This window comes from Diplotaxodon limnothrissa, linkage group LG10, assembly GCF_057381915.1.
Source record: "Diplotaxodon limnothrissa isolate DT_005_m linkage group LG10, D_limnothrissa_male_GT1.1, whole genome shotgun sequence".
NCBI lineage: Eukaryota > Metazoa > Chordata > Actinopteri > Cichliformes > Cichlidae > Diplotaxodon > Diplotaxodon limnothrissa.
This window is the reverse complement of record NC_140605.1, coordinates 23,843,964-23,916,052: the sequence shown is the minus strand read 5'-3', so window position 1 is coordinate 23,916,052 and position 72,089 is coordinate 23,843,964.

Here is a 72,089-nt window from a genome sequence, read left to right as displayed (position 1 = left end):
TTCCTGCCCGAAACCGGAAGTGACGCCATTTTCGCGGAAAATGTAGTTTTTTACTTGTAGGCCTTAAAAGCTGGTGTTTTTATAAGTCATGTTTGACTTTTCTGAATAGTTTCTGGGATGCTTAGAACTCGAATTGCACTGCTGGAAATAGTTTATTTTGTAGCACATGCTGTTTTCTTTGCAAATTTGCATCATAGGATTGTTTTTTTGTTTTTCCTGCAGTGTATATAAAAATTGCTGTATCTCCAAAATAAAACTATGAAGACACTCAAACTAAATTTCCTGTTGTTGTAAACTATTTTTTGCAACTTTTTTGTATTTAAAGTTTTGAGGGATAAACCTCTTAAATTTCTCCAAGTAGAAATATATGTAAAAAAAAAAACAAAAACAAACGATTTTCAATTTTTTTGTAGTTTATTGCACTTTTTTGCAATTAATGTCGTTACTATGGACTTAATGCATACATATTATTAAAATATGGGCTATAACAGTTGTATTGACGTATAGCAACTTGAAATGCTCCCACAAATGGCACTACAACATGTAAAAAAATAATATAAGCTCTGGCGGACTTGGTTCTATGGTAGGTCTTAAAGGGTTAAATAAATATCGTCAAATAATCGAGATCTCAATTTCAGTGAAAATAATCGTGATTATCATTTTTGCCATAATCGAGCAGCCCTACTACAGGTGTCCTGGTCTAATGGCATTTGGGAAAATTGGATAATCAGTTGTTTTTAAATCTCATTGATCATATTGCACGTGGGTCACAACAATTCCAAACACTGTTTGGAGTGAAAGAAAATATGTGTTACAAGAGATTATGCATCAGTCTGCTTCAGACAATCTGCATTTATATGGACTGATGTGAAGATGTTCATATGTGTGTGAGTGTGTGTTTGGATGAGTGAGCCAAACTGTAGGAACAGAGGTGTTGTAAGTTCAGTCCTTTCACAGAGATCAAAGTCAAACTCTTGGCCCTAACAATCTGATCTGAGCATCTGGCTGGCCGCCACTGCTGCCACTAACCTGCTAAAAGTTTTCGTCTGGACAAAGATAGATGGCCTTATTTCCCCATTCAAGGCAGGCGTGTTGCTGGACAAGACAGCACTGAACTGGCTAAAAGTTCAGTAAACTGTGGGCCTCTCAGGGTGACAGGGAGCTTATTACCACTGCCACTGTTAGGAATGTACAAAACACTTCCCCCAGGTGGACTGGCTACCTGTCAAAGGTGTAACCCACCTACTGGTCATTGTCAGCTGGGATAGTAGCCCCATACCACTGTCACCAGTTGTATAAGCAGTTAAGAAAATACCAATCCAATTACAAAAAACTGGGACACACTCTGTTTTTATGGGACACATAAAAACAGAGTGCAGTGATTCGCATGAACCATGTCAAATGTAATATCACTTGATTAAACCGAGTAGTTTTTAAGAAAAATAGTAGCTCAATTTGAACTGGACTCTATGTATTGGACTGGACAGTATGTAGTTTAACGTTATCTTGCTGAAATATAAAAGGACTTACCTTAAAAAGCCGTCATCTGGATGGGAGAATATGTTGCTCGAAAACCTCCACATACCTTTCATACTTTTCATGGTGTCTTTACAGATATGCAATCTGCTAGTTCTACTGGAACTAATGTCCCCCCAAAACATTAAAGATGTAGGAGTTTGAACTGAAGATTAGGCATAACATACCAGATGATCACTCTCCTCTTTAGTCCAGAGGACATGACATCCATGTTTTCTACAAAAGAATTTCAAATTTTAATGTCTGACTACAGAATGGTTTTCCACTCATCCTCAGTACATGAGCTTTGGCAAAGAGTAGGAATAAGGCAAAGAATAAGGCTGCCAGTGATTCAGGCAGCCCAATTATTGAGATAATCACATGGTTACCAAGAAACCAATATGCAGCATAGACAGCAACTAGTGGACAAGTTAGAAAACAACAACAACAACAACAACAACAACAACAACAGCCATAATAGCTTGGATGAACATATTCTATTAAATGCTGATCACTGATTAGTTCCCACAGAAGATAGCGTGGTGGTGAGTGGACCAACAGCTTGACTGACGTAGCAAAGCAGCAAATCAATATACACAGCCACTTCTACTCAGGACCATATAAAACTGAAAAAAAAAATTAGAACAAAAGTCTAGAAAATTAAGAGTTGGGTCCTGAGCCTTGAGTTAAAGTAATATGCTTGTATCCAGGCAACCATCCTCAACTTATTCTCAGACTACCTGAGCTGCATCTGAAAGGAGAATTAGTATCTGAAAGACATACTTTGTCCAAAAACTATTAATTACTCAATGCAGAATTATAGTAGTTACGTTAATACACTAGAAACTGTAGTAGCAATGTAAAAATGTAGTACACTTTCTTCGATTTTCAACGACTCGTTACCCTCAAGTCCCAAGAATGACATATTTTGATATTAAATTTAGAGTGCCCCAAAATGGATTAGACCCATATGGCAATGTACTGTTTGCCAGGGAGGCCAACAAGTTTTCACGTCTAAAATAAGAAGTGTGACATGATTCAAATTAACAGTTCCTAAAACATGGTAATAAAAAAGTGCAAAGGCAACATGGCAAACTGTAATGCATTTTAAAAAGAAGCTTTATAAACAATTTCACAGACTTCAATACAGCAGCTTTTTACATTGCTGGTTTGCGATTTTTCCCTCTTGTTCTAACATTCACATACTCTCAGATCAAAAGAAGTGGAGCTGCTATTCAGTGGGCTTGGTTGCCATCAGGAGCAACCTGGTGTTTGGAGATATTTTCATGTTAAGGAATGGAGCCAGGGTTTGAACCACATATCCAGTAAACAACCTGCTTTACCCAATTGATGAAGCAGAGCAACAGCTGCCCAGTATAATAGGCCAAAAGAAGATCAAACCAGCTTTGAGCCTATGAATGTAACCTACTTATAATTTAAGCATGCTATTTTAACTATAAAGGCAAGGGAATTTCCTTTAAAACAGTAAAGAAAGCTGAAACCTTTGTGGTAATCTTAACATTACAATGCCTCATGCTCATTACACACCAGAGAACAAAAGTTATCTAAAGTTACATTTTAATTAATGAATGGATTTTGTTGTGGAAGCCTTGGGCTCTTTCCAGAAAATAAGTAATGAAAATGTTTGTTGGAAGGATTTTCTAATGACGTAAATTGGTACGGAGAAAGAGAAGCTAGCTGTGCTGGAGAGTAAATCTCCACAAAGAAATTATCACAGTTGAGCAACCAAAGAATTGCTTTTTTACAAATTAAACTGATATTGCAGTTTTAGTTATCAATAATGCATCTGCTTGTTATAACATCTAAGTAAAGCATGACTCATCAGATGACGGAACCGTTCTAAGAATCTAATTTTCCTACTGGACTGTAAAATACATTCAAAAAATTGAGAAATGGATAATACTAAATCAGGATACAAAAAGTCCCTTTGCAAATAAACACATGCAGGAACTCACAGTAGATCGTATGATCACATAAATGAACATTAATTACATTTCAGCATATCATTCCATATCATCGCATGTTTAGCACTTGCAACAGTCTGAGTGTGACTTTGTCGTGTACGTTACATCTGTTCAAATGCTGAGTAGGCTGATTAGATTCTATCCTTGATCCTCAGAATCATGTTTTTATCAGTTTTCCATAAATCAGCTGTTGTTAGTGTTATTGAAGCTAAGTAAAATTGAAAGTGAAAGAGAAAAACAGAAAAGACTAATTTCACACATGACAGAATATTATGCAAGGTTTTAATTTGTTTTTTTTCCATAGGCTCAAGATGTTGCACCTCCATTGCCTATTTTTGTCTTTTTCTGGGCTGATCCACATTTAATTTAAACTTAGTGTGAACCTTTTCTCAGTCTTAAAGCTTTTCTTGATTGGATTTCATTTTTTCCTTCCACTTCTCACTATTCTGCAGTGCTAAAGTAACGTGTCATGGTTGGCTGTGTGGCAGGCAGGCAAGCAGGAGTGGTGGATCCAAAATGCAGGACTCAGACACAGAAGTTCAACTTAAAGCGCAGCTTTATTGCTGGGAAAACCTCTTACTAAACTAAACTCACCAAAGGACAACAAAAACGCTGGTGGACTAAAACACTGAAGCAGAAATACTGAACTGGAGCTAGAGCTGGAGCTGGAAACAAAACACTGGTAACACGGAGGCAAAACACACACAGCTTGTTGAGGGTACGACGCAACACTGACTCAGAGAAACACAGGAACTAAATACACTGGGAAGTAACGAGGAGAATGAGACACAGAAGGAGAGCACAGCTGGGGGAAATTAGAACTGATGAGACAAGCAAAGCAGGACACATTCACATAAGACACGGACCTACAAAGTAAAACAGGAAGGATCACACAGAGACGCAAACTTGACACAGTGGAGACAGCAACTAGGAAACACAGAGACATAAACCATAAGGCAGAGGACTCTAAGAACCGAGAGGCACAGAGGGGAACTCAAACATGCAGACACAGACTTACACAGAACAGAGGGGACATAGAGAAACATGAAGGGCAAGAGATCGAAACTAGAAACTCACACCAAGTACAATAATACAAAAATCACAAAGAACTAAAACGCTGGGTCAGGAGACCCAGGACCCTGACAAACGTGTAATCTGGTATCACATTTTGGCTAAAATGTGACACCAGATTATGTTTAATTTGATCAGAGTGTGAATAATTGAGTGAAACAAATTCCTCTCATTTCTCTGTTCAAGATGTAAACGATCAGTAACTGGTTAGTGCCCACTGGTTACTGGGTACTGATTAGTACATAAGTCGTTAAAATACGGATAACAATTTTTTAAATTTTATTTTTTACTAATAATGCTATAAATGAGCAGACATCTGCATCTAGACATATCATGTTTAATGGGGACATGAAATGCTACACATATAAAAGCTAATTTACACCACTGAGCCCTGCTCTCAAAAACTGACAAAGATGTAACACTGTCTGTGGAGCTGGATTTAAAAATGACACAGCTCTCATTTATAAAGTGCTCTACAAATCCAAACATAACAACTAACAACTGGATTTTCCCGTTTGAGTGACGCTAGCCAAACAGCGAACAGCCAATTACTGCTAAAGAGACAGACAGTGAAAGTGGACTTTCTTAACATAAACCTCATTGTTATTGATTCTGTCACTAGTTAGCTAACACAAAGTAATGTAAGTCAAGTCTAGTGTAGTTCTGTACTGACAGAAGATGGCACTAAATGTTGCAACCAGAGACCGCTGTAATACTGTGTCTGCTGTGTATGTGGCACTACCTTTATTTTCCAGACTTTACATCAGTAAATCATCCACCACTGATGGTTTAGAGTTCTCCAAAAATGTTCTCTGGTGCTCCGAAAACCTTCCTCGCATGTCTTTTTCTTTAATTACATTAACAACATTAACTGGGACAAGCATACACACACAGAAAAAGAGTTTCTTTCTTCTACTACTTTGCCTCTCTCACTAAGTAGCACCACCTTGTGGCAGAGGCTGTGCAATTTCCCAACGTAGAACAGGCAAAGAAAAACTAAGCTAATTGATATTAACATGCTCGTTGATTGTTTGTAAGTGATCAAATTGATTACACAAAAAAAGTGAATGATTGGGTACCTGATATGTAACAGTCTTTACAAGAATAGTTTCAGAAATATTCAACTTGCATGGGCTTGTGTATCACAACATTAGTTGTTCTCTTACATAAACATATTTTTAAAACTTTAACTTTTAGCACTTATTTTTTAAATCCAGCGTCACAGACAGAGTTAAATCTATGTCCGTTTTTGAGAGCAGGGCTTGATGGTGTATTAGCCTTTATATGTATAGCTTTTCATGTCTGCTTTAAAAAGCATACAGAAAAATACAGCTAGTATCTTTAAGGGTTTTCCATGAAATTCTATAATAGAGGTCTACTGCCTCTGACAAGCTTTTTATATTTCTTTTTTTGGCAAACCAACAAACTCTTATTATACTTAAAAAAAAAACCTGACTATTTGCCCTTCACATTTGTTGACATGTAATTTTAAACCATTCACCCTACCATCGTAATTTGATTTTCCTAAACTTTCTACAGAAATTCACTTTAGTCAATGGGACATGTACTGGATTTGTGATGAGGTACGCCCTGTTAGTAGCAGGTTTGACCTCGTTTTGCGCTCAGAAGTGCCTTAATTCAGCATGGCATAGATGCAAAAAAGGTGCTAGAAAAATTATTCAAAACTTCTGATTAATATTAACGCAAAAGTATCACAGAGCTGCTGCAGATGTATCACCTGCATGAATCTCCCATTTCACAACGTGACTACCCCATGACTACATCATGTTCGAAAAACCAGTTTGATGGTGATGTGAATTTTGTGAGATGGTGTGTTACTCTGCTATGCTCTGTGCAGAGTAACATTAAAACACAGAAATAGGTGACAACAGGTAGGCTGTGCTATTTAAAAGATGCACAGTTGGTACTAAGGGGCCCAAAATGTGCCAAGAAAATATCCTCCACACCATTACATCACCGCCAACAGCTTGAATTGTTGATACAAGGCAAAATGGATCCATGCTTTCATGTTCTTGTTATGATCCTGGGTCTTTTGACCCAGCATTTTAAGTTTTAGTCAAAGGAGCTTGCAAAGAAAAGCGTCTGGACTTCTTTAAGTTACTTGAAGACGTTTCACCTCTCATCCGAGAAGTTTCTTCAGTTCTAAGGTCAAATGGTGGAGAGTCCCAGATTTAAACCCAGTGGGACCATGCCCCACAGAGGGACAAAAGGACCCACTGATGATCCTCTAATCGCCTGAGCCAAGGTGTGAAACTGTGTGTGGGTCCCAATGAGCCAGGGTTTCGGGTGAGTTCATTGTGAAACCTGGCCCCACCTTATCATGCAAATTCCTGAGGTCAGATGGCCCAGGATGTGAGTGGGCGTTAAGGCGTCTGGGGAGGGAACTCAAAACTAGAGATGGACCGATCCGATATTACGTATCGGTATCGGTCCGATACTAACGTAAATTACTGGATCAGATATCGGAGAAAAATAAAAAAAATGTAATCCGAACCATTAAATATCAAAAAAGCACCTCACAAAACTTGCAACATGGCGTAACTCGGCTCATAACCGTAGCACATCGCAGCAGTACGGGTCACGTGATAGAGCGGCTGTGTGTATTTGTAGCCTCGCTAGCAATCAGGCATTTCATCTCCGAGGAAGTGATCCCAGAGAGAAGTAAAGCAAGTGTATAAGTTCATCTCTGAATGTTTGTAAAGCATTCCAGTGTTAAGCTTAACAACCGATATAAGGGGCGACTGCGTCTTCTCTCTCTCTCCCTCTCCTGCTGCTACTTCAATCATGAAACTGATTAATGATCAGCTGATCGGCTTTTCCGTTGGGAGTCCACCTCTCTTGTTTGTTTATCGCCCACTTCGCGCCAGAAAGAGGAAACCAGCGGCTAAACAACAGCAGCACGTTTAACCTTGATAAGCTGTTGTTAGAATTTATTTAATATTACTTTCTACACCAGGATCCTTTTCTACATAGCTGACGGCTGGTAACTGTGCAGGGTCGGATCTAGCAAAGTTTAGCCAGGGGGCCCGATAGGGCATTAACAGGGAAAAGGGGGCACAAAGACATACTTTTCTTTCTTATTCTCATTTAAAATGTCTAGCTTTTAATGAATAATTATCCGAATCTTACACCCAAAGTTTTAATCTGATGTAAAATGTATAGAAGTCCATTACTGTATATAGTGACTATTAAGTCTAATATATATACCCTAGTAAGCTATACTACTTTTTCCTTTGGGAAGATACCATCTGTGCAGTCTGCAATTTTGTTGAAGAAAGATGTTGAATCTATTTAATTATTCTTGAAAAATAACTGATTTCTGTGTATTTTTTTCCACACTGCATCAAATTATAGTTGATTACATCAATTAAGCATCATAGGGTGGGGTTCCTTTTTTTTTTTTTTGCTGGGAGTTTTAGAACCCTATTAGTTAGGTTGCTTAATATTTCTGCTAAGTACTCTTTAAAATACCAGAATAGGGAGCATGGTGCAGATTTAAGTTTATTAGATTGATCAGTATTGCTGAACTATGAAATATTTTTGGTACAGTGTATTTTTTGCATACAGGTATAACAGAATAGCTTTAGTGGGTTTTTTTTTTTTTAACTTGAGTATGAACTTATACAAAAAGCAGCAAGATATTATAAAACTGTTTTATTGATTAAAAAACTCACTATATCGGATTCATATCGGTATCGGCAGATATCCAAATTTATGGTATCGGACATAAAAAAGTGGTATCGTGCCATCTCTACTCAAAACTGGATTATAGATGGCAGACAGTTGGTGTCGCCTCTGTTCAAAGATGGTCACTTACAGTGGACATAGATGGCTTCTTTCACTCCTCTTTCAAACCATCTGTCCTCTCTGTCCAAAATTGGCATCCTCGAAAGAGTGTTCTTTATCCTTAAGATGTAGATGGACAGCTGAGTCTTGTCCTGTGGAGGTGGCTCTTCTATGTTGTGCCATGCGCTTGTGAAGTGGCTGTTTGGCTCCTTTGACTACGATGACCTGGATGACTGAGAACCTTCACAGACGTTTTAAGTTTTAGTTTATGTTTGATGTTTATGGTTTATTTTTAAGTTCATTAGATTATCTAAGCTCATTTGTCTATTTCGATTCCCCCTGTGTCTTCAACCCCTTTGTTTTAGTCTCCCTTTGCCCTCTATGTGTTCAAGCTGCATGTCTTATGTTGTCAGGTTTATATTATCAAGTTTATATGTCTGCGTCTCATGTTTCCTGTTTTATTGTGAAAGTCTGTGTCCTAGTTCACCATAGTCAGCTTTGCTTCCTGTGTCTCGTTATGTCAGATTAGTGTCAGTTGTTTCCTCATGTGTTCCCACTTCCCCTAATCACCCTTGTGTGTATTTAGTCTGTGTGTTTCTGTTCATTCCTTGTCAGGTCGTCTGTTGTTCACGCCATGTTCTTTACACCATGTTTCTAGGTTTCATGTCCAGGTTTTTTTCATATTGTTGGTTTAGATTCCTCAGTTTAGGTTTGTGTTAATTTTGCTTCAGTTTGCCTTGCTTTTTGTTTGTACCTTTTACCAGCCTCATTAAATGGCTCGCTTTTTGTTAACATTCAAGTTTTGTTCCCTGTTCCTTGGAGTCTGCGTTTTGGGTCCTTCTCGTCAATTCATACAGTCGGCCCTCACCAGACTGTGACAGTTCTTTACACCAAAATTCTGACTGTGCCATCCAAATGACAAAGAGAAAAATGAGAATCAGATTCAACCAATTTCTTTCTAATCTTCTGCTGTCCCGTTTTGGTGAGCCCATCCCAGTTCTAGCCTTAAGACTATTACACACCACTTGCTGCAAAAGAAGCAACATGAAGTTCTGAGTTGGTTTTTTTTGTTTTTTTTTTATTCAAACTTCTCACGTAATGTATATGCACACCAAAAACGAAGTTGACATCAAGTGACAGTGAGCTGGTTCTGATGTTTCTAACGGAAAAAACAGAAATTCTGGGTTCATCCACTTGTCGCGAGCAGGCAGCAGCAGGGAAAATTTCATGGTTTAATCCACTTTCATAAATATTTCAGGATGTCAGTGGGGCAGTTTGAACTCTTGTTGGCAGAGTTAAGACCATATTGGAAGAGGCAGAGAAATAATTTCAGAGAGCTTATTGACCCAGAGCAACGTGTGTCTGAGGTAAAATAGTATTATATTACTATTTCCATATCATTATATATTCAGTACCATTTTGTGTTTGTGTTTATTCAGATTCAGCCAGTGTCAAAAGCTGAATTAAGAATGGGTCAGTAGAAAAAATATTTTATAACGCACTAAATATTTGTACACATTTTATATGTTTGGTGTGTAAAGGCCTTTAGTTTCTGTTATTAGCTGACAGGAATGGCACCTGGTGTGGTCTTCTGCAGGTGTAGCCCATCTGCATTAAGGTTGTACAGACTTGTATTAAGATGCTCTTCTGCATACCTTTGTTGTTATAAGTGAGTTAGTCTTTCTATCAGCTCAGTAGTCTGGCCATTCTCTTCTGACCTCTGCCAAAAACAAGGCATTTTTGCTCAGAGAACAGCCCCTCACTGGATATTTTCTCTTTTTCAGACAATTATCTGTAAACACTAGAAAAGGTTTTGTGGAGAAATCCCAGTAGATCAGCAGATTCTGAAAAATCTGAGAAAGACAGAAAGACAAAAGTCACCCTAATCACCTTTCTTCCTCACTGTGATCTTGCTGTACAGTGTAGAAAATCCTGTCAAATTTCTACAGATCATCAAATTGCATTATTTTTCAGTATTGTGTGTTCTACTTAACAGTTATCTAATTATATGGAGGCCACTTATAATACAGTGCCTTCTTCAAACCACGTATTAAAAGCGATTTATAAAAGTGAGTCATTTGGACATATTTATACTTTCCCCATTTCCAATAAGTGTTAACTACATCACACCTAAGCATCTTTTTTCAGCTAGGCAGCAAAACTATTTGTGCCAAAAAGTTTCTCCTATGAACAGCCCAACCTGTAAATACGCATAAGTGAGTTAGGATATGAGTGACTGCTCCACAACATATAGGGAACAAGATGTGTGGGAAAGGTACTGGTGCTATTTTCAACACTGACAAAGTTTTCAGAAGTTCTTCACTGGAAAAGTGTCAGAAAGAGACTTGGTTACCATCTTTCTTTTTTCTACATCAGTGTCTGGAGGATGACAGGATGAAATACCGAAAGACAGAACAGGAGACCTTCATTTTGAATGGCTTCTGGAAATGGCAATGACAGACAGCAGAGTGGGGAGAGGGGAGACTAGTATCAAACTTTTAAATGATACCTAGAAAAGAGTGTAGAGGTAGCAGGTCCCCTGTGTAAGCTTGATAGGGCCTGGGAAAACATGGCATGTGAGACATCTAGTTTTTCAAGAACTGGTGTCGGGGGAGGTGAGCCTCTCAAGCACAAGACGCCAATTATAGAAACCCTTACCTAAGCAGACAAAGAACGGAGCCATGCTCCCTGATGCTAATGAAAGTCCTAATTATTTCAGACAAAGCATCCAGGATTGACACTGCAGGTTTCAGAGGGGATTGACCCCTTGTACCTGCATGCCAGAGTTGACAGTAGCTTGAGGAGAAATCGTTGAACTGATAGGTTCCCATAGGGTGGCTTAGAACGGGGTGTTTATGGACACATGGATAGATGGAGAAAGAGTGAGAAGCCGTGAATGAGGCAAGGTGTGGGCTCAAAGAAGGCCCTCGTGTCACCCGAAAAGAAATGCAATAGGAGGTAATCTGTAGTCACAAAGCCCTCTCTGCTGAGTTGCACAGAGGGTCCCCGGGGAGTTGTCATGCCTTAGCCACTGCTGTTGCTTTCTAAAAGCTTAATGCTGAGGAGGAATTAAACAACAGTGTGCAAGTGTAAGACAGAGAGAGAAGAGTGTATAAGTTAGTCAATGTATGATCGCGCTTTTTGACATGCTTGAATAACCAGAGCAAAATATCAAACTCATTACCTATGACTTCCACAGTCCCTTTCATTATTCTACACGCATACACATATCCAATACTGCACAGCTGAGCTAACAGTAACACAATATTCATACTATTATGAACCACATTTCAAGCCAGTTTTTATGCTATACTGTCAAGCTGCTAATTCCTTAGATGTAACTGATAGCTTCATGGTAATGAATTGCTCACAAGAATTACAAAAATGTAACTTTTTTTTTACTAGTCATTTACTTCAATTTTGCAATTAGTCAAGTGGCTTTATTGTCATTTCAACCATGTGTATTGGTACAGTACACAGTGAAGTGAGAAAATGTTCCTCCAAGACCATGGTGCTACATGTAACATACAGTGGCTTGCAAAAGTATTCAGCCCCCTTGAACTTTTCCACATTTTGTCACATTACAGCCATAAACATGAATCAGTTTTATTGGAATTCCACGTGAAAGACCGATACAAAGTGGTGTACACGTGAGAAGTGGAACAAAAATCATAAATGATTCCAAACATTTTTTTTTTTTTACAAATAAATAACTGAAAAGTGGGGTGTGCGTAATTATTCAGCCCCCTGAGTCAATACTTTGTAGAACCACCTTTTGCTGCAATTACAGCTGCCAGTCTTTTAGGGTATGTCTCTACCAGCTTTGCACATCTAGAGACTAGTGATGGGATTTCCGGCTCTTTTTAGAGATCCGGCTCTTTCGGTTCGGCTCACTAAAAAGAGCCGGCTCTTTCGGCTCCGAACCGGCTCTTCAGGTTGTTTTGTTGCTTTAATTAATTTATTATTAACAATAATATAAAATTATGCACAAAAGGAATTACTAACGTAAAAACAAGTGGTTTTATTTATATATGTTTATATATAAATATATGCGGTGGCCCCTAGAGACAAAACACGTACAAACTCCAAAACACATTTCTAGCATGAACTGAACTTCCAAAGCAGAGCTACTAGATCACTTAAATTACACAATTGAAAGCATGTGTGTATTGTTTGTGTATTTATACACAGGCACTCATATATATATATATATATATATATATATATATTCAAATAATTTTAAAAAAAGTTCATTTACCTGTTATTACCACACACCAAATCCGGTCGTTGGTACTTGCTGGCTTGTGTAGCCACAAGATAACAAAGGCTCAACACTGCGCCCAGCATCCTGGAGCACTTCTGTTGTCTTTTGTACGTGTTTTGAGTTTTTATGTGCTTCTGAGTTTTTACGTGCTTCGGAGTTTGTACGTGTTTTTACGTGTTTTGGAGTTTTTACGTGTTTTGGAGTTTGTACGTGTTTTTACGTGTTTTGGAGTTTGTACATGCTTCAGAGTTCGTACGTGATTTGAAGTTTGTATGTGCTTTGTCTCTAGGGGCCACCGTAAATATACTTTTATTTATTCACTCCACATAAAATGTAATAAATAAATCATATAATACAAAAATCAACTATTCACATTTCAAGTTTTAACTATTTAAATTTTCAGCTTTTTCCTTTCACAAATTTAAAGTGAAAAGAACACCTGCAAACCACAACACAATTAAATATAAATTATAATATGAAAACTAAAAGAACATGCATATTCTCTGTCATATGGACCTGCATGAATAAACTTTCTCAATCCTTTATCATCTGCAACCGAAAATAGTTGTGGATGATTACTATACCTTTCTAATGTTGTTGTCCCTGCCTCTCTTTCTCTCTCTCTGGCTCTGTTCCTGTGCTACTGAGTGTAACTACCGCCCCTCCCCCCTCTGCCCAGGGTAAAGCACAAGGCTCGCGTGCAGAGTGAAGCGGAAAAAAAGTGCGAGAGAGAGGCTGAGAGAAGGGAAAAAAAAAAAAAAAAACACGTGACGGCTCGCGATAAGGAGCCGGCTCGCGTCGTTCACGTCAAAGAACCGGCTCCAAGAGCCATTTCGTTCGCGAACGACCCATCACTACTAGAGACTGAAATCCTTGCCCATTCTTCTTTGCAAAACAGCTCCAGCTCAATCAGATTAGATGGACAGCGTTTGTGAACAGCAGTTTTCAGATCTTGCCACAGATTCTCGATTGGATTTAGATCTGGGCCATTCTAACACATGGATATGTTTTGTTTTAAACCATTCCATTGTTGCCCTGGCTTTATGTTTAGGGTTGTTGTCCTGCTGGAAGGTGAATCGTTTGCAGACTCCAAGAGGTTTTCTTCCAAGATTCCCTGTATTTGGCTCCATCCATCTTCCCATCAGCTCTCACCAGCTCCCCTGTCCCTGCTGAAGAGAAGCACCCCCAGAGCATGATGCTGCCACCACCATATTTGACAGTGGGGATGGTGTGTTCTTAGTGATGTGCAGTGTTAGTTTTCCGCCACACATAGCGTTTTGCATTTTGGCCAAAAGGTTCCATTTTGGGTTTCATCTGACCAGAGCACCTTCTTCCACGTTTGCTGTGTCCCCCACATGGCTTGTGGCAAACTGCAAACGGGACTTCTTATGGTTTTCTGTTAACAATGGCTTTCTTCTTTCCACCCTTCCATAAAGGCCAACTTTGTGCAGTGCACGACTAATAGTTGTCCTATGGACAGATTCCCCCACCTGAGCTGTAGATCTCTGCAGCTTGTCCAGAGTCACCATGGGCCTCTTGGCTGCATTTCTGATCAGCGCTCTCCTTGTTTGGCCTGTGAGTTTAGGTGGACGGCCTTGTCTTGGTAGGTTTACAGTTGTGCCATACTCCTTCCATTTCTGAATGATTGCTTGAACAGTGCTCTGTGGGATGTTCAAGGCTTGGGAAAGCTTTTTGTAGCTTAAGCCTGCTTCAAATTTCTTAATAACTTTATCCCTGACCTGTCTGATGTGTTCTTTGGACTTCATGGTGTTGTTGCTTCCAATATTTTCTTAGACAACCTCTGAGGCCGTCACAGAGCAGCTGCATTTGTACTGACATTAGATTACACACATGTGTACTCTCTATTTTGTCATTAGCAATCATAAGGCAATGTCTATGGGCAACTGACTGCACTCAGACCAAAGGGGGCTGAATAATTACGCACACCCCAAAATGTTTGGTATCATGTATGATTTTAATTCCACTTCTCAAGTGTACAACATTTTGTATTGGCCTTTCACATGGAATTCCAATAAAATTCATTCATGTTTGTGGCTGTAATGTGACAAAATGTGGGGAAGTGCAAGAGGGCTGAATACTTTTGCAAACCACTGTATAACAGACAGGACTACATAAAGTGCAAGCGTGCAAAAACTGCAAAAAAATAAAGCAAAGCAAAGAGTGCAACACCAGACAGAACAGAATGATATAGACACAAGACAGTGCAGATACAACAGTGCAGTAGAAAAGTGCAACAATGACAGCAGGTTGTGCAAAAGACTGAGCATTGTGCAAAAAGTAGCTCGAGGTATGAAGGTGCGTGTGTGTGTGTGTGTGTGTGTGTGTCAGTCCAGTCACAGAGTGTTCAGGAGTGTGACAGCTTGTTTCGCAGTCTGGCAGTTAGGGCTCAAATGTTCCAATACCTATTGCCAGAAGGCAGTAGGGTGAAGCGTGTGAGTGAGGGGTGTGTGTGGGGTCCTCCACAATGCTGGTGGTTAGGTGGATTCAGTGGGTGTGATATTAGTTCACAATTGCAGCAGTTTGGCAGGTGATTTTGTTAAACTGATATTTCCTGCTATAGACACAGTGTCTAAAACAGAATCACTGGCAAACTCTACAACAACCAAAAGTGTGGCTGAGCTGGGAAAGATTTTAATTAGAATATGTGCAGAGATAAACTAGAACGAGCCTAAATTCTCTTTTTGCTTGTGTTACTTCATTTTTTTTAAAAATTGCTTGAAATTTAAAAAATACAAATATTTACATGAAAATTATTTCTCAAAAAACAAAATAATTATTTAAGGACTGCAAATTGATATACAGTGGAACCCTGGCTTACGAAGACCCCATTTAACGAAAAACTCAAGTTACGAAGGCACTTAACGGCAATATTTTTGCCCGTGTTATGGCAAAATGCCCGTGTAAAGAAATCCGTTTGCCAAATGCGTTTCGCTGTTTCACGTGAAAGATGTATTGTTGTTGCAGAGTGCTATTTCGTGTGCTTTTCGTTTGCAATTAGCCTATCGTTCATTCATGATGGGGCCGGCATAAGGCATAAATATGAGCAAGTTTAAAAATATATATATATACATCATTGCACAGTGTACGTACGTACATTAATTAACATAAATGTAAGTTTTAGTTTTAATGTTTAGAATTAAATTCCATAATGTTATTTACATGTACACGTACGTATGTATGCATGCATACGTATGCTTTCTTCAGCCTCCACCAAGAACTTCATCTTCAGGCAGCATCACTTCACTCAAAAGGCGATGGAAAAAGGTGCTTCGACTTACGAAAGACCCACTGGAACAAATTAATTTCGTAAGCCGGGGTTCCACAGTATTGTTTTGAGATACTGTTTTTTATGTATGAACAGTACCACAGATGGAAAAACAACGTTTTTACTGCCTGATGTTGCAACAAATACACAAATACAAAGCTAAAGCAAATGGGACCAATCGGAAACAGAAAGAAGGGGAAATAACAATAAAGTCAAACAGTGGCTAAATACTAAATTCCAGGTTTAACTCCTATTTGAATGCTAAAGGTCAACTGTTTCATGTGCAGCAATCAATATTTCAATATGAATTGCACAAATCACAATAGTGTGTTTTCTAAAATTACACATACACACGAGCAGTTTAATTCTTAGGATTGTACATCTCACTGTTAGCTATCTGTGAATGCTCACTTTCCCTTGTGTAAAATCCCCCTCAGTAGATTTCTTGTGATATTTCCCTCTAGAGCATTTAATGGCTGACCTGGCCTGTCCTAAGCACTTGTAATGTGTGCACTGTGCTAGTGATTAATTAAAGCAATCAATCTACAGCCCCAGAGGGGAATCAAGTTCCTTTTCGAAAGCTTAGTGGCTGAAGAAGTCGCAGGGAGCCTAAAGTAATGTAGCCAATCAGGGTAAATGCTATACTGTTAGAAGAGAATACTACTTTATGATACAATAATTCATCCCATTCATAGTTACATTTGTAGCCGAGTGGTAAATTAATAATAATATTTTCCATTTCAGTTAACCAAGTATCCATTTAAGGTTCAAAAAGGGGTCTTAAAATGTTGTTTCTTTGTTTCCATGTAAGGTAAGACAAGAATGTTATTGGGTAATTTAATGTTATTGCTTGTGCTATTTCTTTGGTTGCTTAAGTGCTTAAGGGTTAACTGCAGTTTTACAAAAAAAACTTAACAAGAAATGCATCTTGGGACTTCCTGTTTACTTTTCTTTTTGTTGTGGATGTGGAACGGGAATGTTGTGAAGGAGTTAAATTGTTGGACCTGTATGTGCAGCTTGGAGCGGCCATTTTCTCCATGCAAGGGATAAGTTGCGAGATCGTCTGTGTGCTCCAGTATTCCAAGTGAGCTGAGATTTCTGTGGAATACAGAGGCCACTGCCGTATTTTTGTGTTTTGTATTTCATTTCATTTCCTTTATTCCTCGTATTGTATTGGCGCATCTTTGTTTAATCGGTTGTTCTGTTACTTTGCCACGTTACCTCTCGTGCTGTCGATGTTCAGTACAAGTCCATATGGCCGCTGTTTGACAAAAGTAAAGGTCAAAGGACACTTTTTTGTTAATTCAGTCGTCATTGACAATAAAACTGCACATTAAGAACCCCAGCAATTGTGTCCTGTGTGGCTAACCTTTTCCCAGGCGACACAATTTATATTTAAATTATCATCATAATGTAATAACATTGTGTTTACTGTAATGCACATGTACTGCGATAAGTCTTTCCACAGAAACTCTATTTTGCCTAGAAACTTGGCGATATAGAGCTACATTTTGTTAAAATAGCATTTGCTACTCTCTGCTTGTGTTTTACTTAACCAGTGGTTATTGATTACAATTACAGTTGAGCTACAGTTGAGTGCTAACCAGATTCCCTATGTGTTCCCTATATGTTTGAGCATGTATTACTTAAATCAATCCATAATACATTTGAAAATATCAAAGAAGAGGATCCTTATAGCAATTTTGCCCCATGTTAATAGCAAAAAGAAAGAGAGAGAATCTAGTGTTCACAAAATCCCTTCCACTTTTTTCCTGGCAATAAAGCTATCTCATTTTGGAAAGAATTCTTTTCTTGTGTCCTTTCATCCATAATTAAAATAAAAAGCAACTAATTATGTTTGAATAATGTCAGGCCAGTCAGGCGGTTAGCACAATCCCTCTCCATAATTAAAGTGTACCCAACAGTTTTGGCAGACATTTGCCTCATAGTCACATCACTTTGCATTGTTTCAGTGAACCAGTGCAGAGGCCAACCCTTACTGAAACCACTGAGATACTGCAGGGTCTGAATGTCAGCTAGATTTCAAATTCTCTAGGCTTGAGTTATTTGAGGTTCAGAATTAAAACACAACCCTTTCTGAAGCACCCTGAGGCTGTACTGTTGTAGCAGAAACTTGGAAATTAAACAGTCTGAATATTTTACTGCATGACAGCGAGAAAAAACTAACTGATAATATTAATAACAATAATAATAACAATGACAATAATAATGCTTTGTATAGCACTTCTCTAAACATAGTTACAAGGACATAACAAAAAAGAGATAATAAATACATCAAGAAGAAAAGTAAACAGATGAAAAAAACCCACAAAAAAGCACTTTTTTAGATGTTGATAGTGTGAGAGGTCAACAAAAAATATAATTAAGATAAACAAAATAACAGGAATTAAATACCAATGAGGGAATAAAGATTCTACCCACATTCCTGACTTTTACAGTTTCATTGTAAAATCTTACATATAATGAAATTTAATTAGTATATATTCCATTTATACTAAACACATACTGTGCACACACCAAGGAAAGCAGTGAAAAGCCTGCTGTATTCATGCATTTTAGCTTTGCTCAGACTTTGTATAATTACCACTGAATCATAATGTTGACACTTTGTGTAAAACACTGGTATAAATATTTGCTTGTTGAATGAAAATGAAGTAGAGGTTATGCACACTGAGCAAGCTAGAAAGAAGAGACTGATACTTGCCCTCTAAGGTTACTGCTGATTAATGTTTCTGAATGTGAAACGCTCTAAAACACTTATTCAACTGCACTGCAAATATTTTTATACGAAATAAAAAATCCAAATTTAAATGTGATTGATTATTACTGGGTCCTGACATAGAAGGGTGTATTTTTCATATAGCACTTTACTACACAAACTGAAATTTATACAACATGGGCTATTCACCCATTCATACAAGCACTTTTTTCAATGTAAGTGCTTTCTATATAACATTTAGACTCTGATAGATGAATCAGAGAGCAACTTGGGATAGCATTTTCCTCAATGATATTTAAGAAGCTAACTGGAGCAACCAGGGATCAAACTGCCTACCTTTCAGTTATTAGATGACTTACATTTTTATTACCCTATTAGGTATATTATTAGGTTTATTACATTATGTGCTGTGTGTGCATATCTATTCTGCTATAATGCCACAGATATGTAAGATAGACCCAAAGCTTCAGCGCTGCACTTACAACTATACTCAGTCCTTACTTGCCAATTACACACTGACTTTCCAAATAAACTGATAGTCATAGCGGCTATCACAGGCTTGCATGCTCATTTTTGACATTACTCGATGTACACAAGTTGTCTGCTGCTAACCTTAGTATATCGGTTCTGTGTGTTTCATTTGATTTATTCATTTGATTTATTCCTTTTACTTTCCTCCATAAATTTTGCTCTCTAAAGGGACACTCCAGATGGAACAAGAGATACATGTTTCACAAAAAGTGAATGTATGGCCTGGAATGCTTTAAAAGTAATTAATTAATAAACCCTAACCCTAACAGATACTGTGAATTTTGAATAAGTTCAAGGTGGCAGATGGACACCAGCAGAGTGCAGAAAGCAGATAATGACAGTCCACAATGAGATCAAAGCATGAATGCCTTTTTTTAAGTTGAAACTGTTTAATTTGCAACATTTCTTAGTCTGAGAATGAATGCGTGTACGATCTTGGTGATTGGCATGTCAGAACAAAGCTCACACTCAATGATTACACTCAGATGGTGAGTGGAATTCCAAATGTAACAAATTTCCAAGATTTTTTTTCCCCAAAATACAAATCAGATGTCATGCCAGATTTTGAATCTGTGAGCTGAAATCGGTTGTCTGACATCCAGCAGACAACCGATGAGAGACAATCCATAAAATTTAAGACTGTGCTTATGGTACTACTGAACAGAAAAACATATAGCTCTGAATCCTCTGCATAATAGTGGAGTAATAAAAGGCTGCCACTGATGATATGTGGGTGGCCATATGAGATGTCTTACAAGAAACATGATAGGTAAAAATAAATAAATAAATAAAACAGAATTTGAAAAAGTTTTTGTTCCATGTCTCTGTTTCTATCTTCAACAAAACATGTTTTTACTCTGAAATTATATCCTACTCACATTTTCTGGATCTGTCTGAGAAAAAATGAAGAACCTTTTGTATTTTTAGCAGTTCACATATCAAAAGATAAAAATGCAAATCAGCAGCTCACTGAGCAGGGACATATTGTGTACACACATATGCTCACATAATAAGCCACTCTGTTACTCTAATGGCTACATTTTATTTAATACTTTCTGCCACATGATTTAAGCCTATCAATGTTTGCCCATTCTTATAATAAACTGCCCCACTTTTACTACTTTCCAACAATGCTGAAGCTCTAAAACATTGCTCCCAAACACCGTGGGGAACACCCTGGTGTATAATCTTGCCAGGAAAGGCAATTTATCACACAATATTTCCTCTGTGTAGAGTGGGGGGTCCCTAAGCTCCTCCCTTGCAAGGACTATTGCATTTGGACCAGAAGAATGTGGGAGAGGTCTCCTAACTGATCTGTGGTCTGCCACAATGAATCTTATAGATCTCGGTGCTTTTGTGGTCACAGCTACACAGGACCTAATGAAGGCCTCATGTGGCTCACTGTCTGCTGGAACATAACATGTTTATCTCTGTCAGAGTGTGCTGGGTTAAAGATTAAAGGGTGGATAAATAATTTGACCTATGATTGGCTGTCTTCTGCGGGTTGTCTCATGTTGTTGACAACTTAGCAGATAATCTTTTATTTATACAAATTTTTGTTTATCTATTCAGTTGTATACATGACAGCCTGTACAAAGTAGATAGGGGAATTCGAGCCACTTCACACACAGGAACCTACATTGTTCTTTTATTTTTCTATGAACTTTTTTGATCCTCATTAATAACTAATCATGCTTCAGCCAACAAGCACTTGTCATTCAAAGCATCTGTTACATAACTGATGCAGCATCTGGCCATGATGACCTTCTCCACCATTGTCATTCTGTCCTTAACTTATTTGCAGATTATACTGGAGAATGCTTATGTTCATTTGCACAGGCAACAACTAACAAAAGATGTACAATTTATTCAGATATTGTAGCCTGTCTGTGTTTTTACTCATTTTATCTGCAAATTGATTCTCCCTAAACACAATTATACATAAAACAGTCTTTTATTGTGTATTACATGATTAGATTTTTACCCTTGGGAACCTTTACCATGTAATTGTCCCTTTATATATTTGAACTACAACTCAAAGCCAATGAATCATAATGACATTTCTTTCTTCCTAAAATTGTAGGGTCTTTACCTTAAGATATGAATTACCTTGAGGCAACTGTTGTTGGGAATTGTTTCTATATGAATAAAATGATCTTTAATTGAACTGAATTGACTAAAGCTTTGATGCTGGAATTACATGTGTTTTGACAGCCTTACATCATCTGGTAAGTGGACTGATTCTTATATAGCATTTTTCTACTATAAGTGCTTTATGGAACCTGCCTCATTCACACAAGCACATTTTCTCTGTATATATTCCCTATGCTCTTTCTTTCTAACATTCACACTGCAATGGATGGATTAAAGAGCAACTTGGGGTTAGTATCTTGCCCAAGGAAATTTGGCATGTAGACTGGAGCAGACGAGGATTGAACCACCAGCCTTCCAATAAGTAAGTGACCTGCTCTACAACCACCACTCATTTCCAGGCAGTCTCCCATCCAAGTACTAACCAGGCCTGACCCTGCTTACCCTTGTGAAACCATACAAAGGTGGTATGGCCGCAATTTCGGCAATCAATAAAGTGGATGGTTATGGCCTTATTGGTCAGCAGTTGACACTTGACCAGTTGGCAATTTTTTTGCAAAGTTATTACAAATAAGGATTTGGGCAATGAGGCAATGCGTTAAGGATTTGTATCAAAGGTTTCAAATACTGTAGCATGTCACAAAGTGGCAGACTGGACCAACGTAGCAATTCAGCCTCAACATTTCCTATGTGTTCATGTATTTTTTTTCATAATACATTATTAATAAAAAATATTGTATTTTAATCAAAAACTGCTTATTGCAATACTAGTAGACACATAGTTAGACCTACAAGTTTTTAGACTGAATCGTGGATTTAGCTTATTTTACCAAAGGAACTTAACATTAGGGATGGGTATCGTTTAGGTTTTATCCGGTACTTTTGAAACGGTGCCGGTGCTTAAACGGTGCTCAAACCGGTGCTTAAAGAATGGAGAACACAAAATTGGTCCAAAAACCTCTCATGTTCAGCTGTTTTTTTGTAAAAAGATAACAATGTTAGCCTTTTCTGCAGCTATAGGGGATTTATTGTATCACTCTTGGCTGGAAGCAGTGCTTAAACAATGGAAAAAACACCAACTTTGTCCAAAAACCTCTCATGTTTAGCTGTTTTCCACTTTTTCTTTGGTTATTTTAGCCTTTTTGGCCAGGGTGAAGGGAGTATCTGCCATCGAACAAGAAGAGAGCCGCATGTAACTTCAAAGGTGTTTGCTAGTTCACCTTACATGCATTAATTTAATAACATGATTAGCCTACTCAACGTAAATTACACATGAACAACATTAAGTTACTCACGCAGAGAAGAACGGCTGCTGCTGCTGCCATCATCATCCGTCATCATTTCTGCTACACTGGCAGGGCTAGGGGCCAGAACTCTCCTCTTCAGGTTTTTGGGGGATGTTGCCAACTCCGCGTCCGATAACAGGCACCACACCCAGTGTGAGGTCTTGCAGCAAGCTATCAAATATGGGGCATTTCTCGGCTTTTAACAAAATGCTATACGTCGCCAGGTGTTTCATCAGATTCGAGGAGTTACCTCCTTTGCACAGTATCACAGTATCACCTTAAAGCACTTGTTGCAGGCTGCTGACTTTGCATCTTTTGCTGTGAAGTACAGCCAGACTTTAGACCGCTTCGCCTTGGCCATTTTTAATCTGTAGCTCTGCTCTAAAAGAACGTACGTACCTGGACCCGCCTACTATCCTCGGAAAGGTAAAATGATTGGCTAGAATCCAAAGTGTATGACATCTCAGGAAAAAAAAAAAAGCACTGAAATAAAGCACCGAAATGTGCGCTGCTTTTTGGTCTGGTTACTACCGTTTATGTCAGAACCGGTGCCATTGGATACCGGTACCCATCCCTACTTAACATACAATATATTGCTATTAGAGCTTTGCAGTTCTGACAGATTCAACTATAAGTGGGAAGGCTTTCAGCAAGGTTTAGAAGGGTTTATAGGAATTTCTGACCATTCTTCCAGTGAGGTGACACTGATATTGAATGGGAAGGGCTGACCCACAGTCTTTGCTCTTATTAATCCCTTCTACTGGGTTGAGCTCAGGACTATGTGCAGTCTATTACATTAGACTGCTGATTTATTGTGAATGAATGATATTGTTTTATGATGCATTATACTGCTGAGTTATAAGAAATACTGTGTTCAGAGAGTCATCGCCTTATTGGTCTGATTAGAAAAGAGCAGAGCATACCGGAGAGGTTTTCTGCCCCATCTCATCAGGAGGAGACAAAACAGGGAGCCAAGGTCATAACTAAGGCGCCGTAAGAGAGAAGGAATGTGAATGTTTAGGCTTTTACGACTAGGTGGGTGCCACTACAGGCTATAAGAGTTTGAGTAACCCTCCACCAGTTTGAGATTTGCTGTGTCCCGCTGCATGCATGTCTCCCCATCTGGATGGTTTATGCTCATAAAGTGTTGAATTGTATGAAATAAAAGATTGTTGATTGAGTATTTATACACAGAGTATTGTCCTTCCTTCAGCCCAAAGATCGAAAGAATTGGGAGAATTTAACACCAGTGAAGTTTGTCTACACCAAATTTGCTCATCCATGTCTTTATGGACTGGTGTGCAATAATGTTGCACTGGGTCATCCCCAAACTGTTACCACAAAGTTGGGAGGATGAAATTGTCCAAAATCTCTTGATATGCTGAAACATTAAAAATGATTCATCACCCAAACACATTTCCACTGATCTCAATTTCATTGGCGGCATACTTTACACCACTGCACCCAGTGGTTTGAATTGCACTTGGTGATGTAAGACTTGGATGTAGCTGCTCGGCCATGGAAACCATGAAGCTCTCTACACACTGTTCTTGAGATAATTTGAAGGCCACGTGAAATTCGGAGGTCTGTACTAACTAACAGAGCCACCAAAATGAAATGGCAGATTATGTCATTTATGTGATTTCTATTTTGTATAATGTTATTTTTTTAATACATCAAGTCACAAGTCTTTTGCCATTATTTAGAGGGGAAAAAAGAACAATCCTTTAAATATTTTTCAACATGTTCCCACCAGTATCTTGAGAAATGCATAGTTTAACAATACTGGAGCTTGAGTGTGAGGATGAAGTATTGACTTTGTAACATAGTCATAGTAGAGTTATGTGAGATTTAAATCAAATTTAACAATAAAAGGCCTCACAGTCAAGTTGGCTGCTATAAGATGCTTTCAAAAGGCATAGGCAGAGATGTATTTGTGGCACTTTGATGTTAAAAAAAAGTTTAGGGAGACTGCATAGGGTAAAAACATCAGTTTCTGAAAGAATCTCAAGGGATCAGTGCTAACTGAAAACTTTCAATGGATGACATCCCTTCTGTTAGAGTATAAACAGCTGTGGGAGAAGTGTCTAAGTGGTTTGCTGTAAGATGTCAGCTTTGTTCAAGGAAAGTAGGTTGACTTTTAAATGGTGAAGGCAGTGTGATGGGTAGACAGCTGTGGAGTTTAAAACCAAAAAACTGTTTTCAAAAAAGTGAAACAAAAATAACAAAATAAATGAATGGAAACAAATAACTACCTTTATAATTTTATATAAATTGTTATAGTGAGTGTTCAGATTCAAAGTGACTTCAGTTATATGGTGAAATGATTTCAAGTGATATTACAGAAGCACATTGTAGGATTCAAATAGACATATAGTATTATTTTACAGACATCATTAAAGTTAATGAAACAGCAAAAGATACATTCCGAACAAAATGAATTAGCATTTTGTTCGGAATGTATTCCACTTATTAGGGATGCCATATTCAATTATTTCAACTTCATATTTCAAAAAAGTCAAAGTCACCACTTTTTTGTGGGCTTCTGAAAAACTGTTTGAGATTGCTCAGTGACTTTTTGTTAATGTCTGCCTAGTTCCTGTCACCTTCTATATGATTTATAGTGGCAATTGTTGCTAATTACATGCAGTGCCTTGGTAAATTTCAACTGTCAATTTCATTAGAATCTCATTAAAAAGTAGAACTCTAAGCTTTATTTTTCATCTTCTTTTGTATTTTGTCAAATTTCTTTTCCCCTTTCCCTTTGATCAAAAGCACTGAATAAAGAACATACGCAATTTCCTTTGTGCAAGCAACCCACCAGTAAATACCAGTTCTAAATGTCATGTTTAATTTTTCAACTGTCTTGGCTATACTCTGTGACTTGATCTTACCTCTTTCACTTTAAAGATCAAGGAAGTTTGAAGTGGTTTTACTTGACAGTGCTTCTATCCTGCCTGCAGCCAGTGCCTCATTACCCCTACCTATAATGGCCAAACAGACACAGCAGTGAAGTAAGAACATTTTTTAAACCTTTCAGATCCTTGCTAGTAGTGTCGAAACCTATTAGATCACTGTGACACAAGGAAATGAGGTCATGTATTCTCTGTGGGGCAAGCCTTATCTATATTTCTGTGGATTCTCCTTGGAGGGACTGGGAGACAGAAAACAGTGAAAGAGAGCGACATGGGGAATAAGTCCCAAAGAGGATCATTAGAATGTGAAATACCCTGACCAACTGCTCCTTTCAGGCCTTTGCATCATGACAAATGTTCTGAATATGTAGTTCTGAGAGAACCTCGTTGTTCCTTTCAAAGACATGATGAATCTAAAACCTTTCCACTGCTCACTACTTCATTGTGCTATAAATGTCCTTAGACTTTGATGCATCACATTATCATTTCTATGAATAAAACAATAATTGCATTAAGAAAGGGCAGAAAACCAGCTGAACTCCTTTCACCACTGATTTTAAGGCTACTTTTGCTTTTGCTGCTTTTACTGAAGGGGAGCTACATAAAGCTACAGTTCTCTCTTACCGGTCATAACATATTTACAACTGTACCATAACTCTGATGAAAAGGAACAACTTTTACAGTGAAATAAAGAAAGTGACTTCATGTTTAATGGGTTATGTAATAATTATAGCTTAACTGCTATTGTAGAAGCAAATGATGGCAAAAAGCAGATGGGGATCTCTGAAAAAAATAGTTTGAGACCACTTGAAGAATGGCAAGAAATCATATTTTGCATGGTTGGATCTTAACAAAGTTCCAAGTAGAGCTTCAACATGCAACAAGAAGAAATGGGAATGAGACAAAACATTTTTCTGAGCATGCAATTTTCTGAAAACAACACTTAAAAACTGAAACAGGCTGTTTTACAGCTGATCAAAGTTTAGGACGACGCCTCCAAAATAACCTGTAAACCCCCCCAAAACAGAAATCAAAGTTCCAAACATGAACTTAGGAAAGAGTAGCTAAACTGTTATTGTTGATCACTTCAAAAATTATTTGCGGTGTGCTTGATGCAAGCGTTTCCATGAGGTGACTGGGAACATTTCTCCAAGTGGTGAAGATGGCCATACGAAGGGGGTCTACTGTCTGGAACGGTTATCCATTTTTGTAAACCTCACTTGCCATTCATCCCCAAGGTTCTCAATTGGATTTAGATTGGGGGGACATGCAGGATGGTCCAAAAGAGTGATGTTACTCTCCTGGAAGAAGTCCCTTTTCCTGCGGGCATCGTGTACTGTAGCGTTGTCCTGTTGAAAAACCCAGTCGTTACCACACAGACGACGGCCCTCAGTCATGTGGGATGCTCTCTGCAACACCTGGACATAGCCAGTGGCCGTTTGACGCCCCTGCACCTCCTGAAGCTCCATTGTTCCACTGACAGAAAAAGTTCCCCAGACCATTATGGCGCTCCCTCCACAACCAAGCACACCATTGTTTTTCTTGTGACATTACCAATAAGTTTGATGTGTCACATGGCCCTCTTCCAATTGAAAAAACAGAAGTTGTATCCAAGATGGCCGACTTCTAAATGGCCACCATGGTCACCACCCATCTTGAGGAATTTGCCCCCTCACATATACTAATGTGCCACAAACAGGACTTTAATATCACCAACCATTCCCATTTTATTACGATGTATCCATATAAATGGCCCACCCTGTAGAAATACTACACAATACATTTTTCAGCAATTAAAAAATGCCAGATGTAAAAAACACATAAATAATTAAAAGTCATATATGGAAATAAAAATGTAAGTAATTTTTAAAACAAATTTGTCAGATGGTTCAATAAGCTCTCCCTTTTAAAAAAACAGATTTTTTTGGCAGTTATTTATATTGTAATGACCTGGCTGGGGTTGTTAGCCAGGTGCATTCTGGGTATTGTGTTGTCTCTGTGTTTTCTATCGTTCTGCTAGTTCATATGTGTTTGATTTGCATGTTGTGTTAGTGTTATGTTAATGTAAGCCACAGTGAAGTTGATGTGTGTTCGGTGGAGGGGGGTGAATTGGCATGGTTGGCTGACACCGCGACTCTATGTGGTGGGAGCGTGATAGGGGTTCGGTGTCAGCAGTGTTACGTGGCTGTTGAAAACGATGGTGAATAAATGCCTGTGGTGAACCACTACTGCCTCCTGCTGGATTATTCGGGGATTACCAGTCTGCTGCTGAGACGCTCGGGGTCATGCGGTGTACGAGGCACGAGCGCTCTCCATTCATTGCGAGGTTTAGCGATAGCTGCTAGCGCCCCGCTAGCCGTTTAGCTAGTGAGCAGTTTAGCCAGTCAGCTCCCCAAACCCACAGTCGTTACAATTGGTGTCAGAAGTGGGATTCATGAGTGTCTAGCAGACACTATGGAGCCGACCATAGGCGAATTAGAGCGTGTAATCCGAGACAACAGCTCGCTTCTGGAAAGCATGGCTGCCGAGACCCAGCGGAGAAGACCCGAGCTGGGGCGGCCAGAGGGCCACAGCGCGCCCCGGAACAGCCACCCCCTGCTCTCCCTGCGACGGGAGGGGATTCCTGGGGCCGCACCACAGCTTCCTGGCAGGACGGCTGCTAAGCTACAGCACTACACTGGGGCGACGCAGCTGGAGCCGTATCTGGCCCAAGTCACGCTGGCTGCCACTCACAACGGGTGGGGTCAAGAAGAGACTGCCACCCACCTGGCGCTTGCACTGGAGGGCCCAGCGCTCCAGGTTCTGCTGGACCTGCCCCCAGAGGAGCAGCGCGACCTCCGGGCCTTGACCACGGCGCTCGGCAGACGGTTTGGACAGAGACCACCAGCCGAACAGAGCAGGGAGGAGCTGGCTTGCCGACGCCGACGCGAGGGAGAGAGCCTGGGGTCCTTTGCTGCGGACGTCCGCCTCTATGCCCGACGGGGCTACCCGACATTCCCAGGAGCGGCACGAGAGGAGCTGGGTCTCCACGCCTTCCTGAGGGGCCTCACACCGGAGAGGCTGCGACAGCATGTCTGGCTGTCATCCCCCCGAGACCTGGAGGAGGCACTGAGGGAGGCTGAGCGGGCTGAGGAGGTGCTGCGGGGCGAGCCAGGGACCCGACGATCGGCCAGGATGGTCGAGCGAGAGATGAACGCGTCCCAGTCGGATGAGGAGGAGGAGGCCAGACGAGCCCAATCAGAGGCAGTTCCACGTCGGAGGCGCCGGACGGACTGCTGTTATCGGTGCGGGGAACCTGGTCACTTCGCCCGGAACTGTCCCGCACCTAGTCCTCGGAGCCGAGTGACATCACCGACGGGAAACGGCCACGGGGTGGGACAGTGAGGGAACCCCCACCCCAATCGTTAAACCCTCTCCATGACACTCATCCCGTGGTGGGCCGCTGTGGGTCCACCCGTGGACTGTACCTGGACTGTATAGTTGATGGACGGTCTTGCCGGGCCCTGGTAGACACGGGGTCCACCATCTGCTTGCTGCGAAGGGGGGTGCTCCCGGAGACGGGTGGCTCATTGCCAAAAGACTGGACCCCTACTCACACAGCGTTGTACACTGTCACAGGAGAAAAGACTGTGATGCCGGGGAAAAAGACTCTGCAGGTGGTGGTGGGAACGAACAGTGTGAACCATGAGTTCTGGCTTGCCGACATAACAGACGAGTGCATTGTTGGACTGGACTTGCTGGCCCACTGGGGGGCACGGGTCGATGTACCGGGAGTTGCCATCCACCTTGGTGCTGAGACCGTGCAGCTTCAAGTGGGCCGCGGTAGCCAGGGACAGGCCCCCACCCCACCAGCACCCCCAAAGCCCTTACGCCCCGCAGCTCCATGCCACAGCCAGGGGCCGAGGGCGGCAGGGGTGCGGAAGAGGACCCAGGGGGTGGACGTAAGCAGGGCCAACATCCCGCAGCCAGAGTCGCCGCCTAGCACGGCAGTCTCCCCGTCACCTGAGACTGTCGCGGCAGTAGAGGAGCTTGGGCGGCGAAGTGGGGTGCACCTCAGTGCGACACAGCAGCAGCAGTTGCAGAGCCTCTTGGCAGAGTTTATGGACACTTTTGCCGCCGGGGAAGAGGACTGCACAAGGACGGGCCTGGTGCAACACACTATAGACACTGGAGCAGCTGCTCCAATCCGGCTGCGGCCCCACCGCCTGCCCCTCGCCAAACGCCAAGCTGCCGAGGGACTGATAAAAGAGATGGCAGCTAATGGCGTCATTGAACCCTCGGATAGTCCATGGGCATAGGTGCGGAAGAAAACAGGGGGGTGGCGCCCTTGTGTGGACTACAGGCGTCTGAACGCGGTCACCCGCAAGGACTCTTACCCGTTACCTCGCATCGATGACGCACTGGATTACATCGCTGGGTCCAGTTGGTTCAGCTCGCTAGACCTCCGCAGTGGGTACTGGCAGGTGGAGCTCGCTGCCGAGGCGCGGCCCAAGACTGCATTCACCATAGGGCAAGGACTGTGGCAGTTTAAGGTGATGCCTTTTGGACTATGCAATGCACCAGCCACGTTCGAAAGGTTAATGGAAAGGGTCCTCAAAGACATTCCCCGTGCCCGCTGCGTGGTCTATTTGGATGACTTGCTGACTCATGCTAAGGACTTTGAACAGGCCGTGGCCAACCTACGAGAGGTTCTGACTGCCATCCGCGGGGCCGGACTAAAGCTGAACCCGGCCAAGTGCAACCTTCTTGCTCGCCAGGTGAAGTTCCTGGGACATGTGGTGAGCGAACAGGGGGTGGCTACTGACCCCGAGAAGGTGGTTGCTGTGGGGGACTGGCCTACCCCATCGAACGTCGCCGAGCTACGAAGCTTCCTGGGGCTGGCCTCCTATTACAGGAGGTTTGTAAAAGACTTTGCCACCGTCGCTAGCCCCTTGCATCAGTTGACAAACAAGGGTCAGCGGTTTGGTTGGACGGAGGGCTGTGCAACGGCTTTCGAGCAGCTGAAAACTGCCCTTGTGAGTGCCCTGGTCTTGGCGTATCCTGACCCCAGCCAGCCTTTCCTTTTGGACACCGACGCCAGCAACGTGGGGGTCGGAGCGGTGCTCTCCCAGAGGGGAGAGGCTGAGGAGCGAGTGGTGGCATACTACAGCTGCAGCCTCAGCCGGGCCGAGAGGAATTACTGTGTTACCCGGCGTGAGCTGTTGGCTGTGGTCCTGGCGGTTCGTCACTTCCGACCTTACCTCCTGGGCACTAAGTTCCTGCTCAGGACAGACCACGCCAGCCTAACCTGGATGCTGAACTTTCGCCAGCCAGAGGGTCAGGTGGCCCGGTGGCTGGAAATACTACAAGAGTACGACTTTGAGGCCCAGCACCGACCAGGGCGGCAACACGCCAACGCTGACGCCCTGTCCAGGCGCCCCTGTTCTGCGGATGAGTGCCGGTACTGCAGGCGCATGGAGGAGCTGGACCGGGGTCCGACATCGGCAGCAGCAGAACCTGAGGGTGTGGATGAAGGGCAGGAACCTTTCACCGCGGCGGAGCTACAGCAGCACCAGGTGAGCGATCCAGCGCTGGAGATGGTGAGGGACTGGATGGAGGCAGGGACACGGCCAGACTGGTCCGCCGTGTCTTCCCAAGGGCCCGAGACAAAGTCGCTGTACTCCCAGTGGAACAGCCTGGAGCTCCATGGCGGTGTAATCTACCGGCGGTGGCGAGCGCCAGACGGGGGAGGCGACATACTCCAGCTCCTGGTTCCCCGGGCCTTGCGGCCTGAGGTCCTCCGCTGGGTCCATGGGGCTGCAGGTACTGGCCATTTTGGGAATGGCAAGACGTTGCGACGGCTGAGACGGCGGTTCTACTGGCCGGGGTGTCGTCAGGACGTGGAGATCCACGTCCACTGCTGTGACGACTGCACGGCGCAGAAAGGTCCCAGCCAGCGCTCCCATGCCCCATTGCAGCAATACCTAGTTGGGGCGCCAATGGAGCGGATCGGAGTGGATATCCTGGGTCCATTCCCTGTGACTGATGCCGGCAACCGGTATGTCCTGGTCGCGATGGATTATTTCTCAAAGTGGCCAGAGGCGTACGCGGTGCCGGACCAGAGTGCGGTGACGACGGCGCGGACTCTGGTGGATGAGATGTTCACGCGGTTTGGTGTACCGGAGGAGCTCCATAGCGACCAAGGGAGGAACTTTGAGAGCCAGGTGCTGGGAGAAGTGTGTCGGAGGCTGGGGGTGAGAAAAACGAGGACCACCCCCCTCCATCCTCAGAGCGATGGTCTGGTTGAGCGGTTCAACCGCACGCTGGCCACCCAGCTGGCCATCCTGACCAGCCAACATCAGAGGGACTGGGACCAACACCTGCCCCTTGTTTTGTGGGCATATCGAACAGCAGTGCAGGAGTCAAGTCAGTGTACTCCTGCAGCGTTGATGTTCGGAAGGGAGCTCCGGACCCCGGTGGACTTGGTGTTCGGAGCGCCCCCTGAGCCGGAGATTGCTGGTGGACCAGAGATGGACTACTTCCGGCGGCTCAGGGAGCGGTTGCACACGGTGCATCAACTGGCAAGACGGACATTGGAGGGAGCCGGGGCCCGCCAGAAACGGGCGTATGATACCCGTGCGCACGGTCCTATGCTGGGGGCCGGAGATTGGGTCTGGGTGTTCTGCCCCCAGAGGAAGCGGGGGCTGACCCCCAAGCTCATGAGCCACTGGCAAGGCCCGGGCGAAATCCTGGAACAGCTGTCGGAGGTGGTCTTCAGAGTCCGGATGCCGGGGCGGGGAAGGCGGGTGGTGCTAAACAAGGACCGGCTGGTGCCATACCATCTGCTTGCCCCCAACCCGCAGGCTGGTGTGCAGCCTGGGGACTCCTCGCCCCCTACGCCCGGCCCGAAGGGGGGCGCCATGGATTCCCAGTCGAGGCCGAAGCGTACTCGACGCCGGCCCGGACATTTGCTGGACTACATTGTGGACAGTTAAGGTTGTGGGGACACTAAACCTTTTTGGGAGGGGGCTGTGTAATGACCTGGCTGGGGTTGTTAGCCAGGTGCATTCTGGGTATTGTGTTGTCTCTGTGTTTTCTATCGTTCTGCTAGTTCATATGTGTTTGATTTGCATGTTGTGTTAGTGTTATGTTAATGTAAGCCACAGTGAAGTTGATGTGTGTTCGGTGGAGGGGGGTGAATTGGCATGGTTGGCTGACACCGCGACTCTATGTGGTGGGAGCGTGATAGGGGTTCGGTGTCAGCAGTGTTACGTGGCTGTTGAAAACAATGGTGAATAAATGCCTGTGGTGAACCACTACTGCCTCCTGCTGGATTATTCGGGGATTACCAGTCTGCTGCTGAGACGCTCGGGGTCATGCGGTGTACGAGGCACGAGCGCTCTCCATTCATTGCGAGGTTTAGCGATAGCTGCTAGCGGCCCGCTAGCCGTTTAGCTAGTGAGCAGTTTAGCCAGTCAGCTCCCCAAACCCACAGTCGTTACAATATGTTACATGGTTCAGGCTTAAAAAGGTTAAGCACCCTATGATTTCTCCGTTTTTATTTTAGATACATATGGCAGGAAATAATATGTATGGAAAGTGTATAAAGTAAATGTTACCTTGAACATTCTTATATTGTGACTAAAATGATGTGCTTGTTCTAGCTGAAATGCACTGAGTGAGCTGTCATTTGCTGTGAATACAAGGCATTTTGATCATAAAGCGCATTCATAAAACATCTGTCACAATGTCTCTCTCTATGACACACTCAAGATTTATACTACATGCATTGCATCCTCTTGATGTTCTGCACATGATCATTCATTCATGACACATGGGTTTATACGAGTTTAGATCAATTGAACAGATCAACATTCAAGATTAATTTAATAGTTGTCAGCTACTGATTTAATCATTTATCTCTAAGACATATTCTGATTTCTGTTTACATTCTCACTAACTTGTCACATCCCTCTAAACACTGGATGTCAGATAGACGTGTGGATCTTGTTCATATTGGGTACATTGGTCCATGACCAATTCTGGGTCATATGATGTTCAAACTACATCCACAATTTGGACATCCAACTTTTGAACAACAACACAGCATTTGAACTTTGGACTGGGTAATTATTTTGGACGTTATGTGGACGTTTATGACAAGTATGAGATTTTTATTTAACATTGTTTTTCAGCAAGGGGGTATCTGATTCTGTATAGCATACAGTGAAGTTGTATAACTGATAAAAGTCCTTGGCAAATGGTAGCTGTGACAGTGTATGTGTATGACCACATAATCGGTCTCCCACCAAGAAGGCAGACGTTTGAGTCTCAGATGGGATTATTATTTTTGGTCTGGCTAAGATATGTAGCTCAACCTATACGTTTTTGGAAAATTATACCTTTTTTCTTTTTGACTATGTACACCACAGTGACCTTCAAATCAAACAACTAAGATGTAACTGAAGTGCAGACTTTCAGTTTTAGTTCAAGGGGTTTCAAGAACCACTGATGCATGTTAACATGTTAGCAGTATCCCCTAACATACATTAACAACCATGTTAAGGCTGTCATTAGCCTGGAAAAAAACCCCAACCTGGAATAAACCGAGAGATAATCACAGTGTCAAAATCAACAGTGTGGTGAATTCTTAAAAAGAGGAATAGCACTGACCAACTCTGCAACACTAAAAGGTCTGAAATGGAACGAGAGAAAACTAAACTTGATGATCCAAATTCTTTTCTTGGCTAAGAAAAAGCTTTTTGCAACATCTAGTCAGATCACAGACACACTCAAGGAGGTAAGTGTGTCATTGTCAGAGTGTCAAGAGACACCTTCATAAATGAAAATACAGAGGGTTTACACTCAAGAACAGAAAGGCCATATTAGACTTTTGTCATTGTTTGTGAGTTTGTTATGGAAGTTTTTTGGAAGGACTTTTGGTTTTCTTTGTACTTCTGCCTCCGTTAGGTTACCATTTATAATTATCTGAGTTATGTCTGGTTTACCTTGATGTCTGTGACTTTCCATAATAATTCTAGTAATATGACTTTCTTGATATTTTAGTATTTTAGTTTTAAGACGATTGTCAAAAATGAAACCAAGATTTATGCATGTCAGAATGAATTAAATGCATAGGTAAGGAAGGAACAGCTCATTATCTAAAGCATACCACATCGTCTACCCATCATGGTGGAGGTAATGTGTTTGCTTTATTGGTCATGGATAGTCATGATGACCACAAAGAATTTTCACCCATTTACAAAAATTATCCTTGTATTTAATATTATGTTTGTTTTTTCAATTAATTTCGAGACACTAAAAATGGTGGCACATGTATAAAAATGTCTGTCATTCCTAAACCGTTAAGGCAATACCGTTGTTAAGCCTCTTGAATTAAAACTGAAAGTCTGCACTTCAATCGTATCATGGTTGTTTGCAAAGTACCAAACATATGATCTTTTCCTAATAAAGTGTATGAATGAAGCAGGGAAAAAAAATCTTAATGCTGACTTTAGATTTACTGGTTAACACGAACAACGTATTATTGTAACCTATGCCTCTATAAGCTGGTGGACCTGCATCAAAAGTTATTGAAATTACTCTAAATGTTAAGATGGGAGTGAAAGCACAGAGGTATCTTTTGTAAAAATGCAGAAAATGTGTCTGCACTATGGCATGCAAATGTGTGCCTCGTTAAATTCACCAAAATCTCTGGCCATTTATTTTTTAATTAAAAGGCAAAGCCAAAGAGGCTTGCCCTTATACTTGCATTAAAAGCTTTTTATTATGCAGCTAGTCATGTTTAATTCACAGCGTATTTCTGTGTCAAAAGATACATTGCACAGTCATGAAATATTGAGAAGGCCCCGGGAGGGGAAGATCTCAAGCTTGCTCTCTCAAAAAGATCAAAAAAATAAGATAACACACAAGCGCACATCCAGGGCAGTGGTGTATCTTCTTGATCCTCTTATCTCATGCTGCAACAACATATTCCATTGGCAGAGCAAGACCAGCTTGGATGCAGAAAGGTACTAATGCTCACAACATAATGGTCATAAAGGGACCTGTACTCACAAACACATGTTAATTTTGGGATTCACTCACCTTAATCTTCAACACAGCCTGAACTCTCATAGGCAAGCTTTCTAGTAATTTCTTTGAGTACTCTTAAGGAATAGTTCTTTTTAACTTCCATCCAGGTATGCATTTACTTATTGTCACACTGAAAAGAAGCCCTTGCTAATCAGATGCTTTCCAGATGACACTACATTGTGGATCAAAATCTCACAGTATTTTTCTGCATTCATAGTTTCATCAATTTTGACCAGATCTCCAACACCACTGAGTGAAATGTAGCCCCAAACCCTAGTTGTTGCTGTACCTATTTCCTCACGATTTGAACAAAAAATTCTAAACTTGGATTCATCAAGTGTGAGATTTGCCATACATCAGAATTAAGATGAGATCATTTCATATGAGATCAGGAGGCTTCAGCGAAGGTAACTGGATGAAGTGCCAGATGCATCTCTTAGGTCCTTTGTCAGGTCTTTGATGGATTTTTTACCCCAGTTCTTAATGATATGACTTTTGGGTACTGTTCATTTGCTTTATATCCAGATACTCTGTCTTCCTTCCACAGTCTAAAGAAATGCAGTTAGTCGGGTTAGGTTAATTGGTGTACATCAGGCTGGTGACCTTTCCTGGTCGTAGCATGCCTCTTACATACGATATATAAAGATATGTGGAATGACTCAATGCTTTTTGCATATTTTTAAGTATTTACAATTGTGCTGTATAAAGAATTGCGAAGAGGCTGTAGCTATATAAAGGCCATAAATCAGAAGCCCACAATTCTTACTGTACATTCATAATATCGTTCTTATGATATACATCAATCCAAAATGTGTTCTAAATAGCTGAGATTAAAGATCAGAAGTTCACTAAACTACATTTAGTGAGTTTTGTTAAACATGCATTATACACTGTTTATTTCGTTGAGATGCTGCAGTAGCTGGAGTTTGTAAGGGTGCCATTTGTGAGTAGCTAATATCCGCCGAAGGGATGTTCGACTAATGCCACTCTCCAGTGACATGCAGCTAGTGCTACGCTGTGGGCTCTTGCTGAATGACGCTAGGACAGCCACTGATGTTTCTTCATTAGTGACAGTTTTCTTGCGTCCACATTTTGGCAAATCCAACACTGAACCAGTTTCACGAAACTTAGCAAGCAGTTTGCTAACTGTAGCATGGGAGATGGGTGGTCTCGTAGGGTGTCTTGCATTGAAATCTGCTGCAATAACCCGGTTACTGCGTTCACCAGATATCAACACAATTTCGATCCGCTCCTCACGTATTAACATCTCCGACATGTCAATGGCTGTGAACAAAGAGAAACTTGTAAATAACTCACGAAAGAATAAAGTTACATTGAAACCAAGCACACCATTGTGTTTCTTGTGACATTACTAGTAAGTTTGATGTGTCACATGGCCCTCTTCCTATTGAAAAAACAAAAGTTGTATCCAAGATGGCCGACTTCTAAATGGCCACTATGGTCACCACCCATCTTGAGGAGTTTGCCCCCTCACATATACTAATGTGCCACAAACAGGACTTTAATAACACCAACCATTCCCATTTTATTACGATGTATCCATATAAATGGCCCACCCTGTATACTGTATCTGAACAAACCATTAGGCTTCTGGTTTTGTGTGTGTTCAGAATCAGAATCAGAATCAGAATCAGAATACTTTATTGATCCCTGGGGGAAATTATTTTTTGTTACAGTGCTCCATTTTAAACCAACATTAAGACAAGACAGACAATACACTAACTAAGAATAGTACAATATATACATATATATACATACATACATACATAAGTCACTCATAAATAAACAGTTGGAAAAGAAACATGTGTAGTTGTAGCAGCAAACAGTGTATTAAGTGGATGCGTTGTACAGGGAGATGGCCACAGGCAGGAATGATAACTAAATCCTAAGAGAAAGATTAGGTTAGGGATTTATGTTGGTGTGCAGGACTACAGCCCAAGGTTCATACAATTAACTGGTTATTATGTTTCAGGACAGTATACCACAAATGTAATCAAATGAGCAGTGTAATGAATTACTTTCTCCCGTGAGTAATTAACTAACATACCACATAACCTTTAGGAAAAGTGTTTTTGGTAATATATATAATATAGTTTTTGAGTAACAACCCCAACACTGATCACAACAAAGGGGGCAAATACCTCCAACACACTCACACATTTGATCACACAACATGCAGCTAATTTGCACAAACGTAATGTCTTTGATATGCTGCTCAGCAATGGCCTTCACTCTCAAATCAGAGCCAATGAGAACCCAATGAGAATCAATAAGTAATCAAATTGATAAGTGATATTGATAATGGAAATGAAATTCTTATCTGTTCCCATCCCTATTCTAATGTGAGGCCATCTGACTGATAGCTAAAGCTTGGGAAGAGGACAATCATTTCAAGGAAACTAGCAAATCTCCAAAAGAGTGGCTGTAAAAGAAATATCAAGGTGTTGCAAAAGCCCAGTCAAGGTTCAGACCTCAGCTTTATTGAAATACTGTTGTGAGACCTTAATCAAAGTGTCCATAAATGAATAACCATAAACCTCAATGAACTGAGGCAACATTGTATAAAGTGGGCTAAAATCCCTACACGTTGATGTGCGGTCACACAGAAAACAATGACTACAAATTGCTGTTGCTAAGCATGGTTCTATAAGCTACTGAATCACTGGACGTACTTACTTTTTCACATTAAACTCAAATTTAAGTATCAAAAATATGTTTGTTGTGTTTCCGGGACACACATTTAATCTTGCTGTGTACCAAATGACAGTCTGAAAAAGTGCTTAAAGTGGTAAAAAGAAATTACTTTCTTGTTTCCGCTAAGTAATTTCGCCAACGCTTCTTTATCCTTTCTACCTCATATAATCCCAATAGTTGATTAATTCAAAAGATAGTGCTCTGACAATCTCTACATGCTCTGCTCTTTTCACAGAAACAATCTGACCTAAAAGCTTATTTCCCCGAAATCTCTGCAATCATGTGTGAAATTATTTTCAATCCGGAGCGTGTAAATAGTGGTTCAATTTTTGGCAGGCTTTCAGAACAGATTATATCCATCTTATTCTCTAAATGACTGCAATGTTAGTCTTAGAAATGTTAGTCAAAGAGAACATGAAGTGGCATCTGAATAACATTGGCAGAAATCCTGGTTTAGTCTGACCCAAAGCTGACTCCAACTTTTAGAAAAGTTCATAGAAACGAATTTTGAAAGATTGCTTTGAAGGTCAGAAATGCATTTCATGCAACCTTTGTATTTTACTCATTCCCTGTGAAATGGGGATATTTATTCTCTGAGCCTTCCTAAACATAATGCAATATTTATGGAAGCCATTTCCACCTGCTTGAATGGAAATGATTTTGACTGCGCAGTAATTTGTCTATAGGGGTAGCAAGAATGCGATGGGAGTTAAAACAATTACGTACACTGTAAGTGTGTGCAGGTGAGAAATTGAGGTGGTTGTAGCTCAGGCACCTTTCTATGGAATAACTGTGATTTAGTAAGGAAATAACTATTACCATTGTACAGTCAGAATAAGAGATCCTTTTTCAGAAGCAAGTAAATTTTAAAGTTTACAAGCGTTTTAGACCCAGAGTTTTCTACACTTTTAACTTTTTCTTTTTTTTCATCTACTGCTTGTGACAGGTGCTGTAGCATGTAACATGTAACACTCCTGGAGGTTGTGGCTGGATTTATTCTCCAGCCACAACCTCCAGGAGTACACGGACACTGTACTCTCGTACATCAGGAACTGTGTTGACAATGTCACCGTCAACAAAAGGGTCAGGGTGTTTCCAAATCAAAAACCCTCGATGAATAGCGAAGTGCAATCCCTCCTAAAAAGCCGCAACACTGCCTTCAAGTCAGGGGACAGGGCTGCGTATAGGGCGGCCAGGGCAGACCTGAGTAGAGGCATCAGGAAAGCTAAGGCTGCCTATAGGAGGAGGATTGAAGATCACTTTGCTGACAACGACCCCAGAAAAATGTGGCAGGGGATCAATCACATTACCAACTACAGAAGCAATAACCAGGCAACATCTAGGACTGATGCCTCACTGGCTGAGGATCTAAACCGTTTCTTCGCCCGCTTTGAGACGACCAAGCCCTCAGCTGCCACACCACTTCCACCCGCCCCCAGCACTGGCACACTAACACTTAGGGAGCACCAAGTGAGGTGTGTTCTAAGGTCAGTGAATCCCAGGAAGGCGGCAGGTCCTGATGGAATACATGGAAAGGTTCTCAGAGCATGTGCTGACGAACTGACCGGAGTCTTCACTAAAATCTTCAACCTTTCCTTGTCATCAAACACCGTCCCGCCCTGCCTCAAAACCTCCACCATCATCCCCATCGCCAAGAAGACAGCTGTGGCCAGCCCAAATGACTACAGGCCTGTTGCACTTACGCCTGTAGTGATGAAGTGCTTTGAGAGACTGGTCTGTCAGCACATCAGGGCCGGTCTGCCTCCCACTCTGGACCCCCACCAATTTGCCTACAGGACAAATCGTTCCACCGAGGACGCTATCACCATAGCGCTCCACACTGCGCTGAGTCACCTGGAGCACCGAGGAAGCTATGTGAGAATGCTCTTTCTGGACTTCAGCTCAGCATTCAATCATATCATCCCGGAGATCCTTGTCCAGAAACTGTCTCACCTGGGACTCTCCACCCCCATCTGCCTCTGGATCAAGGACTTCCTGACAAATAGACCACAGTCTGTCAGACTCGGCCCCCACCGGTCCAGCACCATCACACTCAGCACCGGGTCTCCACAAGGATGTGTTTTGAGTCCCCTCCTGTTTACGCTCTACACATCCGACTGCTCCCCTACCCATCTCTCAAACACCATCATAAAGTTCGCGGATGACACCACAGTGGTTGGACTCATCTCAAGGGGGGATGAGTCGGACTACAGAGATGAGGTCAACAGACTGACTGAGTGGTGTTCAGTTAACAACCTCCAACTGAACACCACGAAAACTAAAGAACTTATCTTGGACTTCAGGAAGGGCAGAGCAGACCCGGCCCCACTTTACATTCACGGGAGCTGTGTGGAGAGGGTACACTCCATGAGGTTTCTGGGCGTGCAGATATCTGATGACCTCTCCTGGACTGCAAATACTACAGCGGTGGTTAAAAAGGCCCAGCAGCGTCTCCACTTTCTGAGAGTGCTCAGGAGGAACAACCTGGAGGAGAGGCTGCTGGTGACATTTTACAGAGCCACCATAGAGAGCATCCTAACGTACGGCATAACAACATGGTATGCAGGGTGCTCAGCTGCAGACAGGAAAGTACTGCAGAGGGTCATCAACACAGCCCAGAAGATCACTGGCTGCTCTCTGCCCAGCCTGGAGGTCACTGCAAACTCTCGGTACCTCAGAAGAGCTGGCAATATCATCAAGGACCACTCTCACCCCAGCAACCAACTGTTTGAACTATTACCGTCAGGCCGACGGTACAGGTCACATAAAACCAGGACAAACAGATTCAGGGATAGCTTCTTTCCCAGAGCTATCACCGTAGTAAATAAGCACAAAAACAATTGAACCTATTCCATACCGTCACTGTCATTATATTATGCTGCTATTCATACTGTCATTATATTAATGCTGCTATCCTGTATATATTGTACATACTATTGTTTGAGTACTTACGATTGTTTTTTTTGTACTTTTTATATTTTACATTTATATTTATTATTGAAACTTGCACCAAGGGAGTGGCACTCCAATTTCGTTGTACTCTGTACAATGACAATAAAGGCTATTCTATTCTATTCTATTCTATGTTAAGATTGTAGGAAAGATAATCATGACAGAATGCACCGTAGGCTGCAGAGCTTAATGATGTGTCAAATGTGTCAGGCACCCAAAAATTCCAAGTATCAGAATCCTTGATGGGCAAATTCAGTTCAAGGGTGCAACAATTAAAACAAGGAAAATCGATCACTCTTTCATCAAACTTTGGTATTAATGGGCAACCTTTTGTTTCCAGTGAGTTACTCTGTTTAAAATTCACAAAGCTTGTGACCTTTCAAGTTAAATGCTGAATTCAAAATGAACTCTCCTGGACTGAAAAACTGTTTGAACACCAAACATCATATTACAGCAACATACAGCATCTGTTTTAATGCTAATCTGCCTACAAGGCATGTATTATATAGAGTTCATAAGCAATATGACAACATGGGGGATGAACTCAAGTGCTACGCCTTCCCTGTCCGTGTATATAATATGAAATCCTAAAGGAGAAATATTTGGCCAGCCTGCTAACCTTTAGCTAGAGATGTTTTGAATGTGAACCAGTGAAGATATTAGGAAAATAGAAGTCAAACAGTTTCACTGGTGCATTTCTCCTAATCCTAAAATTCCATCACACAACTCCTTTCAAAGAATTTACATAAGCAAAGTCCAAGATTTGGACTAAGCTCTTTTAGCTTATCCAGTACCCTTATCCTCTAAAGTCACCCACTTTAGACAAACGTTGCCAGGCGTGTATCAGGAGACAAAACTGCTCTTGATCTAGGAGTCAGAAGGGCTGGGGGTATTCTATCTGACCCAGCCTTGTAGAGTCTGCTGATTGTTCCAGCAGCTTTAAGTCAGCATGGCACTGCCCCCTGGGAGGTGACACATACAGTCTTCCTCAAAGGCCACAAACAGGTGAGGAGACTTTATTTGGCTCTGGCCAGAGGGTGTCTGTCTTCTAACACGTAAGCAGCCACATGAGGACTCAGAGACTCTCGCTAAATATGCATGCTCACACACACACACTCTAGCCTCTCTCTTGTTTCTCTTGCTTTCCTTTTTCAACGTGCACATACAAACACATGCACACCTGGAATGAGTCAAAGCTAAAGAGCAGCAAGAGGTATTTGGAAGGACAAACCTCCCCTAAGGCGTCTTGTTGTTATGGAAGCAAATGGACAGCTCAAAGCAAAAGGCTTGCACTCCTCACATTAAATCAGTTAAAATGTTTTATCTTGATGCAGAAAAACAAATTGTTGTAAACAACAATACACAACAGAAATATATATATATATATATAAAATATACTACCCTAGGGGAGATTGCCGCCCCTCCCTGAGCCAGGTTCTGTTGAGGGGTTTTTTTTTCTTAAAAAGGAGTTTTTCTTTCTCACTGTTGTCAAGTGCTTGCTCATAGGAAGCAGTTTGATTGTTGGGGTTTTCTCAGTATTATTGTTGGGTCATTATCTTCCAGTATAAAGCGTCTTGAGGCAACTGTTGTTGTGACTGGCGATGTATAAGTAAAACTGAATTGAATTGAAATTCAACTTCAAATTCAAATGTCTCTACTCTTCTGAACCATCTACAGTATGGGTCAAATGAATGGACCTTCAAACCTTGATTCAAACCAGTCTTCAAACTTGGATTTGTATTTTATTGTATTTTTTTATTAACCAAGCTGTAGTGGTGGGTTTGTCAAAATAACTTGACATGCTTAGATGCAAACATGACTTTCTAATGCATATCAAGTACTCTGATGAGAAAATAAAGCAACATCACACTTGGTCGCTGCACAGCGTTAATCGCTTAGTGGTATAACAAAGATCAGTATCAATCCAGGGCTTATACCACGTATGACTGCCTCCACAGTTTCCACTTCAGGATAGTGCTTCGTTAACCAACTTCCAACGTGGTGTTTCGCTACTGTTTCTTACCTTCTCCTGAATTGATTGTTGCTCTAGTGAAGACAGCAGCAGCGCATGCTCCTCCACCTAACCTTCTAGTGGACAACACAGGAGAGCCACGACTGCCTCCTCCGCCTCGCTGACTGCCAGTGAAAAGGAAAGTTTGGGTGGTTCTCTTGCCGAACCTCAAGTGCCATCAAGTTTTAAAAGCATAAAAAGTCCTTCATTTTCCTTTTCCAGCAGGTTTGACACAGGTTTGACCAGCCCACAACCCCCCCACCCTCACCCTCACCTTCACTACAGAGTCCAATCCCCACTCTCCTACCTCCCTCGCTTCCCCCCCTTCCTGACACCATGACACCCCCCTCCTCCAATCCCTCTCTCAGCAGCAAGACATCTCCCCCCCTCCCCTCCTCCCAAACATCTCCCAGTGTCACAGTGGATCAGGTCAGGAGGCAACTGAGGAAGCTTCGCCCCAGAAAGGCAGCAGGCCCAGACAAGGTGTGTCCTAGGATGCTTAAGGCGTGTGCTGCTGAACTTGGGGAGCCGCTACAACGAGTCTTCAACCTCAGTCTGCGACTGGGGAGAGTGCCCGCCCTATGGAAGACATCCTGCATCGTCCCGGTCCCCAAAAAGAACCGGCCCAATGAGCTGAATGACTTCCGACCGGTGGCACTGACGTCACATCTTATGAAGACTCTAGAGCGGCTCTTCCTCAACCTCCTCCGACCACAGGTACAACATGCCCAGGACCCACTACAGTTTGCATACAAGGTGGGTGTCGGAGTGGAGGATGCCATCCTGTACCTCCTACACAGAGCCCACTCACACCTGGATGGGGGAAAAGGCACGGTCAGGATCCTGTTTCTTGACTTTTCCAGTGCCTTTAATACCATCCGGCCCTGTATGCTTCAGGAAAAACTGAACAGGATGGAGGTGGACCCCTGCCTGGTGGCTTGGATCTCCGACTACCTCACCGACAGACCACAGTACGTCAGGCTGAAGGACATCACGTCTGACACAGTGGTCAGCAGCACAGGAGCACCACAGGGAACTGTGCTGTCCCCTCTTCTCTTCACCCTGTACACCTCTGACTTCTGCTACAACTCTGAATTATGCCATATTCAGAAGTTTGCAGATGACACGGCCATCATGGGGTGTATCTGGGATGATCAGGAAGAGGAGTACAGAAGTCTGGTGAGGAACTTTGTCGCATGGAGTCACACAAACCACCTGCAACTCAACACCTCAAAGACTAAGGAACTGGTTGTGGACTTCGGGAGGTCCAGAGAAGGTCCACTGCCAGTTCAGATAGAGGGGGAGGAGGTGGAGGTGGTCAACAAGTACAAGTACCTCGGGCTGTGGGTGGACAATAAACTGGACTGGTCATGCAACACAGAGCACCTGTATAAAAAAGCCCAAAGCCGACTGTACTTCCTCAGGAGGCTGAGATCTTTTAACATCTGCAGGAAGCTCCTGAGGATGTTTTACCAGTCAGTGGTTGCTGGAGTACTTTTCTATGCTGTGGTGTGCTGGGGGAGCAGCACAGCAAAGAGGGACTCATCCAGGCTGGAGAAACTGATCAGGAGGGCTAGCTCTGTGGTCGGCATGAAGCTGGACACTCTGGTGACAGTGGCAGAGAAAAGGACATTAAAGAAACTGATGGACATTATGGACAATGCTGGGCATCCTCTGCACACGGCCATAAACAATCAGAAGAGTCTGTTCAGTGACAGGTTGCTTCTCCCCAAGACAAGAACTAACAGACTTAAAAACTCCTTTGTCCCACACGCCATCAGACTGTTTAACTCCTCTCTGGAGGGGAGAGGGAGGGGAAACAGGAGGACAAAGGAGGGGGGAACAACTAAGCTGTAGTGCCTCTGCACCTCACTGTACAATACCTTGTGCAATACTTTTTGTAAATAGTCAACAGTGCAATAGACTCAATACTTGAAATGTGCAATTCACTTGTATTTTTATTTTTTATTCCTATTTATTCTATTTATCCCCTTTGTATATTTTATTTATATTTGTCTCTGTATTTATATATGTGTGTGTGTGTGTGTGTGTGTGTGTGTGTGTGTGTGTGTGTGTGTGTGTGTGTGTGTGTGTGTGTGTGTGTGTGTATATATATATATATATATATATATATATATATATATATATATAACAGTTCTGTAACTGTAACTTCGGTCGTTGCTGTGCTTTTTTTGGAAGTCGAATTTCCCAGAGGAACCCACCCGAGGGATTAATAAAGTTCTATCTTATCTTATCTCTTATCTTATCTCTTTACAGCCACAGAACTTTACCATTTATGCAATTCACTTATCTAGCAATTACAAGCCCATTTCTATTGTCTGACATTTTATTGTATTGTATTTTATTGCGTTTGTTTTTTTTTTCTTATCATGCACACAAATTTATTGCAGCCCTTTTGTAGACAGTCCAAGCAATTTTTTCTTCTATTTCTATCACCTTGATGTGCCAATCCATCACCTCAAACATTTTACACATGAAAAAATAACAAACACACGCGTAGACTTAAACTTTTGGCTTCGGCTGTGCTTTCACACACAAATTGTTACAGTGTTTCTCAAAGTTGCTCGAAATTAAGAAACAACTAATGTTTGTGGGGCCTCCAAATTGTTACACCACCACCTATATCAGAAATAATGTTGGCGAAAACTTTCATTTTATTACTTCACTGGAAAAGAGTAAGCAAAAACAAGAAAGAAAGAAAGAAAGAAAGAAACTGTAGCAGGGAAGAGTTCAAGTGTGTAGTCTCTCAAGAGAATCTTGAGAGTACCAACAAACTCTGGCAGACGGTTTGCAGGCAGTGTGTGTTACCCCCTACTTGCTTGTGAAATACACGTGTAAATGAAACCAAAGAATAAAATAGTGAATAAATGCACCCTTATAAATGCTTATATGCATTTGAGCAGATCTTCAGGAGTAAAGGAAAACACAATTTACTGGTCCCACAAAAACATTCATATTAAAATTTGTCACAAAATATATTTTTCCCCAAACAAAATATTAAAAAAGTCATATGTGCAGAAAGACAGATGGCTGAGAAGTGTTCTTAGACTGCTGTTATGAGCCTTAAGAAAGAATTGGGAATTAATAAACTGGGTTTATTTGTCTATTTAAGTTGCTTTGAAAAAAAAAAGAAAAAAAGAAAAACACTCAACCAGCACACACATGTAAACATCTCTCTCAAGCACATTGGTAGGCCTATAAATATTCTGACAACATTATACATATATGTGTGAAATGGGATCATCTAAGAGGATGTTACACCACTGAACATATATCGAGGGTGTCCATCTCATACTCAATCATATCCTCAAGACCAGATGCTACGACTCAATTTAAGGCATCTGTGTACTGTGCAGACTGCTTTATAATGTGCTAAAGATTGTCACGGTCCATATACACAATTACAAAATATTTTGACAAAATTAGTCAGAATTCTGCTGTGACAGCTGGACACAAAAGGTAAAGTTTTAGAGAGACTCAAGTGATTAATTATAGTTAATCCTGAGGAAACATTTGCAGTTTTTCTGTTTAAAAGTGCAATCTTAGATTGCTTTAATGAGGCTTGGGATTAAAGTGGGTATTAATAAATTGCTGTTAATTAGTTTATCTAAGCTGCACTAACAAAACTCAGATCCACACACACACACACACGCATCTTTGCTGACTCAGTGGAAATGTGACACACTTGCGAGAATCTGATCAATGCAACCTATAACTAATGGAATTAGGCTCCTGATAGGAATCTAATGGATGCTCACTTAAGCAATTTACTTACACATTCTATTGCATGGTGTTCCTGTAAAAGCATCACTTTAACAGGAAATACCACTTATGGATTCCTCTACCAATGTTCCCACATCTCAGCATACAAACATCAAGTCTGTGAGAGTGGAGGTGAATTGAATAACCTTCCTGTAGAAATCAAATCAAAAATCTGCAGTCGACTACAATGTTCTAAGATTTTGATTTTTTTCTGTATTAAAAAATATTACTTATACAGAATTTAAGTGTTATCCACTTCGTTTTGCATCATCTGCAGTTCATCCATTTCATAAAGCATCCATCCATTCACATTCAGGAAGCCATTGAGGTGTTCACAGGCCAGCCAAATCATATATTTCTCCAACATGTCCTGGACCCCATCTTCACTGGGGTCTCTTCCTAGTGGGACAAGCCCAAACTACCTCAGCTGGCTCCTTTTGATGGGGAGCAGTTATATTGTTTTCTGAGTCCTTCCTAAACAGGATTGCGTCTGTGACACTGAACAGATAGTGGTCTGAAAAACAACAGCTTAATCAGTGGAAGAGGTAACTTGAATAAATCATTAATCCCTTAGAACTAAGTTTCATGATGACATGACATCAAAAGTCCCAAACAACTTGCAATCTAGATAGCTTGGTGTAATACATACCTTTAACTTCAAACGTGATGTTTTCAGTCTCATTTTTTAGGATAAAAGGAATGAGATGCACTTCCATGAAAAGTTTAGGAACACTCAATTTCTTGATTTGTATTGCAGGATGTAGGCTTGTAATATAGGAAGTAACTGAGGTAATTTATATTTTACTTGACTATAAATTTCTATGATCCATAAAACCAACACTACAAACGAGAGTGTTATAGATAGCTCTTCTTCACACAAACCGTGTCTTGTTATCCACAAAGTCTTGGGAAGGATGAAACCTCATTAAAGGGACAAGAGTTGCATAAGACGGCACAGAGAAGCTTTCTTAAAGCCAGACTTTGAAGTTGAAGTGCAGAGAAACACACACACACACACACCCTCACACACAACTTTTCAAAATGCTTGCATATGGGAACACCACACAATCAAACACAACAGAAGCCACAAAAGCTCACACAGAGCAGATTGCCACACAACACCGGCTAAACAACAGCTAAATAAATGCAGCTTCCCGAGTGTCTTGGGAGCAGTGAAACAAGCTCAGCTCCTAAGAAAAAAGTGGACTGGGAAAGGGAGGGACTTACAGAGATAGAAGAGGAGGCAAAAGACAGCCTAGAATAAATGACTCGACTTCAAAACCTCTCACATCTTTCATATCCCTGCAGACATTTCACCAACCCACCCACCCAACCAAACAACCAACCAAGTGAACAAAGGCATTGTGCTTCTCACAGAGGCTGTTCATTAACAGCTTGGTTCTGTGTTTGTGACACCCCCAACTTCAAAGACTCATCAGATTCCTCCCACCACCAATGAAAAAGAAAATAAGCCTTTGTTAAAGGAGAAGGACAGCTTAGCATCATCAGGAAGCTACATTTTGGAGTAACAAGATGACTGGCTGTGGTAATCCTTTAACACAGACATAGCATTTGATGAAACATTGATTTCAAAGAAAGAATATCAGTTGTTGGAAGCCTTATCTATCAGACCACCCAACCTTAATTCATAAAATGTCAAATCGATATGCATGCAAAACAACAAAACAAAACACTACACCGGTGTTACTGAATACTAACTGAGCCATTCTTAAAGGCCACATGAGCTATGCAACATAAATCAGATAAATGATGAGATTAAAGAGAACAATGAAATAGACACTTGTAAAACTGATTAAAGAAAACACACTGACAGGCAGACTGATAGATATTGTATTTAGATGGGCAGAGAGCCAGACTGACAGGCAAAGGATTATTCAGGACTACACTCCAAACGTCTTGCAAAATGTTTCATTTGACTTTGGGAGGATAAACAGCACTCCCTGCTGGAGACTGTTCTGGTCAGGTGTTGAGGGAACGGTTATAGTCCATTGTAGACAGCTTGGACCACAGGTGGCAAAATAAATAAGAGTGTCAGGCAGCCCAAAATGGCCACTCACAGTTGAAGAGAATGACAACTTCATTTGTCATCTAGAGACAAAGAGTAATGACCTCGTCTTTGAGTCTGTCTTCATTAACCTGAGGTAACCTGAATATGGGAAAAGTGTGTGTGGTGGGGAGTGGAGGGATCAAAATAAACGTGTCATTCTTAAAAATATACGCAATGTAGCAGCTGCCATAATTGGACTACTCCTAGACTGGATGCTCACAAAACCCTAAGAGGGTCAAATCTATCAAACAAAATCTGGAAATCATTTATTTAGTGAACGCTCCATCAAGGTTAATCTACAGCAAGTAATTACATAGTTTAGGTCAAATTTTAGACATACATGTGAATACTCAGTAGTCATTACTGCATTCATTGCATGAATGCCCACATTGGAGAAGCCACACTTATTTTCAGACTTCATCCAGCCATGATTTTGATCTCCATTGCACACTGGTTCGACTTCACAACTGCAACTTAAATAACACAAAAAAAGCTTTCAGGCCACTCTTCTGTGAAATCATCAGAAGACAGAAGCCCTCTCTACTTTTAAGATCCGGCTTAAAACTTTCCTTTTGATAGAGCTCATAGTTACGGCTGGATCAGGTGACCCTGAATCCTCCCTTAGTTACACTGCAATAAGCTTAGTGTGCTGGAGGCTTCACACAATGCACTGACTGTTTCTCCTTCTCCCATCTCGTTTCACTTGCTATGTGTTTATAAATCACTCTGAATTTAATCATGATTTATTACTTATATCTGGCTCTCTTCCACAGTGTGTCATTTGTCCTTTCTTCTTCCCCTCACCCCAACAATCTGCCACAACAGATCAATGCCCCACCCCCAGAGAAAATTGTGTGGGGTGTCTCTTCCTGTCAAAAGGGAGATTTTCCTTCCCACTGTTGCCAAGTGCTTGCTCTTAAGAGACTGCTCGATTGTTGGGGTTCTCTCTGTAATATTATTGGGTCTTTACATTACAATATAAAGCATCTTGAGGTGACTGTTGCTGTGATTTGGTGCTATATAAATACAACTGAATTTTATTTCATTGAATTCAAAATTTCTATGTGTCTGAACTAAAGCTGCTTGAGGAATTGTCAAATGGGCAATGACCTAAGTCAATCAAGCTCACAAGTACAATGAATTCTTCAAAGAATTTAAAAAAATGTATTTGTTTTTTTTATTAGGTCAAGGCTCTCAGTCTCTGCACATACTTATTTGCAGATTTCCTTAAGAATAAGCTTCTTAAAAAATTAAGACAAGCACATCTTGATCTGATTTTGTTAAAAACAAATTGCTAATAATATGTTCTAATTACAGTTACTCATCTTAATCAAGGCAATTTTTATGCAAATTGTCAAAGACAAGATGTGTGTTTGTGTATGTGTAGATGTTTATATTGTGTCAGTCATCAGAGAATTGGAATCTGTCAGGAGTGTAAATCTGTTTAGGTGTATTAGAGCATATTTTCTATATCAATGACAGGCAAGCTTTTGAAATATGGTTTTAGCTAATTGGGTGTTTTGAAACGATGCAGATGAAAGAGGAAAGGAAAGGATTTCTGATGACATGGGGATTCACCGAAGAGGGAGAGAGCATGTGTATTGTCTCAAAAATAGAGCCTTAAGCTACATGCTTGTTGTGTAGACAGAATAGACTTCCTGTCAGGAAGCATTTTTTCCAGATCTATACTGCTTGCCTCCATTACTCTTTACTTATACAATAAATAGTAAATCCATTCTCCACTGTTAGCAGTTCTCAAAGTTCAAAAAGACGTCAGGTTTGACTTTGAGAAATCTTCGTACATTGATAAAAAACACTTCTACAATTTGAACTTATTACATCACCATTATCTGAAAAGACACATTGACTGCTGAAGATATGGATAGAGAAGTTTTAGCTTATATTATTACATTGTTGGTTGGTAGATAGAGATTTTAGGGGATGTTTGCATCAGGATCAATCCAATTTATGGTTAACATTCATTCAAACAACACTTACTGCAAGCTATAACTTAACATAGATTGGTAGACTTTTTTGGTAATTACATGGCTTTCTTAATGTAATTTTAAAAGATATGGAATGTTAATGGACCATATGAAGCTGTAGAAGTCTTCAATCAACACTGCATTAACAATTAATGGAATACTGTTCTTGGCCATAGCCGGTTAGCCAGATTTGATTTGATTTTCTCAGATTATACCACATTAGCTTTCTCTTTAACAAAGATTGCTAATCTGTTGATTATTTTCTGGAAAGTAAAATATGCAGAGGTTCATTTTGCCTTCATTTTATCAATCAAATCTAACTATTCCACCCATGTGGATTTCTCCTTTATAAGTGACCAGTCTTCTAAAGTAGCTAAATGGAAAAGCTGAGAGGCATATCATTTGTTTGAATGGACATAGACACTTATCTTCTCAAGGGTATATCCGTCAACTCAGCATAATCCAGCTCTGAACTTTAAGATGCATTATGAACCTCATAAGCCTATTGAAAGATAATCTGTCAGCCAGACAGGTAAAGAATAAATATGGTGATCAAATGTGGGATGTTTATTCTGCATATAATTGAATAAATCAAGAGGTGTCTACTCATAGAGTTTGTTTCCAAAAGTTCTTTCTTTTGAAAAGACATTTCCTTTCTTTTTTCCTGGCTTTTTTTTTAACATTACTTTTTTATCTGCCTAGTCAATCTATCCCTTGGGTAGATGTTGTGCAAATATATGCATTGACAATGAGCAAGGCCATAGTCCACCCCTGTCTCCACTTCCTTAACAGCATATTCAATTCAGGGTCACTGGCAACTGGAGTCTATTCCAGGATATAGTCTGGTTATTTCAGTAAGACTTCCCTATGATAATTGGTCTTTAACAGGTCAGAGAGTTTACCACTTTCCTCCAGACTTAGATATGTCTGCAACTATTGGAAGGATGGCCATGACATTTAGATATTGACAGATTAAATGTTTTGCCTAACTGTGAAGTATCTACACGTCACTGAATAAATAGGTTCTGTCTACAACAGAAATTCATCAATCCCTAAGGGAAAAGTCGAAAGATGGTTTTTTTTTTTGGTTTTTTTTGCTTATTAGTTTCTTTTTTTAATACCATCCAACACAAGATTGTAAGATTTTATTTTCTATTAAATTCTTTATGGATGTTTTTGAAATTATTTCTCCAGCCAAGTATTGTTTAATACTTGAAAAGGGTATTAGAAAATTGTAAGTTGCAAATATAAGAATTAGCAATTTAAAATGTGTAAAATGTATTTGGTATTACCATCTTTTTGTCCACTAAAGACTTTTTATGGAAATGAAATATATAACTTGAATGCAACAAGTGTCAAGCATCAGTAGAGCAATCTAATCACATGTTGCTCTCTTTCGGCTGCAGCAGATGGCCCAATAAATTAGTGGTTGAATTGTCAGCTCTCACTGGGAAGCACTCTTTTTAATATTTTGTGTTGGGTAAGACAAATGCCTTTTGACTATGAACCATCATCTGGATAATCTGAGAAAAAATAAATAAATTGACGAGAAAGAAAAAAAAATGTACCAGCACTATACAAAACAGGTGTGGGGTCAACATATTTCTATTTAAGAGTATAAGTGAGTGCTGTATGCTGTTTGTTTAGATACAAAACAAGGATTTGGATTTCAGTGTACCAGTATTTTATATTAATGTATAGCTTTACTACTAAAATATTATTAATTTTCAATGGAATTGAAATTAATCCTGAGACTTTCTGATGTACATGGAGCAACATGTCGGAGCAACATGTCAAAGCTCCAAACTGCAGGTCACCACCTTACATGGTAAGAATTTCTCTTTGTCCCTCCCACATGAACAAAGGATTTAAAGAAATGTTTTTTTTATATATCAAAAACAGAAGCCACAGCAGGGCACCAAACCCTAACAAAGATCATTGAATTCTCACATCTCTTCAGGGTTTCATCTGTTTGCTTCAGGATGATGTCTGTCAGTCACCTAAAATATGCAAAGAGACCCTCTTATGAAAGTTTCTTGCTGTAGGTTTCAAAAGTTAATTCTGGAATGGAGTTTAATGCAGTTCCATTACAAAAGACAAAAAGTAAGAGCTCTTTTTTTCCCTTTTTGTTCTGTTTTTTTACTCTGGATGTTAAGAATTGCTCTGGGGAAGAGTTTGTTTGTAGTTGAAAGATGACTGAGAATGCATTCACTTAATGAGCAACAAAATGGATTCTTGTCAGGAGAAATTTTCAAGTTACAGATGTGCATTTGTGAGCGTGTGAATAAGGATTTAGCACTGCACAGTCTATTCCTGGTTATTGTGAGTGAATGCTTGGGACATAAATTTCTAATAATACATTTATTAAATGTGCATATATTGAATCAGCCTTTTTTGGATCATGTTTTGCTGTCAATTTTGGCTCTGACCAGAACTACAAAGGAAAATATTTTGCTTGTTCCAACCTTTTTTATGTTAATACCAAACATAGACTTACCTTAATATTAAACAGCTGTAAATACTGTGTTACAAAACTCTAAACTCTATGTGCGTATATTTCTTTGAAGCTTTGATCTTCTATGTAAGTTATGAAAGCAGCAGAAATGGCAGTGTTGATGAATAATGAATAGTGATGATGAATAATGAATTGTGATGATGCAAAATGTTAATACAGCTCCAGAGGGTAGGTCCTTTTTATGTTTTCTGTTGTAGTTATTTGAATGCAAAGTGTAATTGTTAATGTGAACTCACAGCTTGATACATATTTTATTATAATTTTAATATTAAATTTAGCGCAACATATTATAAACTTCTGGTATGCATTTTTACATTTTCTTCATCTTTCAGTTTTGTCCCTTATGGACAATTCTGAATGCAATTATGGGGTGTATGTTCCGCAACATTTTCCCTAAATTTAACCAAGTACTTTTCTATCCTTAAACTTAATTAGCAAATAAAAGCAAAAGTAAAAATCAGGACTTAAACAACAGAAATCGCCTTTAAAACAGGAAGCACATCAGAGTCTTCTGACTTCACCAACACCACCTCCTAGTTCACCTGTGCAGCTCTTTAAGGCTATTATCTCTAGATGTATACGTGTCAATATAATTTACATAACTAATAATACCATTACAGTATTATGATGATTAATGTATTGAGGCACAGAAACCAAGCAATTTCATTACATGACCCTCATATTTGTGGATATTAATATATTTTACTAGTTAAGACAGAAATACAATTTTTTTAAAAAGGAAAATATAAATTTGCCTTTTAATTGGTACTTTGATAGCCATGTTCTGCTTCAAAATTATAATCCAAATAAAGATTGTTTCACTTTTGTAAAAGATTGTGTGTCCTATGCTGCTTTAAGTTAGTTATCCTTCTCTCACCTTTGTGTTTGGAATATCTTGATGGCTCAGTTTGTCATTTACACAAGTGATCATCTGCCTTTTATGACATTTTAGAGTTATATATTTGTTCTGTCTCTTATATTAATTGATCTTTAGATTTTTCTGTTCTGTGATGCACCATCATTGATTTGTGTAGGAAACTAAACCAACCTCTAGCATCTATAAAGATGATTATTAATCTTACTTTGTGACTTCTTTTTGATATTGTATTTTAACTAAAGTAGTTTCTAAAATTCACAAAGAGGCTGACATTTGTTTTTATTCCCCACTGACAGCTCACAAAGAAATAAACAACAGAACTGCAAAGACAAAAGGACTTCAGATGAACGCTGTCTTATGTTTCAGATACTGGATTATAGATTTTTGTAGATCAAGGGTTTGTACACGTATTTGGTTTATTCTGTTGGTGACAGTCTTAGAAACAACACTGGTAATCTAAAATTCATTCTATTGTTTCCATCTTCCCAGGGTGTCTGTCTGTAAGAGGTGGCAAGTCTTTTCATCCTCTGTTATATAACTTGCTCATAACAGACAGGCAACAAAAAATATCTTGTGGTAGCCATCTCTGTCTACAGAGTCTTTTGATTACTCGATCATGAACAAACACACTGATCTATATAGCAGTTTGAGCCAGGCATGGCATTATATATCTTTACATCAGAGTTTGTGAGTTGTTTTTTTGTTTTCTGCATATATTCTTCCTACTATACATTGCAAATGTTTCTGTGGAAGGCCCTTGTGTGGCTCTCCAATCAGACAATAATGAATGGAGCAATTAGCTGTGATTATTAAGTGCTTTGTGAGCCGTCCCTCTAGTGGGAGATGACAATGACAGGCTGCCATATATACCAGTATCTTCTCATACACACATTGTCTATGTGCTCCGTGTTGAACTTGATATGGAGCAAAGGATTAGGCAAGGGTGCTAAATCAACATCTATTATTTGTCAGGACTGTGAGCGTGTTAAGAGAAAACAGAAGAACAGGGGCCTGTTCTTCGTACCGCGCTAAGTGAGTTAGCTGGATGAGATTGTTGACGATTTCGCGTGATCCTGGATCGTTCGGTTCCCCGAAGCCCATCCGGGACTTGCTGTCATAGCAACAGAGCCGTAAGCGTAAACCTGCTGGGGAGCAGGTTTACTTTATGTAAACAGGATTAGATCGCGGCCACGCAGGTATGTCCGCGTCATTCATACGAAAGCAACAGCGATATTCCACCACTGTTTCACCATAAATAAATAACATCAATGTAACTAAAGATAATGCAGCACTTGATCCTTTTATTGATTTCACACAGATACATACAGGTCATTCCCTAAAAAAGGGAAATGTACTATTAACATTCTATTACATGTATGTGATTATTACAGATGTAATTCATATTTCAGAGTAGTAATTGTAAATTACTTCGTGTAATCAAGATGAGAGACCACGGCTATAAAAGCGAAGGTGGATTTGGGAAGTCTGTCGCAGTCATATCCTGTCCGTTTACGCGAGCAACCCATTGCGGAAGGTGCAAGATTGATAAGGAGAGTCCTCAGAATTCAGCGTAGCCTATATTGCGGGACAGACAGGATCCTTTAGCTCAGCGCGACAGTGTGCTCATAGAGAGATATCGATTTTCCCGTGAGGGTATTATTCACTTAACCAACTTGTTGACGAGGGGGTGCAGGACCACCACCTGTCTTTTTTTTTGCTCTGCCCTTTTCTTGGTTGCTGTTATGAACAAACAAACAGAGTATTCCAGGGTCTCTTTCCAAGAGACGACAAGCAATATAAGTGATAAATATTACCATTCTGTAGAATATTCTTATATTTCACTTTTACCTGTTCCCATGTTCTAGTGGGTCCTGTTGTGGCTCTAATGTGAAAGGGGATATAATATAACATATTATAATATAATATAATGTAATATAATATTGGATAATATGGTGTGATATGATAAATCTACCCTACCGCCTACTGGTGTTGGCCAGAGGGGCCGATGGCGCGATATGGCAGCCTGGCTTCTGTCAGTCTGCCCCAGGGCAGCTGTGGCTACAACCGTAGCTGCCTCCACCAGTGTGTGAATGTGAGAGTGAATGAATAGTGGCATTGTAAAGCGCTTTGGGTGCCTTGAAAAGCGCTATATAAATCCACTCCATTATTATTGTTATTATTGAATTACTTACGAGTTTGATTTGTCAGCAACTTTCTGCCAGCCCTCTCTCCTTGCTTTTGCAGCCTTTGCAGTGTTCCCTTGCGTTTTAATTAAACTCTGAAACTCCTGAAATCCCTCACTCAAGAGTTCTTGCTCTGCTGCCGAAAAATACCGAGCGCGCTCCTTCAACATTTTCGCCGACCAATCAAAGGGTTGCCGATCAATGTTTCTACTATCGATGCGTAGCCCCTGTTGGGCCACCCAGTGATCTCACATTACTTCATCCAGCTATACTAATCGTCAACAACAGGTGTGTTCGGGGAACCGGAATAGCGAGCTCAGAGTTAGCGCGATGATTTGGTCTTGGATGTTTCATTTGATCTTGGATGTAGTAAGCGACGTACGAAGCACAGGGCCCAGGGCACAGAATGTACCCAGTAAAGCACACACCATCACATCACAGGTGTGATATTAAACTGGACAAAAAAACAAACAAACATGTAGACCAGTGTTTCTGCCAAATGCGCTTTATGGATGGGGAAGTAGCTGTTGTACCACCCAATAAAATATATTATTGATTCAGTCATACCTTGTCCACTGTGTACACGGTTCATTACATTACTCAAACAGTCAATTACAGCTTTGCTGTTGCTCTGTACAGTTCATGTTGCTGCTGCAGATCCCGTGAGTGTCAAGGTCGTTTTCACCCGAGCTGTGACCCAGAAGGGCTGGCTGTCCCGGAGGATAGATGGATGTTTGTTTTGGAGAGCCTGTTGTGTTTGATTGGAATAGGAGGCAAAGAAGAGATAAGGGGTCACCTCAATGCATCAACATTGCTGTCCTTTTTTAGCACTACACCTGCTCCTTCAAAATTCACTATAATCCCATGTGATATCAGGCTGGGTGACCAGAGAAGAAATAAAGGGTTTAAGATTTGATGAAACAGATTTAAGTAAATCAAAAGTAAAACCTTGTGGTGGTAAGGCAAGTGATCCAGACTTGGCAATCTGTCAAGATTAGTTCTGTGGCAGAGCAAACTACTCACTCTAAAAACTCTCTACCTTGTCAGGCACATCGATCGCATTCATGCCCCTTCCAGAACTTTCAAACTGACATTTTGTTATTTTAAATGTCAAAGCATTCTCTGAATTAGCCGCACACTATTCATAAAGGAAATCAATTGTGGATGTCACAAATTTCTGATCTGTTCCACAAGACAATGAACTTGGAGCTGGGTTGGGCTGTTGAGCACTACATGCTTAGATCTGCTGTGGCTTTTAAAGAAACATGAGTGTAGTAAAGAAATTCAGCACATTAGCACATGGCATGACTGTTCCATCAGCCCTGGTGGTAATTCAATTTCTTGTTAAAAACAGGTCAGCGTGACTACATCTGAGCTTTTCTGGGAAATGTACAGAAGCAAAACAAAGGAAAAAAAGCTTGTACTTCTTTTTATCCTCAGTATCTGTTGCTGAATGTTCACTGAATGAGAGAAATTTGGAAGTGAGAGCCAAGCCGTGTGGGCCAGACTTGAAATCCTTAAATGAAATTCTTGGATATACAGGAGAATAGAATTCAAGATTATAATTTTTATATCTCGCATACAAGTTTGGCACCTTAAAACGGTCAAGTATAACAGTGTGAGCATTTGTTATGTGGGAAGAGCTATCCATGATTTTTACTGGCTTAAATGTCCATTTCCACTCCCAACTGTTACTGAGCTGGTATGAGTCAGAGAATGCATTCAATTACCAGGATGCCTGGAATTAATACTGATATACTAAATGGTTTAAGCATAGAATATATGTGTGTAACAGCAATTTTACAAATAAAATACACAATTTACATCATCTTTGGTTGTTATTGACTGGTACTTGGTATAGCTGAGAAAGCGTTTATGACTCTTTTTTTTTCACAGCATCATACAAGAATGAAATGGATTTCAAACTTAAAAAAAAAAAAAGTCCACTGCAACAGTCCACAGTAACAGGACATAGCTTTAAACAAAAAACACTTTTGCACAGCATTGCATTTCCCTTAACTCTAATAGATGAACAAAGACACAACATTGATGCAAAACTTGAAGAGAAAACTCTCTATTTTGTGTCTCCTGGAAAATTGCCAAACTTTTCTCAAGTCTGTTCGCAATGAAAAGCAGTTCAAATGCATGTCTCCACAACAAAGCCCTCCGAAGGACTATGCATTTTGATCTCCTTTTTCACATATGTTGGAAAGCTGATGTTTTTATCTTGTAAATAAAATGTAAGTGGGTGCATATGTACTGATTTAATGCTTCTGCATGCAAATGAACATTCGATAAATTGTTTAACGAAAGACAGCAGCAATAGATTGCCTGACATGACAACACTTTTTTATAGAGGTATGAGAACTTTCCTTTGTACTTGAGTACAAGTCCAAATCCCATTTACATTTTTCTTGATCCACTTCAAAGGGGGATTTTACTTTGATGAGTCTTAAGGAGTTAAAGTTCTTGAAGTTAACTGTGATAATCTAACTTTTCCTTTGGTTGGTATTGGAAAATATTAATAATGTATCTCAAAGCATCATCTTTATTGCGTCTGAAGAATTTACATATATATTGGATCATCATCAGATTATCGTCACAGCATCCATCACAGCATTTGAAATTCATGAGGAAAATGTTACAAAGTTTCCTGCGAATCACATGACATCAATTAAGGAATATTAGCTTACTATTAACTTCATATCAAATATAAATTCACTTGTCGGTTTGATTCCGCTCCTCATTAAAGACAATGATGATGTGTCAAAGTTATACTCAACATTTATGAAAGGAAGTCTTGTTTGGTCATATTTCTTTTCACAGGCTTTCAATGGAATAATTCCTTCTGTTGTGAAGAAGTGATCATTTACACTTATTTTTCTCAGTGGATGAGAGATGAAAGACAAAATGCAAAGTCTTAGTCGTAACCTTGACCAGCCAAGTTTAACAAAGTGTGTTTTAGGTAACCACAGCTAGCATTCATATGTTTTACTCCATCTACATTAAATAAACACAAATTTCACAAACTTACATGTGAAATTTAGGCAACAGAAGTAAGACAACAATTAAGTTGGATTTTAGTTAGGGCATGCCTTCATTAATAAGTGTTACATCCATCACACTCACATAAAGCATTGCTACATGTGATAAGGCAAATCTGCAATCCTACAATCTTCTATCAGCAGCATAAGTATTATTGATAATCTGGTGACCTGTGATGTCTGTATTATATCCTATATTTTGTATTTTTTATATTCCCATGTAATGAAGACAAGGTGCAGAGACAGTGCACCAGGCTGGTATTATCCATCAGTGGTGGTGCTGAATGCTGACAGGCTGTCACTATCGGTCACACTCTAAGCCTATTGGTTATCAGCAATCAATGCACCTGAAGCTGTGAGTGCTCTCTATAGTGCTGGAACCACACACAACCTTTTCTTTTTCTTTTTTTTCTTATATTGTTCTTCAGAACGAGTTTGAAGTGGCTTTGCTGTATGCTTCCTTAGCGATAAGCATGGTTGACTCAATAATAGACTGTTTTTTTTTTCTTATGGATACGATGGGAAATGACAGGATATGACATGGCAGGATAGATTTTTTTACCAGTGCAGTGAGTGCACTGGTCAGGTACTGCACGAGTCATAAAATCTGTCAAAGAAGTTTTAGTGGAAATGTATACTGGAGGAAAACAGCAATGCAATATAAATTTTACTAATTTTAAATGTTTGGGGGTCTCTTGCAGGTTTTGTAAAACGTAAAAGCAAATCAGTCTGTGCTTTAGATTTCATTCAGCTTTGATCTTCATATGTCTGATACCTAAATGACACTTCAAAGACCATACAGATAGCGGCACGCATAATGCAACCAAATGCAAGTCTCTATTTTGACTCTTTCGCAAACTTTCTTCTTTCCCCTCACTCACCACCCAAGGTTTACTGTACCAGCAGTGTGACAAACTGTCAGCAAACATCAAATCCACTGTGTGATGCTGTGCGGTGTCAACAACACCGAAAGCTTTACTTGACCACAATATGTCAACCATGACGGAGGGACATCAAATAGCACAGCGGCTGCCACATTCATCACATAAACCTGCACACAAAGACAACTGCTCCAGCCCTCCTCTCTTCCACCCACCACTGTCCTCTCACCTTAGTCGATGTTTTCCCTTTCTGCATGTCTGACACTGCAGTGTATGTGTGTACGTAGCCAAGCATACGCACATGCAAGTACACTGGCAACAATGCTAGATTTCAACATGCCCCTGCCAGTTTTGGTATCATGCACAGTAACAAAATACTCACATCACCCCATGTGCGCTTTGTCAGTTCCTGCAAATGACAGCAGCCATTGTGTGCTATTGTATGAATCTCCTCTCAAATGTCAGAAGGATTGTGGCTCTCCTACACTGAGTTAAGTACCCATGGGTGGAAGAAAAGGACCTTTAATCTCTGTTGCTTTGGAGACATGCAACAATTTCCCATTCAAAATCTAGAAACTGTATAATTGAGAAATTTGATTTCCTACATACAGTATTTTATTTTATTTTATTTGAAAATGTTTTATTTCAATATTGTCTTAACTGTTATCTGAACAAATTTAAAAAATGGAAACAGAATGCAGACATAAGAGTCCCTGCTGCTGTACAGAGGCCTGATTAAAATTGGATGCAAACTGCAAGGACAAAGGTTTACAACTCTCTTAGGAGTAACTGCTGAAGGACAGAGGGTTAATGTTACTAACAGACACTGTTAATCAAATCAGTAAAAGCTTAACTCACATCATTTGACATAATGGGGATGGTCTGCTCCACCTCTGACTTTTGAAATGGAAAATAATTAGACTTGTGGCGCTTATTATCCGTTAGGTGGGAAAGACCACTAGCAATACTCCCATATGTCCAATATCAATTAATGTTGGCATGCAGTAAAGAATGTTATTTTTCAGTTTTTTTGGTGGGTGATTAGATATCAAACATTTGAGGTATGTGAACTTGAACTAATTTGGTACATTAAAAAAATCTCGATCTTGACAATTTTGCATCCTCTTTGAGGTGAAGCATTTTCATCTGGCTACAGCTGACCTGTTCTGACACGGGGAGGTGTCTATCGAGGCATGAGGGGCTTGTTATTTCCCCAGCAGGCACCTCATTAGAGTCCATGTGACCTTTTACAATTGAACAGACCATTGGTCATGAAACGTTTTGAATACAGATATCCATTCCATTGACATTTTTACGAAAGAAAGGACATTTTGCCCCATTCTGAGAAAGTGCCTTCCGACCTGAGTGCTGGTTGAGGCTTGCACAGATCAGGTATATTGCATCTCTGGGCAAGTTTTAGATGGCAAATTATACTGCAGGACCACGACACTCAATGTTTCTTTTCATAAAAAAAAGAACTGCATGAATTACATATATTTTGCTATATAAAAGAACCATTTTCTAATATTTCCACCTCTGCTAGCATGTCCTGTTCCTGTCCTTGGTAGACCAGCTATTTTGCATCTTGCATCTCATTAGCAAAAAAGCCACTGAGGCAAAAGTGACTCTGCAGGAGAGGTCTGTAGCTGACCTTCACCTAAACCAAGTGCACAATTTGCATATCTTGGTCAAAGTTTTATTATCCATGTGCTATTCTTTGACGTATTCCATCTATTACCTATGGTAAACTTTTTTAATGATAGTTTGCAGTATGAATATTGAAGACTGCCAAATAAGCTGGGTAAAACATTTATGAAAGGGAGACAACTGCCGCCTAATAACTGATAAAGGAATAAGTGATATATCGCAATTTTTGGGCTAATATGATGTTGAATGTCCTGATCATCGATTTTTCAGCAGCGTCAGGGACATTTACACATTTACCTCTGTCCATAAACCAGACTGCACTACTTCTTGAACTTTAGCTTCTCCACAGCTAAACTGCTGTTTATCTGCTATGATCTCATACACCATCACTCAGTTCACCTTGTGCTCAAAAAAGCTAATGGACTTACCCAGCCCAGTGATATAAAAGACTATAACAGCAATAAAATAGCTGTTTAATTTGCCCCCAGTCTAAGATCTCTGTGATATGGTGTGATGCACACATAATTGCAGGGATCGGGGACAGCCATCTAGATGGAAGAAAGATGCCCTTGGCTTAGTTGGTTGGTTGACAATAGTATCTTCATCGTTCTCTTATTATTTAAAGATTTTCTCTCTCGAGCATTAGCAATCATTTGATTCAGCAATAAATTAAAGTGCACTAAAGTTTTCTGATCACACACTTAACTCACTGGTTTGTTTCTGATGAAATCTTGGTGATCTAGGCTTGAGTACAAGTATTCGATTAAATATTACTCAAAGCACACATTTGCAGTTTGATCTGAGTGATCTAGGACAAATTCTTCGAGTTCTTACTTCACAGCTGCTCTATGTTTCATGACATTTGACTTAGTTGGTGATAGACAGACAAAGGGACAAACAACAGTGATCAGATAGCCCGAGTAATGTCGTCAGTGCTTGTTAGGTTACAGCTAGTCCTAAGGCTCTTCATTAGAGTATAGTGATCATCAGCTAGTGGAACAATTAATGGGTGATATGAAGCGAACAACTCACATTCTGTGTTAATATCTCTGGAAAGCAAAAGTATTTTGTAAAATTGGGCTTGAGTGTCAATTTGTGTTTATGCCAAGCCCGTTGCTGTGTCATTTCTTGCATTTATTTGTAAATTTTCTGAATACTGTCACAGTGAAAAGTGCCTCTTTTTTTTAAGCAGAAACAGAACCAATATACTGTATGCCACCGTAGGATGAAAACAGATCAATATACCCAATGGTTTATTTTCAATTTCATGCTTTTCTGGTTCCATCAAAATGTGTCAGTGGGTGATAAATCCCAATCCTAACTACTGCAGTGTCAACAGGATTTGCTGACTGAATCCCGCTGTCATTCTCACATCATAAGCATACTCAGGACCCTTATTTATCCTACATGTGCTAATCAGGGTCAAGACTTATGCGTAAAGTGTGACAGACAGGGAAAGTCTTCTGGGTTCATTTTCATTCAAGGAGGCATGTTGATGACACAAGTAAGTGGGATGTGTAAAAAGGACGGTTTTTAATGGGTTGCTGTGTGTAAGAAAATGTTGTACTATTAACTATAATCATATGCATTTACATAGCCAACAAAACATGCCAACATATGGTACAGTTCACACCTACATATATTATTTGATATACTAGAAAGATTATTTTTGAGTGCCTGTTAGTGTAAAAGACAGATTTAGATGAAAGCAAGCTGATTCATTGCTTTCTGTTGCCTCAAATATGCATGTTTTAGGCAAAGAAGCACAACTAAGTTATTCACACCCCTGAGACATAAACAGACTTCAAAAGAGAAGCATGATTTGCTTGGCCATTTCTAACAGAGCCAAAAAAAGAAAAGACGACAGTTGCTCTTTGCAGATCAACAATGTATTTCTTTCAGCATATTTCCATATAGAGATGTGGACTGCATTAAAAGTTTGCAGCACTTTGAATGACCCTTTAATTATTCTTCCCGCGTTGTAAAAAAAGACCAGATTTTGGAGAATATGGCAAGGCAGTAGATGATGTTATTTAAAATTAATCAACAAAGCCATTCGCATGTCTCTCTCCTGCCTGATGCCTGACTGCAGAGGAGTCCTCAGCTGACTAAACCGACCCAGCCTTTCTGATGGCATGGATGAAAATGGGCCTTGACTCAAGGCCAAGCATTATGATGATTAGCCTGACAAGTTAAATTCTTTCCTAGAGGTCCCTAATACAACCTCAATTAAACTGTCTCAGTCATTGGACAACCAGAGGCAAGCCGGACACACAGATCTATGGCTTATTACAGCTCATCATCATGTGTGTGGAATCATGGTTATTTTCATCTCTGGACATTTTAATTTCACACACTTTCAGTTCTCGTTGTTAAAATCCAGACTTTGATTCATGAGAAATCTAACGCATCAGTAGAGGATCTTCATTAGAAATGCAACTTTCTGCTGCTTTTCATTTTGAATGGTGGTTCATTCTAAAGAATGGTTAAAATGATCACAAAATAAAAATAACAGTGTTATATTTGGGGGGGTAGTAGATATTTAATTTCCACTGTTGAAAGAGCCATTCAACAGCATTTGTAAAATGCATATTATATGAAATCATCCAACATTTTTTTGTTGAGGAAATTAAACATTGCCTCATCTATATCCATTTTTTCATGTACCTACGATGAGGTTATTGTAGTTTTATTAACCATTATGGCTCAATTTACATTATGCCACAGATTTATAGAGAAAAAAGTTTTTAGAGAAGTATTCTCTTTATTTAGTAGTAACAACAGCAGCCAACTCACTCTCAAGATGCTATTTTTAATATAAAAGGAGAGCAGGAAAGGTGAAAAGAGTTCAAGCATTATTCAAAACGGAACACACCAAAAGAGCACCGGGACAAAAATAACTGCAGGACAGGAGAGGTGGTGAATCCTAAATCAGCAGTACAGCATAATTAATGTAAAATTTATTCTCAGGGGGCTCAGTAAGGCACCAGAGTAACTTCATGAATGAACAGATATCTTAAGAGAAACTGTGACATGTTTTTCATCAGGGCTTACCCAATACTGCCACCTTTTTACTTTTTCTAAATACAGTAGCAGAACTACTCATTCACCCTGCCATATACTAGAGAAAGGCTAACACATCAAGAGATACCATAAAATCTGTACCTGTAGTACTGTTTTATAAAAAATAAAAATAAAAAAAACCCACATTGTGCCTCATCATTTGTAATTATGTGATTTTTGTTCTTTCTATTTTTATGTCAGCACTTGTGAATTCCTGATTTATTCTCTGATATTTAATTATCCTGATGTTGCTGCTGATGATTGTTAAGCACAATGTGATGAATTAATGATACAGGAGATATAAATAGCTGCAGCCATGCACAGTCATTCTGAAGGGAAAAAAAGAGCCTTGCACGCCACTCAGTGGCGCTGCATTTTCCAGTTTTGGTAGTGGAACCTGAAGCTGAAGAAAGAATTAAGTATTTTTCCTTATTAACTAGCTATTGCTAGTCGATTGCTATTTAACAACAATGCTAACAACATTGTGACAATCTAATTAAATGTATTTTTAAAAAATTATAGGCACAACTGTAAAAATGTGTATGTCTATTTCTGTCTGCTATAATACAGATTTTTCTGGTGCTGTTGTTTTATGGTGGCATCAAGCACAGTCCACCAAATTCACCCAAACAATAGATGTGGTGAATGCAAGAGTCACAGTCAGAGATGAAGCGATCAGTTAGCCAGGAAAAGAACCAGTTTCTAGCATGCTTGGCCCAAATTGCTGACTGTCCAGTCAGCCTCACATATGTTCAATTACCAGTAGAACACATGCTCACAAACACACAGTGATCCCCCCTGTGAGTCAAGACACAACATTTGCCAAACTTGGGGGACCACCACAAAAACATTTGAAACAGCAAATCTAATCAGATAGTTCATCACATAACTAGCTAAGTGACAAAAGTTATCCTGAGCTTTTAAATTATGGAAATTAGTGAAAAAGAAAAAGATGCCGATGTCCTGCTTTCTGTTGAACATCCTGGAAAATGATGTCAGTATTTTTTTTTCTTTGAAAAATTCGTTTTTTGCTTGTATATGCTGTTAATTATTGTTCTTGGAGATAGTATTGGAAATGGCAGATCACACTTTGTTACAGTATGTTTTTGTCATTCATTTTGTTTGTTTGTTTGTTTTTTATTTAACATGTATCTTCATATTGCTTTGAAATAATGACATTATCATAATGTTAACATGATGTGTGTGGAAGATATTTACTGACTGTGGAAGATTAACATAAATACAGTGGTTATGTTAAATGCTGGAGTAGTTCTGTCCCACTCAGTGTTATGGTTTTGTAACCTCTAAATGTACAAACTGAAAAGAAAATCATTAGGACCCAATTTGTCTGCTCTGCACCACTGCACTGCAAACAATACTGTAAAGTGTTAAGCAAACCTACTTGTGCCTTTACTTGATTGTAAGACTTTTTATTTCTTTACTTTGCATATCTTTGGCTTTCACTTTTATTTCTTTTTTTCACAATCCAACTTCTGTTCAGTGTATTACATCCACTGTGAATAATATAACCATGTCAGCATAATGTAATTATTCATATCTAAAGACTGATGGGAAGGTTTTGGTTTTACCTATCATGCTGCAGTGACTTATCTCATTTCCTCAATGTGTGCTGAACCATTGTAAGGTGTAAGGAGGAAATCAGGATATGGTGTTTTGCATTGTAATATCTTTTCAGGCCAATTGGTATTCTGCCTGAGCCAGCTCCTACTTTCTCACTTGTTTACATTTTGACCTGTCAATAATGCACAAAGGAACACCAATGTATGCATACGGAGACACAGATCACTTCCCCTCAATTGCAGTTTAACACACTATAATATTTTAATCATTTATGATGATGATATTACTCACTCTACTGCCTCCTCCCTTCTACTGCATCATCATCTAAACACCTGGTAACCCTACAATTACGAAGCCTCTCTAAATGGGATTTGCTCACCTAGACCCTGGAGGCTTCAGTTGGTAATTAATCTCTCAGCCTGTTAATGTCCATTCAGAGTTTAAATGAGGATAATCGTACATGTAGAGGGGGCGTCCGGCATTTTACGAAACAGCTATGAATCTATGTTTCTCAAACACATTTTTAAAAGTTTAGTTGGTATTGTTATCAATCCAAGGCTGATTTTAAAACTTTTATTGAAAACAATTACTCACAAATTAAATATGAAATGTGATGAAATATGAGATAAATATGTTGTGATAAAAAAATATACATTTCAAATGAGTTCAGACTATTTCACATATGGTTTACTTTTCTATCCACGTTAAGTTGCAAAGCAGGTTTGGTGCCTGCTGAGGCCCATGGTGCATAATTCTTACCAATTTTCTGACTCAGTAACTGAAGTGTTCTAAACCTCCTCTGGCATTAACATCAGCACAAAAAATGTGCACCAGGAGCTTTATGGCATGAGTTCCCATGGGCGAGCAGCTCTTATAGGTGTAACGTCTAAGTGTCCGAGCAGTTTTGTTCATATTACCACAAACCCCCTTGGAAAAAAACACCCCAAAAAGTGAGAAAGACTATAGCCAGACACAACTGTTGTACTGTATAATGGGTTCAAAGCTGTGTCTCTGCCTGAGATGATCATATAAGAAAATCTTCTGCAGTTAATGTCAGCCAGCCCCACGAGCATAAAAACCTTTGGATACCCAATGTTTAGAAAAGTCTAAGCTTTCAGCTATACATATAGATATAGATTGGGTACCAAGCCCCAAGTGCGATAGGAGAAGGATCGTTGAGTGCGAGAGGAACTGACCTGAAAGACAGGATCATGGCCAAGCTTGAAACCTGGATCCCCCGTAGCCGGTTACCAAGATTACGTGAAGTACCCTCAGAAGGTCTGCTAGATGATGTTAATGCAGCACTACGGACGATACCTACAGCCACGATTACCGACACTAACAAGCTGATCTACAATACGGCAGCAGTGATCAGTGAGATGCTTGGCTACAAGTTGAACAGCCACAAGGGGCAGTACCCTCCATGGAGAAGGAGGCTAGAGGCTAAGATCAAGGTAGCATGGAGGGAGGTTAGCCAACTATCGGAGTTGCAGGAGGCGCGATGCCTAAGAAGTACAGGAAACTGCCCATACCTGAGGCCTTGGAAACTGCCAAGCAAAGACTCGCCTTGGCCAGCCGCTTGAGGAGGTACACCAGAGAGATAGAAGGCAGGAGAATAAACCAGCTGTTTTCCACAGAACCAGCAAAGGTGTACTCTCAGTGGCGAGGGAACAATAAGAGAACAGCACCACCAAGGCTGGAGACGGCGCAATACTGGAAGAGCATATGGGAGAAGGACGCAACCCATAACGGCAATGCTCAGTGGCTAGTGGATCTGAGGGCAGACCACAGCGACCTCCCCGAACAGGGTCCAGTAACCATCACAGTGGCAGATATCCAAGAAAGGGTCTCCAGTATGAAGAGTGGGAACCATGAAGAGGCCGCTAGGAAAGCTGCAACCACCAAGTACCTGCAGAGGGTCAGGCAAGTCCTGAGGAGTCAGACTATCAACACCTACGCCCTGCACGTGATCAGGTACCCTGCTGGGGAGGAGATAGAAGCCACTGACATCAAGACAAGAAAGCCCCTTTGCATGCATGGAGGGTTTCACCCCAAGTCCAGCACCCTGAGGCTGTACGCTAAGCGGAAGGAAGGGGGCCGGGGACTGGTGAGTGTCAGCACCACAGTTCAGGATGAGACAAGGAACATCCACGAATACCACGAATAACCAAGTGGCCGGCATAGTGTACAGGAACATCTGTGCCGAGTATAACCTGGAAGTCCCGGGGTCAAAATGGGAGATGCCCCCAAGGGTGGTGGAGAATGACCGAGCTAAGATCCTGTGGGACTTCCAGATACAGACGGACAAAATGGTGGTGGCTAACCAACCGGACATAGTGGTGGTAGACAAACAGAAGAAGACGGCCGTAGTGATCGATGTAGCGGTTCCGAATGACAGCAATATCAGGAAGAAGGAACACGAGAAGCTGGAGAAATACCAAGGGCTCAGAGAAGAGCTCGAGAGGATGTGGAGGGTGAAGGTAACGGTGGTCCCAGTGGTAATCGGAGCATTAGGTGCAGTGACTCCCAAGCCAGGCAAGTGGCTCCAGCAGATCCCGGGAACAACAGCGGAGATCTCTGTCCAGAAGAGCGCAGTCCTGGGAACAGCTAAGATACTGCGCAGGACCCTCAAGCTCCCAGGCCTCTGGTAGAGGACCTGAGCTTGATTGACTGCCCACAGGGGCGAGTGGGTAAATTTTTTTGTTTATACATACATATACAAGTCAGATTTAAATTTCCCTATTAAAACAAGTGCACAGAGCTGTCATGTTTTTCAGAAAATATAGTAGATATGGTAAACATACTGCCTGCCAAATAAACAACAAATGAAGTTGTTTTCATTTTAACATCAAATAAAGACAGCAGGGGTGAAGTGAAATGGAATCAAGCCGTCAAACTCTTTATGCTGTACAGTGAACCAAAAGTAATAAAGCAGTGCCTGTGGGGCTGTATCCATACATTTATTCATCTCTGAAACCACAAAAGTGTAAGCCTGAAAAAGTGGACGCACAAACAAAGATCAAAGGAGCATCTCCAAGCCACAACGAAAACTGGCAATTAGCACACAAGCTCAACCACTACACACACATGCTTATTTTTTAAGAAGCAAAATTATATATAGTACACGCTCATATGAGCATGTTGTGTAATACCTCACGCACAAGCTCTAGTTCACAAGCTGTGCTCAAAGAGACAAACAGGTCATCCAAAAGAAAACTGAATGTCAATTAACTTATATACACATAATGTCAGCTTTTGAACAATTACACACATTAACTGGCTGCACTAAGGCAGATGCAGGGATGCTGTAGAGACTGAAAAGCTTTGATTCCTGCCTCTTGCGGCCAGCACTACTGGAGTCAAGCTTCCAGATGTCAGCCACTTGATTAATCCTCTTGTGGGCTAACTCCCTCCCATTTCACTGTGTATAGTGTGTGTGTGTGTTTGTGTGTAAGCATGCTGCTTCTTTCAAAACCACCCATCCAATATGCAGCAAAAACTAACAACAAGTCATCCAACCAGCAGTAGAACATTAACAATTGTATGATGGAAAACAGTGATGTAGTTTTTGTTTTCTTGATTGAGTAAAAACAACGTCAGACAGGCAAACGTTGAGCAGTTAATGCTGAGAATATATATCCCCTTTACTTCCTGTTTTTCTCCCTATTTTTGTTTGTTTTGTGTGTGTGTGTTTCATAATTTCATCAATGTCATTTTTTCAAAGAGATAAATACTAAGTAAAGTCGGCTGAAAACTGTATATATGAAACTTGAAATTATGCTTTTTTTCTTCTATAACTAATCCACTAATAGGGTTTAAGAACTGTCTGGAAGGACTCACTGTGCATCATAAATTGGGTTTCATGATATATTCAGTAAATACTAATTTTTTCAAAGCGGATGTTGGCACAGTGGTTAGGACAGTTGTCTCATAACAGCAAGCTCTCGAGTTCAGTTTTACTATCAGAGCTGGGACTTTCTGTGTGGAGTGTTCTCTCAAGCTTCCTCTCACAGTCCAAAGACATGCAGTTATTGGCGTTAGGTTAACTGGTGATGCCAAATTGCTCATAAACTGTGAATGTGAGTGCGAATGGTTGTCTGTCTCTATGTTTTAGACAAACTGGCGACCTGTCCAGGGCGTACCCTGCCTCTTGTCGCCAGTTGAGAGCTGGCATGGGCCGGAGCTTATCCCAGCTAACATAGGGTGATAGGCAGAGTATATCCTGGACAGGTCACCGATGTGTTGCAGGGCTAACACTAGAGACAGACAACCATTCACACTGACATTTACACGTAAGAGCAGTTTAGAATCACCAATTAACCTAACGCCAATAACTGCATGTCTTTGGACTGTGAAAGAAAGTTCTTGTACCCAGAGAGAACATGTAAACTTCACCTATGACTCATTCAAGCATGAAAAGGGGACCAGAATCAAGGGATGAAGCAGTGTTCTGTTTTTGCATAACAGACAACTTAGCAAAGCACTAATTTTAAATTGTATCTTCAGGTGCCTACCTAACCACTATCCTTTTGCAAAAACTAAAAATATTTCCATTTCTCTTTCCACTGAATCTATGAAAGTGGCAAAGTTAACATGGCATAGACAGAGTATAAATATTGTTGAAAATGGGAATAAATAATAATCATAAATAATAATATAATACAGCAAAGATACGATAGGCTCTTCAACTGTTCACCAAACACTCATCAGAAAGGGTCTCAGTGGAAGGGTGGCTGTCAGAAGCCAGTTTTAAGGAAGGGAAACAGGGAGAAAAGGTGGAGGTATGTCACAGACAAGAACTGAACTGATAATAAGTAGCAAAAGAATCCAAATTAAACATTTTTGGTTCAAATCATCCCGAATATGCAGAGATATTGAAGTCAGAAGAGAGGTACAACAGTAACTGTCTACCATCTGTAAAACATGGTGAAGGCAGCATCATGGTTTGAGCCTCCACTTCAAGCTTGCTGTTGGAGAGCTTGTCAAAACTAATGGAATTATGATTTTAAAAAATGTTTTGATTCACTGTGCAATACCTGGAATGCATGTGATTGTCACTGGTTTATTTTCAATATTAGAGTGATCCCAAATAAATTGTCAGTGCAGTAAAAAAAAAAAAAATTACTGGCATGTGGAATCATGTCGACAGAGAATCAAACAAAAGGCACGTTTCATTAATCCACTACACCGATTTCCAATTTTCCCAGCAAAACAAAGCA